Source organism: Myzus persicae, unplaced genomic scaffold, assembly GCF_001856785.1.
Source record: "Myzus persicae strain clone G006 unplaced genomic scaffold, MPER_G0061.0, whole genome shotgun sequence".
Lineage (NCBI taxonomy): Eukaryota > Metazoa > Arthropoda > Insecta > Hemiptera > Aphididae > Myzus > Myzus persicae.
The window spans coordinates 1-72,089 of record NW_019103895.1 but is presented as its reverse complement, the minus strand read 5'-3'; the positions used below and the strand labels follow the sequence as shown (position 1 = coordinate 72,089).

The window sequence follows — 72,089 nt, the reverse complement described above, 5'->3', positions numbered from 1 at the left end:
TTTTTGTTTTATAGTAGGTGATTAAAATAAATAAATCAAGTAATATTGGATGCATGCTTTCGTTTACCTATCTAATTTACTTTAAGAATTTAGTAAAAAAATGTCGTATTCGTTACATTTTAAATTAATGTTTCTAACTAAGTGTCTTTCTTTTAGTGTATTGAAGTAATATTTTTCAAATGTTGTGAAACACTCGATACATGGATTAAAAGTGAACCGCTACACAAAATACTTCCCATAACTGCCCAACCCTGAAGATTATACTAATGTCCGCACGGATATCTTAGTCGTTGGCGGCTCCTTAAATCCATCTAAAAGTAACTTTTAATACGGCGACCATTGAGCACCCTTAAATATTTTATTTTGATTATGACTTTAGATTTTTTTTTATAATTTTGATAAATATCAGCACTGACGACAACACTCACGCTCCAGTTTGCTTATCTCACCCCACTCGATATAGGTACCTATATTAGAGTGTGACGGCCGATCGGTTGATTCGTGATAGATCCGCGTATGACCAGAAAAATATTTCAGTATTTTTAATTCGTGTCAAATATTTATCACGGTTGAGGTTAGGTATAAGGTAGCATGGTAGGTCACGTTTGAGCTATATAAATATCATTGCACACTTTATACACTCAGGACTCAGGTGTATCGCGGAAGAATAAACTGTTCAAAAGTCATAGAAACGCCGTTTCAAACGTATGAAAAGAAAAAAATTAATCCTAGTTGAGAAAAAAAAATGGTTATAACCGATCCTAACCGACAGCATATTAGGTAATGTAAAAAAAAGTAAAATGTTTAATCTTCATCTAAACGACGACAGGTGCACACGAATTGCGACCCGTGTCAGATAAATGCATACCATTTTAGATGAATTGCGTGCCCGACGCATGCCGTATAGTTTTTTTCCACTTGCAGCATCGCGAGAATAGTTTTCGATGATTAATATTAGTTGGAAATATTTAATTACTTAAGCGAAAGCTTCATTAATTACGTATTTTCAAATAAATTATTGGTCACCACTACTAGCATAATATTATACTAAATTAAATGTTGTAGGTATAGGTATTTAGTTTTTTCTACTTTCAGTACTCTGTTNTGTAAAAAAAAGTAAAATGTTTAATCTTCATCTAAACGACGACAGGTGCACACGAATTGCGACCCGTGTCAGATAAATGCATACCATTTTAGATGAATTGCGTGCCCGACGCATGCCGTATAGTTTTTTTCCACTTGCAGCATCGTGAGAATAGTTTTCGATGATTAATATTAGTTGGAAATATTTAATTACTTAAGCGAAAGCTTCATTAATTACGTATTTTCAAATAAATTATTGGTCACCACTACTAGCATAATATTATACTAAATTAAATGTTGTAGGTATAGGTATTTAGTTTTTTCTACTTTCAGTACTCTGTTAATACTCATACCCATAGTATAACTATCAATGATAGATTACCGTTCAGGCTCGGTTCAAGGAGTAGGCGACATTGGCCCACGCCAATGGTGGCCCATTAGTAGGGGGTTGGCATTTTCAAAACAGAAATAATATTTTAATTTTAGGAGAGTCAAAATTAGATTTTGCCCAGTGCACTGTTTTCGCTTGATCCGGTCCTTCTACTACCTATTACATTCGTTTATGTTGGAACTAGGAAACTTAGTATAACGGTCCACTGTCCGTTTGCACTCATTAGAAACCGAAAAAATATAGTTATTAGTAAAATACAGTCTAACCTCATACTGATCAATGATTCACGTCGTGTTTCGAACCCGCAGGACACAGGTACGCGTTCGACTGGCGCGTTGTGCCCGTTTGGCTGGCGTACGCAGCGCTGGACGCGTTCATCATGTACTACAACTACCTGGAAGCTTCCGGTTACGTTGGCGCGTCGTTCCGGAAGTGTTTCGAGGAGTCTTACTGCTTCGCCGTCATCGAGCTGGCCAACCGGAACCTGGGGCCGTTCTCAGCGCTGGCGTGCACCATGTTCTACGGGCGCCGGCACAAGGCGGCCGCGCTGGCCGGCACCGAGCGCGTGTTGGCGTTCATCCGGGACACGGACCGGGACGCGGCCACGAAACACAGCTCGGCCCCGCTATTGTCACCGGCCGTCAAGTACTACTCGGCCGCGTTGATGGCCGCGTACACTGCGTGCTTGTGGCTGTACACGGCGGCCGTGCCGGTGACCGTCATCTTTCCGTATTGCGTCAACGCGCTGGGCCAGACGGCCGTCTACAACCTGGTCACGTTTCAGTACAACGTGCTGGGCAATGGTTACGCGCGCATCGATCGGCTGCTAGAGAAGTCCGTGGACGCGGGGGGCCATCGCCGCCGCCGGCCACTGGCCGCGCGCGTGGCTCGGCTGGCCCGAGCGTCCGACGACTTTGGCCGGCAGGTGGGCCACCTCAACCGGGCGTACGCGATGACTCTGTTGCTCAAGTGGCCGTACAGCGTGGTCCGCATCACCATGGTCGTGTTCCGCATCATCGAGCTGTCGGCCACCGTGCAGGATGGCCGTCCGTTCGCCCGCGTGGCCGTCGTGCTGATCGTCGAACACGTGGGCGAGATACTCCTGTTCCTGGTGCAACTGTCGTATTTCTGCTACACTGGCGCCCGTTTGTCCGGCCAGGCACGTGTTTTGCACTTGTATAACGACAATAACTAGTGGCTGAGATTGTAACACCCTAAAAAATCTCAACAAATTACTAAAAAACACTCAAAAAATGCATTATAGAAATTAATGCAATTATGAAAAATATAAACAAGTGTATTTTGAATTTTTTAAATAAGTAGTATCATGAATTTACAAAACATATGTACAGATAACTAGATCTCATCGACTTGTTTCACCGTACACTTCATCTAGACTCGTTATCTAGGTTTTGACATTTAAACTGGGTATAAGTTCTTGTTGTCCAAGAATATAATACAAATTACGAGCACCTACCTTATAATCTGTTATATTTATATTAAAATTAAAAATCATTTCGTAGTGTAAGAATCTTAAAATAGAATTTCAAATTCATATTTTTTCTCAAGAATTCAAAAAATTCTCCAACAACTGTGAAATGTCCTAAAAATTTAAGAAAATTGACAAAAATATACGAAATAAACTTTCTTATTTGCATTCAAAAATATGTGAAACACGTTGTTTAGTAATGCGAAATGCATCGGAATCCTAGTCCTAAAAATAACATAGTAGTTATTATTTTTCGTTATTTTATGTACTTTTGATTTTGAAGATTTACAATAGTACTGCCTATTATTTACAAGGAAACATAGTGAGGTATAATAAGAACGTTGCAACAAATTTTTTTTATCTTCTGGCTTTACTATCGTATGTGGTAATGTATCTACGGAATGACGCTATAGTGCACTATATCCGTGAGACAAGAGAAATAGGTAACTTATTAGTATCTATAATGATCAGTCATCTCTGAACTTGTGTCATAGACCACATTATAGTATAATGTGCTTAAATGTGTCGTTCGATACGTCAAAAATGTGTACAAAATTAAATTATGAATAATGATCATGGCTAGAAGGTACATAAAAAAATGCAAAATTCTTAAAAAGACATTGTTAATTTAATATCAGTAAATATGGGGTTGTGTTGTTTAAGATAACTTCCTGTCGTAATAATATTTAAAAATGGGTTATACTAATTACAAAATTATATTATCGCCTACAGGCGAACAGGACTGCAGCGAGTTTACAAAAATTTAAACTCCACCATGGATCCCATCTGGACTTGGAAGTTAAAAAAACGGTAAAAAGTGTAAATTATTATTAAACTACAGAATAGTGATAATACATTTTGTATTGTGTGTCTTAACGTTAGGTCGAAATATTTTGGATACAGATAAATGCTAGAAAAATACATTCAACAATTGGTGGATTTGTTATTGTTAATATGGACCTAATGAAAGCTGTAAGTCTTCAAAAATATCTCGATTTTTATGTTGATAGATAAAAATTGTTAGTTTGTATTATTATGCCGTGACAATAGTACATATTTTGTTTTGCAGATGTGTGGTATCATTGCAACATATTTTCTAGTTCTGATTCAATTCAAAAGTCAAAAAGGCAAATCCAAACCATTGTACCTCATCTGGAATTAGGTCAATTATTTATTACCTATATATATTATTTGTAGCTATAATATGGCAAACTGTATCATTACATATATGAAAAATCAACAACTTGTGTTATGTATTCAGAATTTATGAAATATACATACAACTGAAAACACAAACTCCTTATAGCATTAAATAATATAATAATAAGTTTTCAAATGTATTTTTTTTTTAAAACAATAAATTGGTAAGTAAAATATTAATGCATGTAAAGTAACTTAAGCAAGGCAGTCAAAACAATTTTTTAATAAATAATATTAAATGTTATTATAACTGATTTATGTGTTATAGTTATACAGTATACATGTTATATTTATTTAATTTATTCATGATTTATTAATTTATATTGGCTTATATTTAGATGAAGTAAAAAATAAATTTATTTGAAATAATGACGATTTACGGGGAATTAACTCTCTTTGACGTCTCAATTGTTAACTTCTCAGTTAATCCGTGAATAAAATGGTAGGTTTTTCAAAATATTATTTTTTTTTTTGTTACTCTTATTTAATAATGTTTCACTCAAATCGATTTCCATTCGTAAAATTAAACAAAACATCAATAATCAGTTAATATAACTATATAGCATATGTATTGCACATATATTACCTATGTATTACCGGCAATTGAATGGAATCGTATATTGAAAGTAAAAACACGGCAGAGTCAAAAATATAATCTATTTAAAGCGTCTGGCAAATATATGAATACATCGATAAACTACTTTCGATAATAAAATAAAATAAAAATACTAAATTATTGAACAGCAACAATATCGGAACCCATAATAAACCAACCGATTACGCATGACGTACATATAGCTTTCCAAACTAAATACAGTAAACATGGCGAACACATCACATTTGGCGAAATTGTTATATGCCGTGCGCAAATAACGCCTACTACAGTAAGTGGGTCGGTGTGGGTGAAACAAATGAAGTGGGTACGTCACTGCAGTACTCGCATCCGCCTTGACGCGCTAGGGATAGTTTGTGCTTTCGTGCTCAGCCCTTCGGCGGAATTATATGTTTTGTGAAGTATATGTTTACAGCTGATACCGGGTGCAACGGTGGTCGTAATATTCGGTGGTGAAATGCAAGTCACCGGTGACAGTTACGGATACATGCGTTTGACCCACATATTGGCCGTCTGCTGGGGAATGCCCATAACTCGTAGACGATCCGCCGCCGATGACGTCAGAGGCGACAGGGATTCGGCTGACGTACACGATGGTAAGGTGACATAACACGGCCTTATCGATTATAACAATTAGAAGCTCGAGCCCTAAAACGTTTGTCGACCCCTCTCAAAACCTTGGTTGGTCTTTGACCGATAACCCCTGTGGTTTTAAACAACCTTATAAGTGTCCATAAATGATGATATAATATTATTAAAGATCTAAATGAACATATCTATTTTTCGTTATTTACTGCCATAACAGCTTTTGATAAATTTACACCGTACTTTTTTGACTACCTAAGGCGTAAATTGATTTTTATTATTTTCAAAATATGCATATTTTGACAGTTTTTTTAGTCCATTAGAGTCCTTGCTCTACTAATGGTCACATTTATTTTGTATCCATACGTGTAGTTGGCCATATTATTTTATTTGCGACCCACAGGGTACAGATACAGATTCGACCGGCGCGTAGTGCCCGTGTGGTTGGCGTACGTGGCACTGGACGCATTCCTCATATACTACAACTACATGGAGGCTTCCGGTTACGTGGGCCAGTCGTTGCGGAAGTGTTTCGAAGATTCGTACTGCTTCGCCGTCATCGAGCTGGCCAACCGGAACGTGGGCCCGTTCTCGGCGCTCGTCTGCATCATGTTCTACGGTCGCCGGCACAAGGCGGCCGCGCTGGCCGGCACCGAGCGCGTGTTGGCGTTCATCCGGGACACGGACCGGGACGCGGCGTGCGGCGGTCACTTCCGGCCACCCGACTCCCGGTACTACTCGGCCGCCGTGATAGCCGCGTACACGGCGTGCATATGGCTGTACGTGGCCGCCGTGCCCGCGTACGTCATACTGGTCATCTGGCTCAACGCCCTCGGCCAGACCACCGTGTACGGCCTTGCCACGTTCCAGTACCACGTGCTTGGCCGCGGTTACGCGCGCGTTAACAAGCTACTGGAGATGGCCGCAGACGTAGTTGGCCATTGCGGCCGCCCGGCTCCCGATTGTCGGTCGCTGGCCACGCTGGTGACTCGGCTGGCCGACATGTGCGACGACTTTGGCCAGCAGGTCGGCCACCTCAACTAAGCGTACGTCCCGGGCCTGCTGCTCAGGTGGCCGTACAGTATGGTCCGCATAACGATGGTCGTGTTCCGCATCATCGAGCTGTCAGCCGCCGCGCAGGACGACCGGCCGTTTGCGCACGTGGCAGTGGTGCTCATCGTCGAACACGTGGGCGAGATACTCCTGTTCCTGGTGCAGCTGTCCAGTTTCTGCTACGCGGGCACCTGTTTGTCCTATCAGGCACGTGTATGGCCTCCACAACTTTTTCCTCGAAGTATAACCGATAAAATAATATTGTATTGAAATATCAAGGATAATAAATTAGTATAACCATTTCTTTTTTATCAGAGTGTGATTTTGGTTTGGTTAAGTACCTACTTATAATAGAAGTACAGTTCGACAGTGCCAATGTTACACCTACTATTTACTAACCCAAACTCAAATCGTTTTAGTATTTTTCTTCTGAATTCTCACTGAACAATAATACTTTTATCATTATAAAATAAACAATAGTTCATCTGTACGATTATCCTAAATAAAACTGATATAACCAAGGTTAGGTAACAAGTATTTTAATAATAATATTAAACTGTTAACAAACGGTCGTACCCATTTTTCTTTCGTTTTTCCCAGTTATGTAAAAAAAGTTCTGACCGATTTCAATGTTGACCTCCTTAAAGCACCAACTAGATCCGATTTTCTATCAAACGCCTTCCTCGAAGTTATTGATACGAGCATTTTTTCTACTGAAAAGTGTCTTGAGAGTCTTAAGTTCAGACACAAAAATAAACTAGTTTAATTTAATTTTAAAACAAATACATAATTTTAAAATTAATTAGTGTACTGTAGTCTTCCTTTCTTCCATAGCCTAAAATAAATGTACACTGCAAATTTAAAGATGAAATGGTATTTCATTAAAATATATTAAAACAAGTGATAAGAGATATGATTTTGAATTATTACTGATATAAGATAATTGACATACGAACATGACACACTTTTAAAACATGGGATCACAAGGCCAAGGATTCTATATAATATCCTGCAGTTCTTAAATCATCGTTACCTGTATAATATATGGATATTAGTATGTATTCGTTATCCCTATATCTGTGAAAGTCAAAAATATAGTCTGCTCCTCAAGCAAATCGATTTGAAAATATATTATAAACGATTTGTCTGCAATAACACGCCAATATGGTATGAATTAATACAATTTAAATGCTCCAATATCATATAAATGTATTAGGATATTATGTAGGTATAGGGTTTGAAAGTTTCACTGTATAATTATTAATTATTGTTCGATATTTAATAATACAAATTTGTCTAATCCAGGCCCAAAACACCAAGGGGTGCTTGCAAAATTTGAAACTTTGCCGAAGACAAAGTCTTTATCTGAACTCGGACGTAAAAAAGAAGGTTATTATTAGTACTATTTATTTCATTTAAGGATTATCGTAACTTTCCGCTGTTAAACCTCATGATTTCGATTTCAGGTGAATATTTTTTTGATACAAGTCAATGCTAGAAAAATAAACGCCACAATTGGTGGTTTTGCCAATGTCAATATGAACCTAATGAAAGCAGTAAGTCTTACTATAACTCTTACGGTGGTACTCTAATTAGTTATTTATTTTGATGAGACAGGTACTGATGTGGCAGCTGAGTTGTCGTGTAATTGGGTGTCTTTAATATTAGTTTAAAATGTTCTTCATTAATACATAGGTATTGATATTCTATTTCCAATCACTAGATTCAAAATTAGCGTTTTAAAACCAATTAAATATCGCTACATAATATTTTCTCAAAATAAATATTGTAAAATTATTTGATTAGATATATATTGCGATTGAGTTTTAATATTGAGTTAAAAATCATAACACCATTGGAAACTAAAACGTGTAAGTGTTACGAAATAACTTTTGTTAAAAACACAAAACAATAAGATTAAGGTAGTTAACTCTTAGCTTTGTATAATGATCACGAGTCAGCTTCTATAAATTAAAAAAATTCTTGAAATGGAAATTTAAATTTAAATTCTGCTAAACCATATTAACCGACACACAGCTATCAGAATTTTCACTCAAACCTGTTTAAAAATTGTGCTTTGTCAACACAAATAAATAAAATCTAAAGAACTTGCTTAAAGTTTACTTCAAAAATATTATTTTGGTCTCACCGATTTTTCCTAATAAAATATTGTTTGATATACGATAAAATGTTAGCAAATACATTATATATTACTAGATGGTTACTTATCTGGGTACAAACAACGATAATTTCGGCTTTACAAGCCGGCTGAACCGGCTTAACATCTGTTGTAGAAGCCACGTGCGACTTGAGTAGGTATCCACTTCACCACACTATATTATGTTTCTAAGTTGAAGGTAAGTTTCTATTTAGTGAGTACCTATAAGCCCGGATAAAATTAATATTATTTTTTCAAACCCTAAATATTCATAATGGAAGTTAAAATAAACAGATAAATAGATTTTATGTTAGCATTGTTTACATACAACAATCGGTGTTTGGAAGTAATTCTTCAGTATTGTCACTTATAATTAAGTTGTCGGATTCATAACACACGTCACTCCTACACAGCTACACAGAGTTAAATATTGTTATCAATACAAAGTCATTATTTTTCTAATATGCTCATATGAAATGATGACATTTGTTTTAGATTTGTGGTGTCATCGTAACTTATTTCCTTGTATTAGTTCAATTCAAAAGTCAAAAAGGAAAATCCAAACCTTTACATTATATTTGGAATTGAATTATTTCCACCATAATATAAATTAGTATTAAGCACCTGTAAGATTGTATAAACTAATTGCTTAGATATATTTATTTAATCAAACGGAATGACTTAAATTTGTATTTTTCATTTAAAAAATCAATAGGTTTATTATATAAATATTAATTTATTATTCAGTAAACATTTCTTTATTATTAATTATTGTGGCCAAATAATAAATTGTTTTTTGTTGACAATGTTTTATAATTGTATATCCATCGGAAGCTTTACATAATACTCGTATAGTCGTGATCCACTTAACCTGTATACAGCTGTTATAATAAAACATATTATATTTAGAGGTGTTTTTTTGGAAACAATAAAATTAATATGTTCAATTCCCGTGTTATGAGATAACGAATGACTGCCGACTGGTTTGTTTTACAATAGCATTATGCAATATTTGGTTTCCGTCATAAACATCACCTCTAGCCGCCGTATTCGTGTAATAAATAATAACAACGGGCGCGGAGACAACTTTTAATCTCCCTTCGTACCTTTGAAAAAAATTAAGTGTTTGTTCTAATTAAATTACTATGATAAAAATTATTGTATTTTTTATTACCTAATAAAATCTAAGTTTTTCAACAATTATACGCCGTCCCGAACGATTAATTCTATGTATACAATACGATAATATACTACCAGGGGCAATGCTGTTATTAGGTATACCTACCTACCACTTACCATTTACCACTTACCACCCCTAGCTGTGTATCAATAACATACTACGACAGTCGTAAATTATGTAACAAAAAACGTCGAAGCACATCGTTTTTCATACCCATTAATATAATGACATTTTCATAGAAATTATATTGACCGTTCGTGTGGCTTATTATTAGTAAGACGCCATGAGAATTGTTGTGCTTTGACTTTGCCCGAATAGTACATACTTACCTACAGTTGATTAATGAACGGCGGCGTCGACATTATACCATACATAATATCCATAAAATTGACTTCGAGTGAGAAAAATGAAAATTAATAGCAACGGTGACGATTGTTATGCGTACATGCGTCTGACGCACTTCATATCTATGTGCTGGGGGTTTCCAATCACTCGGAGGAAAACTAAAAGTGGCTACAAACATGACGGCGACACGGACGTGCAAGGTAACGCTGAAAGACTGCATGCTATAATACTCGTAATTAATAAAATATTTAACGTAAATTGTATTAAATATGTATAATGTTTCCTGCGGAAATGTCAGTAAATGGAGAGTGCAAACGGTAGATGCATTCTAATTATTGACAAAACATTGATTAAATTATCCTTAAAAGAGGATGTCAGCGCATTTTTGACATTTTATGTCTTTACTTTGGCACATTAAAATCAAAAACCGTCACGAAAAAGTGTCCACCAAAAAGTGTCCACGAAAAGCGTTACCTACTACATGCAAACAAAGTGGGCCGTGTAGGAAACTGGGATTCGTTTTATGTCTTAGCTTTTGGCACATAGAATCGAAAAACGTTACGTTGCTTAAAGCGTTACGAAACCGCAACGAAAAAAATTGACATGGAAACCATGAAAAATAATTTTTAATAATATACGAAAATAAAAAATGTATAAGTATAATATAAAATAATAATAAAATAAAATTGTAGCCCCTCCCCCCTCCATTGAAAAATCCTGGGTACTACACCGATTATATAATCATAATAATTTCAAAAATTAGAGTGAAATGACCATTTATATAGGTACAATTTAAAGGTAAGAATACTACCTAGGACAGTGGTTCCCAAACCGTGCAAGCACTTTCTAAGGGCACCGAGGTCTACGGTCTACGGTTATCAATGAGTATTGCTTTTTGTTCTGTCTTTCATATTATTCACAGTAGGGTACCGTGGCTAAATCGGGTCCAAAAAAAAGCACCGTGGAAAAAAGAATGTTTGGGAACCGCTGATCTAAGGCATACACAGGCTTTTTAGTTTATTTTAATTTTAAAGCCTTAGAAGACTATGTGATGCAATAGATGACATTCTTACCTTTAAATTTGATACAAGGTCATTTCACTCTGATTTTATTCTGATTACATTCGTTATTTTGAACGTAAAATTTGCTATGTTGCGCATGAGTCGGACAGAGAAAAAAAATGGACTTACATCCTTTGAAGAATATATCACGCTTAGGGTTAGTCACGATGATTTGCACAATTTAGGCAACAAGTTTTCTCACTAAAGTGTTTATTTTAATATGGTGCCATCGCGTTAATGCTCTTCCCGAGTTTGGTGTTATTGACTTATTGTGCCTGGTTATGATCATAGGTCGCAATAACAGTAGAGTACCTACACCTAACTACACACGTCATACTTTGGTGAGCAGCTTATAAAAATCAAGTACATAATATCTTAAATCGTATTATTATATCTCACTCGTAATATTGTCTTAAAATCAGTGCCCGTAAATCCATAATTTTAAAACAAATTTCAAAAACTGATTCGTTTTATTAAATACCTCTTTTATAGGCCACCGGTATTCGTTCGATTTGCGCGTCACACCCATCTGGCTAGCGTACGCGACCCTGGACGCTTACGTGTTGTACTACAACTACCTGACGGCGTCCGGTTACGTGGGCGAATCGTTCAAAAAGTGTTTCGAGGAGTCGTACTGCTTCGCCGTCATCGAGCTGGCCAACCGGAACGTGGGCCCGTTCTCGGCGCTTGCGTGCACCATGTTCTACGGGCGCCGGCATAAGGCGGCCGCTCTGGCCGGCACCGAGCGCGTGCTGGCGTTCATCCGAGACACGGACCGGGACGCGGCCGCGGCCGCGTTACTGTCGCCGGCGGCCAAGTACTACTCGGCCGCAGTGATCGTCGCGTACTGGGCGTGCATGTGGCTGTACACGGTCGTCCAGCCGGCCGCCGTGATGGCCATGTTCTGCGTCAACGCCCTGGGCCAGACCACCCTGTACAACCTGGCCATGTTCCAATACTACGTGCTGGGCCGCGGTTACGCTCGCGTCAACTGGCTGTTGGAGGCGGCTGCCCGACGTCCGGCGTCCGCGGGTTGCGTGGCACGGTTGGCCGTCACCTGCGACGAACTCGGCCGGCTGGTCGACCACGTGAACCAGGCGTACGCGCTGGGCCTGCTGATGCGGTGGCCTTACACCGTCGTCCGGCTCGTCATGCTCGTGTTCCGCATAATCGAGTACGCGTCGATTGCCAGCAAAGGCAATGCCGGCCTGTCCCGCATGGCAATCGCGCTGATCGTCGAACACGTGGGCGAGATACTAATGTTCCTGCAGCAGCTCACCATATTCTGTATCACGGGAACCCGCCTGTCCGACGAGGTGTGTTACGAGTGTTGGGGCTAAGGTTCATAATATAGAAAATGCATTATTATAGATGCATATAAATGCAATTTGTACGTACAATATAACTTTTAGAAAATATTAAAATAATATGCATTTCATTTGGTTAATATAATGTGTAAAATTATGTAGGTATCAAATGTTTCCATATTATAATTGAGTGTAAGAGGCCCACTTTATACTGTTTTAAAACAAATTCAATAAAGTCACTTTTAAAATACTCTTATTAGTTTCAAAGGTACTTTTAAATAATCCATACCTTTTTATATTTAAATTCATTTATTCCACAGTAGAGATGCATGTTACCAGACCTAACTGCGATGACCACATACTAAAACCCAAACCATTAGAGGTTATTAAATATTATGGTCATAACTCTAGGATTGACCACCCAACATTGACTCAAAATTCAAGAGCCTTTATATAATGGTTACTTTCTACGCATAAAAAATGATCATTGAAGAATTAGGAATAGCTTACTACGAACGAAAAAATACAAGTTCACTGCAGAAAATATTACCAATAATTTAATGGCTTAATTCAATTTTAATTATTTTATAATTAGATATTAGATTTGTTTAATACAATTGCTGAGGACTTGAAATTTTTGTTTTTAAATACATAGGACGATAGTCGATAAAAAAAAACATATTTTATGAGTAGGTAACATAAAAATTTTAAATTTTGGTGAGCCCACCACACATTATTTTACATGCTAATGATTGAATGCAATTGTATATGCCTACTCAGACTATAATTATTTACTTATTACTAACAACGTATTTATTTATTTTCTATTTAAAAATTGTTGTTTAATTAAAAATATTTTTCAACATTGAATGCAGCGCGTATTGCCTTACCGGTGACCAGTAACAAACCACTAATATTGTACTGTATATTATTTTGGTTATCAAATTGTGTTAATAGTATAATTTTATTATGCTTCAACAACAATAGCCCCATCGAAAAACTATAAGCTCTGCTCTCCTTCCCTAACCAAGTAACTTTCTATATGTTGTATAATTATATTACAAATAGTTCAATGTAATACGTCATAATATATATGTATGTGTAGTAAATAGTTTGATATAAAATAGATGAAAATATGTAGAACTTTTTATAATACGTTACGCTATGTATGCTACCTTAAATTTATACTTTACGATTAATCACTGATGTTTTACAACCTGCAGGCTAATAGAACTCTTGCAAGTCTACAAAAATTAAAACTCTATCACGGATCCCAGCTGGATTTGGACATAAAAAAAAATGTAATCATTCTATTGTATATAGTGACATATTGTTTAGAAATCATAACACTGTTACAACTCGACTTACTTGTGTGGTTTTAGATCAACATTTTTTGGATACAAGCGAGTGCGAGAAAAGTGAACGCGACAATTGGAGGATTCATTTTTATTAACATGGACTTAATGAAAGCTGTAAGTTATATTTTAAAGATGTAAGTTATTTGATATGGACAAAATAGTTATATATGTATAAAATGCAAATACTATATCAAATGATAATAAAAACTCCAACTTGTTTGTAGTCGAACGGAGACTATATCATAGTGACATAGTGGTCGGCACGTTACATATCCCACGGCGTTAACGTTATTACAAATTGAAACTCAACAGCCAACGGAAATATTATATTTTTAGTACATAGGTACTACAAAATATACCATAGGTACATTTTGCATATGGATCGAATTTATAGACATTTATTTATAAAAAAATATAAACAGGAGAAACAAGGTTGATAGATTCAATCTAAATGCCAAATATTAAAAAGGCGATGATTTGTCAAACCATTAAAATAATATTATAAATACAATTATTTTATCCAACCTAACCCCGTATCTTACTGATTTTATTTATTATTACAGGTAAATTATACTATACAAACTAAACAAGTTAACAATATGTTTAAGTTGAATAAATATTTTCGTCAATACTTACTGCTTTTCACATTTTTCGATAAAGTTTTTTGTTTCATATTTAGAAAAGAACGAAAAAGAACGAATTAGGTAGGTTATACTAGGTACCACGCGTCATTTTTATAACCATACCAGCTGTACACGACTCCATAAAAATGGTTTCCAGCAGTGGCGTTACATGATGTCAAATCTTAAAAAAAAAAAATAAAGTCACCTAAATGTATAATGATTTATAGCAATTAATTATTGTAATCATAAAATTGATAATTATTTACAAGTTTATAACCTTGAATGCATAAGTTCAACTACGTTATAAATGGTACAATTTGATTGGGTGAAAATTAGTTCCTAATAACATCTTATAATATTCATAGATATTCATAAATTAATTTTATTGAGCTATAATAATTTTATACTTGCAGCTAATATAAAAATAAAACATCTTATAATATCGCTATATTTATTACTATATAAATTACGCCATTTATATGGTATGTAATTTAAGTAAATTATGGTTTATCATATTATGTTGATTCTAAATGCTGTTTTTGTATGTGAAACAGTGTTTGTAGAAAAATTTTTGTTGTTTTGTGTGCTCATAACATTCTTTTTTTTGTCTTAGGTTTGTGGTATCATTGCAACGTATTTCTTAGTGCTTATACAGTTTAAATTTCAAAAAAGTATCTCCAAGCCATTGCATATTTCCGATTAACTTAATTATTGTAATTTTTCATATGAATAAATCTATCGAAAAACGAATGTCTATTGATTTATTATATTTGCATGTATTCAATATATTTTATTAAAATTGTTTTTATTTATAAAAATATGTATAAAACAAAGCAATGAATACATATAATATTGGTGGTGCACACAAAATATGACACTGTACTCACTGACATTCCCATATTATGCAATACGTATTAGGCATTTTGATAGTTATGTCGTGTAATAGAAAATATTTTGTCATCGAAAAAAAAAAGTTGTGCACCTACCTAGAGATTGTATTATCTGTGCGTAAGATAAAAATATCAATGTGAATAAATTCTAATTATTCGTACAAAAGAAACTCGTTTACAACATTTACGTTAATTTTATTTAAATATCTAGTCAAAATATAAATTATTATTATGTTAATTTTATGAGCAGATTTTCAAGAACTTTTGGGTGCCAATAAAAATAATGAAACTATATATTCTTAAAATACGAGGAAAACAAAAATAGTAATTACAAAACACTCTGTTTTAACTTTTAGAGAATATTTTACCTCAAGATAATTAGGATGAAAGAACATTGTACAACACTATTTGAGGATATTAAAATAATTAATTAATGTTCTCTCAAACTGTGAGTACTTACAGCGCTGCAAAAGTTGGTATATTTTTTTAGTTTTATTAATTATTTGTCAATTTGCACAAGCTTTTAATATTTGATTGAAGGCTAATAAATTCTACAGTCTTGGGCAGTAATTACTAATTAGTTACAATTTTCATACTTAATCAAAGTGTTACTACTTACTAAGCCGATTTACATTTGTACCTACTAATCAGTTATGATCTAACCATAATACCATATAATATATTTATTACACATTCTGTAATACATTTTTTTAATTAAAATTTCAAAATTCAAATCATGTACACTTTTAAACTTAAGTTATTACTTACATATTAGGTACATATTTCTTGTGATTCCTTCATAATTACTAACAACAATTTAGTAGTGCCATTATTTTTTTGAAAAAATGAACATGTAACCTAACCCACAGTTTATACCACAGTGTATACAGTTAATACACCATAACTGAATATTAAATTTATTTTTGAAAATTGACTAGGTTAAAACTAACGTTTATGCATTATACACGTTTGAGTAAGAATAAATTATAAACTGCAGCACCTATACCTATAGTGTATACGAGCTACAATTTACACTTATCCCACTTAAGGTATCTAATCTATACATAACGTATCGTGTCTATCGTAAAATATCATTTTCTGAGAGCTGCTACTGTTTAACGACAAAAAAGAGGGTTATAGAACAACAACAGCCGTGAAAATATAGGTACAATTTAATCTGGGACGTCCCAAAAAATTATGGTGTTAAGCATATATTTTACAGTATATATTATATAGCTTTATGTGAGTAATTAATAATGTCGACTGAAGTGTACCAAAATAACGATAACATACTTTCTGGTCTCTATACCTGTATGTAGGTGTGTAGATACTAGATATATAAACTTATACTTTTAATAGAGTCCTGATTTCTACTCGTAAACAAATCAACGATTTGCATTTCATCTACGGGCCTTTAAGGCACACAAGATATGTTTTTATAAAGCAAGCAAGAAAGAAAACGGGCAACTAAACTCGATATATAGTAGGTATAAGGTAATAAAAATGAAATGTATATATTATTATCAGCATCTGCGTGATCATCCAACTATGACAACTCGTAAAAAAATATAGTATGCAGTAAACTGAACCCTAGTTTGGGACTATATTGGTGCAAAAAGTTTAAATAAAACGAAGTGGTTTCAAATAGTATCGCAGTAACTTTTATATGGCTGTAACAAATTCTTAAGTTACTATAGTACTTTTTGAAGACCGTTTTTGGTTAAAAGGTTTGTTTAGAAGTTTGAAAGACACTGCAGTTTAAATATTATTCTGCCTAAAATATATATTTTTCAATCTACAAAATGTGCATTTATTTATGGTTTCTATATAACATGTAGGTATATAATTGTCTAGTGGATACCCATATCGATCGGTTTACTAAAAAATAACCATACTAGGTACTAGAATGTATAATATTTTTATCGTATCCAATAAATTGTTATTATTTAGACTCAATGCGTGACAGCTGTAGGTCCTCTTATAATGTATATTTGCATATTGATATATTGTAATGTGATTTGTTCTGTACCTACTCGATAAACTGTATATTATTTAACAACATACCTAATTAAGTTTGGTAAAATTTATTATTTATAATAAAACCTTTTAGAACACAACTCTTTATTATTATACGAAAATCCAATGATTAGTAATTATTAGGTACTACTTCACCACTGCACTAAATTAATTTGGGTCCCTTTCTCAGTATTTTATATAAATCACGAGTATGGTATTATATTGATATTTAATAATAAAATAATGATCACAGCGTCATGTATGGGCAATTTGGTTGTACGACTAAATTTTGGGTCACTAGTTTTCCCAGTATCTCATGAATATATTATTATATTATACGAATATAACGACTAAAATTCCAATTTTAGGTTTACTAATAAGTAATAACTTTATACCTGATTATAAATAGTAAATTATACTATAGTAAAGTATTAGTAAATATATACACAAATGTAATGGTAATGGCCTTAGTTGTCGAAAGCAGAAATTTATAATTCGAAGACCGATAAAAAAAAAAAGAATAGTACTATATTATAAATATATTGTAACTATATATCTATTGATTTTATACTGAAAAAGTATAGTTTAATTTTTAAACTTTCCTGACATCATTTATTGATCATAAAGTAGTTTTTTCTGTATTACAAAAATGTATTAATTAAATTTACTATGTAGGTTATTGCTGATTTCAAATCTTGAATCTGAATTTAAAAAATTGTTGGTATATATTGTTATCATTAATTGAAAATTTTTTTATAAAATATCAAAAAATATTAATTGCATATGTGCAACTGAGTGTAATACCTACCCAATATAATACCATATTGTGTATGAGTAGGTAACTGACAAAGCTTAAAAGGAACAGTATATAGGTTAGGTTAAGTTAACAGTTAACCTCTAACGAGGTTGAATTGTTGTATTTTTCAAAAAAAAAAATACTATATTATATAATCTAATCATACGATTTATATCGTATTTTTTGTCATATACCCACCCTTACAAAAAAAAAGTAATATAGAACTATAACATATTATATTATTAAAACAAACAAAAAGCGGTGAAAAAAAACCGAATTAGGTTAAATGGGTAAACCTATATAATAATAATCAGATTTACTTGAATTGAGTTGGTACTTTAATGATTCTTTTTCTTTTATTTGTCACATATAGTGGTACTCGTCGTAATACACTTAACGAAATTGCTTTGTATGTATATTGTAAAATACACAGGCTTGTATAGGACATTCAGTCATGACGACTGATGAATGACAAAACGTTTAACAATAGTATACGACTATAGACTATAGGTATATACACATCATACTATTATTCGACTTATTGTAGTGGCACAATAACAATACCATTGTGATAGTTTAAAAAATATCGGTTTTCCCTTCATAATATACATATTTATTTTTATTATTGTCATCTTATAGTTGAAAATGAAAATTAATAACTCCGATAGTTACAAATACTTGCGGTTGACCCACGTGATCGCCATGTGTTTCGGACTTCCGTACACTCGTAGAAAAATTAAAGAAGGTTTCGACCCCAATGGAAACGTAGGACATTTGGCTGGTAGGTATATACATGCAATAACATCAATGAAACAAGTAACTAGTAATTATCTGTATATATTTTAATATTATCATATTTTATTATAAATAAGTTGATAGTTTTAGTTATTACAAGTAGGTATACATCCTAACATCCTGTCTTATTATCAACTAACTGTGCTTCAGTCATAGTGTTTTACCGTGCACATATTTGTGTGCATCTTTTACAATTTTATATTGTCAGTCGATTTCTGAAATAAGGCATAGTTGATCGACAAATATGGTAATATATATATTATATAGACGTATTTTCGTAGATATAGACATTGTTAATATTTAATAGGTAATTGAAACAAACCCACAGAGACCATAGGAGAACGTAAATCGAAAGGAGGCAATAATAAAGTTCAGATCAATTACCTAATAAATATAAATGCTGCAAAAATATCTGACACTGGTAGTTTCGGTACCTGGTGTATAGACTGCAGAGGTGCAAACTGAGAACCGACCCATTATCATGCTTTCATTAATTGGTTGTAAGTGTTAAACAATAATAATATTATTTTAATAGTTAAAAAATTACCACTCTAAAATATAAATATACATTTCTTTAATTTTTTTTTTTTTTTGAAGTTAATATTACCACAATGTCCAACGATGCTTGGCTTATGTCAACATTACTCGGATGATTACTCAAAGTTTAACATAAATTACAGTTATGGTAATATTGTACATGGAGGTTAGATTAAGATTTCGTCCAGTTTACCCGGGTGATGTCGTCATTACTCGGACATCGGACATTACCCGTGACATATGTATACATTTCGAGCTTCGATAACCCGACTCTCAATTATTATTACTCGAAGTTTACCTTGTCTCTCATTGAGAATAATTTTTATGAAGTTTCATGCCATGATATACACTGGATAGTTAAGTAGTGTCGCAAAATTCAATAACTCGAGAAATACACGAGTCAAATTAATTTGTACCAACTGGCAACTACCCATCAGCATTCGAAATTTGAATTACAGAGATTCGGCGGCTCTACATGAAATTAGTTACTAACAAACCATTGTTATTTTTTGTTTAACCAACTAAATTTGTCTAAATTTGAACTTAAAATATCTATAAAAAAACTGTGCTTTCTATGTCGTATGGCTACAAGTATGAATTACTTATGAGAAACCTTGTTTAAAATTTTAAATACTTAGGTATAAAAATTAAACATTTTATAAACTATTAATTACAAAATAACCTACAATTTTTAGAGAGTTTAATACATTTTGTCAACATTTGAACTTTAAATGGTTAATACAGTGTTGGGTAAGTTACTTTTAAAAAGTAATTACGTTACGTTACTCGTTACTTAGAGATAAATGTAATAAAGTTACTTTACTCGTTACTCAAATAAAATTGTAATAAAATTACATTACTTTCTCGTTACAAATTTTTTTTTTTAAATTTCTTAGCAATTATAATTTTACCAAACAATAACATAACTAAGTACATTACCTATAAAAAAAAGGTATGGCTTAAAAATGTACAGTTTATGCATAAGTACATAACACAATTAATTACTTATAGACTTATAGACTAAAGGTAGAAAATCGTATATGGCACTCCATTTTAAGACAAAATTAGCTGTTTATTTATCTATAATGTTCTATACGCGATCTATAGGTTCTATAATACATGGTCGATTTACATGTTATCCAGAAATCGATGAACATATAATACATTATTTAAAAATTAAATTAATACGAATAATACACGATACTACAAAATTAAAAAATGCGAATAGTACCTAGGTATATGGCTATATGTCATTATAAAATGGATAGGTAGTTAATATTGTGGTAACATTTTTGAGGGACGTTTTGACCTCTCTGCTGCATTACATTTTGTCAACATTTTTATTTTAAATGTCTGAAAACTTAATTATTATTATACCTAATATCCGTATTAAATCCAATCTAAATACTACCTACCCATTTAGGCCATATATACAAGGATGTTGTCATTAATGAACAGTGGTGGTATATAGAGTGTCGAAGAAAAAGACGTATTCAATTATTGTTTAAAATGCATTCAACATCGAACTATTTAAATACTTAAAATTATAATATTTCTGATAATATTCGAAATGTTTTTTTTCGCATCTGCCTTAGATTTTGGATTTTCAAAAGTATATTCTTCACAACCCTGTTTGCAGGCCGGTACCAGTATTCGTTCGACAAGCGGATGATACCGGTGTGGACGTTGTATGCGTGTCTGAACGTATACGTGGTACATTACAACTACATAGAAGGCGTGCGGTACGTGGCCGGCTCGTTCCAGACTTGCTTCGAGGAGTCGTACTGCTTCGCGTTGATCGAGCTGCTCAACCGGAACGTGGGACCGTCGTCCAACGTGATGTGCTCCATGTTCTACGGGCGGTGGCATAAGCTGGCCGGGTTGGCGGGCGCCGAGCGGACGCTCCAGTTCCTGTACGACACCCGGGAAGCAGCGTCGCTGGCCAACCGCCGCGACCTGTCCCGGGCCGTCTGGTACGCCGCGCCGGCGTCACTGGCGGTGTACGCCTCGCTATCGCAGTTGTACATGATATTGGTGCCGCCGACCGTGGTGATCGCATACTGGTTCAACGGCATGGGCCAGATGGTCGTCTACATATTGGTGTTTGTGCAATACTACGTGCTGGCCAGCGGGTTCGGCCGCGTCAACGACATGGTCGAGTCGCTGGACGTGGCCCGTGACCCGGCGTCCGCGGGCCGGTCGCTGGCTCGGTTGACCGACGTTTACGACGAGCTGTGCACACTCGCCGGCCACGTAAACCGGGCCTACGCACCCGAGATGCTGCTGCAGTGGGCCTACAACATCGTCCGCGTCATCATGGTCGTGTTCCGACTGCTGGAGATCGTGTCCTCGCTGGATGTTCACGCCTCGTTCACGCCTTATCTGCTGTTCCAGCACTTAGGCGAGCTGTTCATATTCGTGCTGCACACGTCATGCGTGTGCACGGTCGGCGACCGCCTGTCCGCCGAGGTACTGGCCTATATTATGTATTTATAACATTATCGTGTCCCAAAGCTGGACACTAACTAGTTAGACAGTTACTTTTAGAGTAATTTTCTAACTTAAACTAGTTAATTTTAACTTTTAATTCATATTAACTCTGTAACTTAACTAGTTGAATTGAATGTGTAATATAATCGAATTTAACTTGTTAGTAACAATACGTAGGTAACTAGTTCTTTTTTCATTCCAAAAATCCAAATGCTCCGAAAAACTGCTAAAAGCTGCCCAATAGCTAGTGGGAATAGCCATTATCATAATTATATATTATTAACAATGAATAGGTAGGTTATTAAGTATTTTCAATTTTATGATAAAAACATATAGGTACCTAGGTACAACTTGTCATATTATTTCTTATTAACTATTACTTATTAGTATTAGTTACTACTTACTATTACAATACAATACCTACACCTATTATTTTCTTGTAAGACACGTTAATCACGACGCCTTTAATTATAATGTGCAATAGATAAATACATAAGTATTAATATATTGTAGATACCAATATAGTATAAATAGGTAGCATCATACTGTCTGTATATTCTTTATTTTGCTATACATTCAGTGGTCTAATGACTGATATAATATTCGAATTCGTTTCCAAGTTAATTAGTTTTAGTAGGCACCCACTCAAAAGCTGAGACATTTGATCAAATTATCAGTTAGGTTACCAATAATTTAAGTTTGATACCGAGACACGGAGTAATTAATTTATATAATACTTAACAGTTAACATAGGTACCCATTTTGAACAAACTGGTTTCAAATTTTAAAATATTAAAAAAACTGACGTCCTAGGTACCTAGTTCTATGCGCTAGTTGTTAAGTAACTTAAGTTACTATTTTCATCCAACTAACTTAGTATCTTTTAACTAATTTAAGAATTTAGAAAATTTCAGAAACTAACTTATTAACTTCGTTCATTTTTGTATTAAAGTAACTTAACTTTAACTAGTTGAAAAAAGTTACTTGCCCAGCTTTGACGTGTATACGCATATTGTTGTAGGTAGGTAGGTAGGTAGGTACTTATCGAGAGTGCACTGCCGTCGGCAGGGCCAAGTCGAGGAATTTGGTCCACAATTTTGGTACCTATCACAAACTTTCTTGATGTTATAATGCATTTAAAATCTCCCTCTGCTGTCCCTGAAATAACCTCGGTCCTCTGAATTCTGAACACAAAAAGGTGTGTAAAGGCCAAAAGCGTCAACATTTAAAAAAAAATTGTTAAACAAAAAATTAAAACCAATTTTCCAACTCAATTTAAATGATACCTATTAAACGGATTTACTTATATGCATAGTAGGAACAGTTAATAGATTAATAACCCATTAAATTACAGCATGGTTATTTTAAAAGGTAGGTAGTACCTATAAACTCGTATGGTTTGGGGTACAAACAGGCAACATCAAACTCTACGATTTAAAATTGTATTTTCCTGATTGATTCACTATAAAATATAAATCATAATTGCATTAAAATATAGGTAATATCAAGTTATACCTACTCGTAATAGTCGTACTCCTCTATACCTACCAGTGATCTTCAAATACTACCCTCAAGACCGAGATTACTCAAGTACCTAGATAGGTAACACTGAAATAATAGTGTACTGCATAATTTTTATTATCTACTACTTCAGAGTTCAGACTATAATCGTACAATCGATATGTATATATATATATATACTTACCTATACAGCTAGGTATACGTATGACGTTAGGTAGATATTCGATTATATCAGTTTTTAACACAGGTCATAAGAACCTAAAACTTATAAAATCTAACTGTAACTCTATTACATCAGTCGAACAACCACATTCGTGAAGGTAGCCGGCAGGTAGGTACCTAGTTGAAATTATCCGAATTACTATAAACTCCTAAGTCATTAAATCTAGATAGGATTAACTAAAAATTATAATTAATATCAAGAGAATGTTCATTTAATAAAACGAAGTACCTACTTTTTATTCGACTATATTAGTCTAACAAGTTTGAGGTTCTGAGTTTACAATCATGCAGACGTTTTCTTATAATATTCTTGTTTAAATTCCATTTCTATTGCATAAACTCAAACAGCTACAGATGTAACTACGTCTGAAGTTCACTCTTTAGTGCTTAGCAAGCCAAAATTATAAGCATATTGTGTTCTTAAAACTGAATATCGAATAGGTAGTTAAATAAAATAATTATATATATTTTTTTCAGTCCAAAAGAATTTTGGCAAGCCTTGAAAAACTGAAGCTTCGTAACAGATTTAACATGAATATAGAAATTAAAAAAGCGGTTAGTTCAATGACATCTATATTATATATACTTACATAGTAACAATGAGTACCAATAAAAACTCTTCATTCATTATAAAATATAAATTACCTATTATATTATATTTTTTCTGTTTAGGTAAATATTTTTTATGTCCGAGCAAATGCTAGAAACGTTTACGCTTCAATTGGTGGTTTTATTATATTCAACATGAGTCTCATTAAATGTGTAAGTTTAATGAATGGGAATAAATTACATATTTATAACGTAATTTTGACCAATATCTACCTAAGTTTACATTCAGGTGCATTTCATAACCTATTATTTTTTTTTATAGGTGTGTTCTGTCTTAGCTACATATGTATTAGTGTTAATACAATTTAGGGATCAAAAAGGAACTTCAAAACCATTGTATTACAATTGGAATTAAACAATAAAACACAATACTTAAGTCCTACACTTTGTACTAAGCTAACACCTATAGCAATATTATGACATTCAATTAATTTAGCAAAACCACAAAAACTTGATCATTATTGTTTTTGGAACACTTACACAATATTTAAAAATTTAATATTATAACAAACAATTCTAATTTAAACGTTAGTCATCAATTATTTATTAAGTATAGTGGCCAATACGTTTAAATTAAATCAGATAACTAAATAGAATTTTCTTAAAAACGCATGCAATTTGAGCTTAGGCACTACCGCCGAGCTGCCCAAATTGAAAATCAAGGGAATTAAACTCAAACCATTAGCGGCTAGGTCTTTTGTATAGCAAATAAGCTCTGTATAATACAGGAGTTGACTATATCATTTTTAAAGTTCTATTATTACATTGTATAAGATAGACTTATTATGTATAAGGTATAAACAAACAAAGATTGTAATTATTCTTTAATACTTAATATAATTTACCATTCACCATAGCCTTTTATATCATTTATATTACTACCAAAGAATAACACATCTCCGTGATTGGCAATAAACATAGATTTTTCATTTACATATTTTGCCAATTGTTGACGTTTACATATACTCTCAAGAGCTTTGGATTTTTGTTCTTCAAAGTCTTTAATAAAATTTTTATCGTCTGGATTCAAAATAATTGGTTTAGGAGTAGTTGTTTCTTTTTTGGATGATGATTTTATTTCAGTAGAACCAACTGTGGTTGAGCATTGGCGAGTAACACTATCAGCAAACTCTTTCATTTTCTCTTGGAATAAAGGACTTGTCAAATCTTTACAATATTTACTACCAGCAGAACTATTCTCTATCAAGAGATCAACCAAGTTTTGATATTTCTGAGTCAAAACTAACTCCGATTCTTGAACATCAGCATCATTTTCTTCTAACGTTGGGTTGTTGTTTTCTTCAGTCTTATCTTCTGACTTATCATCCTCGTTGATGGGTAATTTATTTTTCTTAGTTTTTTTTTTTGTCTTTTCAGGGTCATCAATATTTTCACAAGTGAGTTCTTTCATTTTTTTCTTTTTTTTCTTTAACTGAATTTCGTCATAAATTGGCATTACAAGTTCTGTATCTTTTAATTGTTTAGCTCTTCGTTTCTTTTTTTTCAGTAGCATTGTATTTATTTCATGTTCTTCAGTTTGGGTTTCTGTTTCTTTGTTGACATTAATTTTTTCCTGCATATTATCATTATTATCAATTATATCAACTTCAACAATTGATGATGTATCTTGTTTATCTTTTTGTAATTTTAAACGTTCTTTTTTAGATTTAAAATATTCTTCCATGTTCAAACCATCTAATATTTGACCATCATCTTTAACACCTTTTCCTAGTATACATGTCAATTCTTCTCTTTTGTATTGTGTCAAATCTTTACCCTTGGTGAATTTGTGGTAACTGAAAAACATAATCAATTATTAATGGAATTAATAAAAATTATCAAACCTAATTCTTTGATAAACATTTTTATTCTTAAATACATACTGAACTCTTGATCTTGAATTCAATGAATTTTGAACAAGTGATTTTTTAGAAGCTGCATCTCCATTTGATTCTGATAATTCTTGATACTGATCAAATTTCTCTGTTAATTGTGATAATAAGCGCGAATATTCTTCGCCTGCTTTGAACCAATCATCTGCATTATTTGCTACAAATCCTAGTCCTATAAAATTATACAAATTATACATATAGTTAGAAATTAAACACACTATATTTGATAATACTCTAAACTTATAAAAATTACTCATGCAATTCGCTAGATATAATTTAATAAATTGAAAACTTGAATGGGTACATTTAACAATTTAGAAAATAATAATGTTATAAAAATAGGTACCTATTGTTATGAATTCTTCTTAATTATAGACCGGTAAATTGAAATAACTAATAAGTAATGAAACAGTTTATTTTTATTTTTTGCTAAGCAAAGTTAGACTAAGAATTTATTTTGTTTTAAAAAAAAATATTTAGAAAACAATCTTGAGGCACAATAAGCATATTATTATTCAATGGCATAACATAATTGTGTACAAAAAAATTAGGGGGAAAAATGTAACTGGCATAAGTGTCCTAAAAACAAAAATCTTTAATGTATGAAAAAATTATTTTTTAAATATTTATTTCAAAAAAAAAATCATAGATTATTTGAAATCAATTATCTAAGCTCACACAATTATAAGCCTTGGGAAAATATTTTTACTATGCAATGTAACTTAATATTGAAATTAATTTAATGTATTAGTTTCATGGATCCGTTTTAACCATAATAACTAGAGCACAGAATTATATGCATTTGCATGTAAGTACATAATGCATGCATGTCAATGGGGGTTTTAAATGTCTTAGGTTCATATTAGGTACACTGAATTCAAATAACAAATCTGGTTTTGCATATTTTGCATATGTGGAGGATTATTGTATATTAGTTCATAAAAGCATATAACATGCATATTTAATGTGTATTTAATGATAAATCAATGTTACTGCAGAACATTAAAACAATAGACCATGTTAATGCATGCATCACGGTAGGTTTTTAAATACTGATTGTCAATTTGTCTTCTTTTTTGAGAGTTCAAGACATGTCATTCAAAATAATATACAACATAAACAGTAGATTTTAGTTTTTTTTAATTTTATAACTTCTAAAATATTACATTTTCATATTTTCATATTTTCAAAAGTTGTTTACTATTTTTATTTTAAATATTTTAATGACAAGTCTAAAAGTTAATATTGTCTATCTTCAAAATAATTTTTTATAGAAAATTTTAGTTCTATTAGTTTGAATGTTTATTGTTAGGTTTACTCGGATTTGTTTGGTTATTTTTATTTTTATTTTCTCTATTCAAAGAGAAATATTCAAATTTTATAATACTGAATAAAATATTTTAATCTATTAAATGTTTGTAACAATTCTAATTATTTGAGTATTTTGGTTTATGATCAAAAGTTTAGTAGTTTAGTAGTTTATTATTATTACAATTTTTGTTATTTTATTTTTTGAAACATATTTTATTAAGTACAAAATAATGCATACGATTGCATATTTAGCCACTTATTGTATGCATATTTGCTTCATAATTGCCAATTTTTGAATGCATAAAATTAAGGGCTCTAGTAATAACTGTAATATGTTCAACGCCTTCAAAGAAAACCAAGGTAAGAGCTTAAAAAGTTAAATTAATACTTTTTTAATAACTAAATCAACTTGGTATTAGACTACTAGATGCCTGGAGGAAGTATAAGCTGAAAATAAAATCTTTAATTAACTACCTGTAGGTTGCACTTTATGTATAACTTTAATGTTTTCTGATATTCCTTGTTTATTTTTTCCAAGACCAGATCCTTTAGACCAACCAAATTTTTCAAGCATCCGCTGACCAAATTTTGAATCATCTGAAAAAAAAACAGGAGTGTTATTGGGTAGGTAATGCAAACGTAGAGATTTAAACAATCTTAGAATAAAAGCGACGTGGAAATGCAATATCTGGCAACAATGGTACGATTTATAACTGTTTTAGAGAAAAATGAAATCGTTTAGTTAAACTTACCACTTGTCCAGTGATTTTGGGCCGACAAATTAATCGTCGTGTCTCTCTCTCTACGTCTACGCCCGAACATGGCTAAATACTTAGTATTGCTTAGTAATTACCACAGTAGCGCTAAGTATTTACCACAGAATAAACAGAAGTGAACAATAATTATAAATAAATAATAATAATTTAATATCTATTATCTATTGTGTTACCACCACGATATAAGAATATGCTATCTTTAATCGTGGTTACCACAATATTATTTTCCTTATCACAGTGGGAAATGCGAAGCGAACGGTGTAGCCAATCCCATCAAAGAAACGATAATTACCGCCGATTGGACTTCCGGAAGGATTGAGCCACACGGTTACCTTTAAACTGTGACAAAATATATTATTAGAATTAGAAAGAAACATAATCCTAGAAGATCTTCTAAGACCGTGAAGGAATAGAAATGTTTTGTCATAGTTAGAACTTCAACTACTCTACAACTACAAGATAAGATCTCCTCAACATCGTGCCACTACTAATTGTATAAACGAAACATTGAACGAATGAATGATTAAACTAGATATGTGACAAATCGGAACCACTATGATCAAAACACGACGTCCGTACCAATGTGCCGAATGCACGGTTACGGATCACTCGCCCTGATCGTCCAATTAATATTATAATATTTTTAAAAAAATCATTCTCCGCAATCGGCGACTTCAATAACTATTTTAAACCGCGCAATATCTAAATCGTCTTTGGCCTTCATCGATCTGTTGGCGGCACTGCGAACCTGGTGTATCTGTTCGCAGTGTCGCCAATAAGATGTCGTCGCGATATCGCCTCGTCGCCGTGTCCTGTCGCCGTCTCGCCGACCGCTCTCTTTCGTTTGGAAATATTGTTTAGCTCGTCCGCGTTCCGACGTTCCGGATTCGGAAAATTTTCAATTTGATCAGCAAGGAAAACACAGGTAAGAATTATTTCGTAAATACTACTGTGAACAATATCGAAGTTGCCTAGGGCGCACACACCTATATTTCTATAGATTTAGTGACTACAACGAAAGTCGAAAAGTCTACCAGAGTTACACATGGCTAACCTCAAAACAAATTGTATATCTGTCGAATCTTAATTTTTTAATTTTCTATATTAATTTATTTGCTAATTAAAATCCTGTTCTCTGGTGTTCGCTAATCTGTTCCAGCAACAGTTTTCTTAGAGGTAAATTATTTGATTTTTCACCTTACGTGGTAGTAGTGCCCTTTCCCCACATTTATAAAAACTATTATTCATTTTATTAATCTCGTTTACTTGTATCTTTTGAGAGGTAAACATTATGGGACCTGTGTGATTATCACGTTTCATTTTTAAGTATGAATTTAAAATAATAATGTTACTATTTAATTTTGGTTACTTTAATATACTCCCATATTTACAGTCACATGAGATCATTTTGTTTGACATTTAGTCAAATCTTTTTTTGTATTCTAAATGATTTTTAATTTTTAGAATCATCATGGCTGACGAAGACTGGGGAGATGTCGGAGCTACTAATGTAGATATTGCTCCAACACAAATTGCAGCTGAATTACCAGAAGTGAAATTATTTGGCAGATGGAGTTGTGATGATGTAGAAGTTTCTGATATGTCTTTGCAAGTAAGATAAAATCAAATTTAATTTAACTACTTACTTCTTTTTAATGAATTGTATTATAACATAATATTATTTAGTTGGGTAAGGTTCATATTTAAGTTATAATTGAGTAAATACTTGACATTATAAAAACATTTACATTTTTATAGGATTACATTGCTGTCAAAGAAAAGTACGCCAAATATGTTCCTCACTCTGCTGGTCGTTATGCTGCTAAACGTTTCCGTAAGGCTCAATGCCCCATTGTTGAACGTTTGACCAACTCTTTGATGATGCACGGACGTAATAACGGAAAGAAACTGATGGCCGTTCGCATTGTTAAACACGCTTTTGAAATTATCTACCTTTTATCTGGTGAAAATCCATTGCAAGTGCTTGTAAAAGCCATCATTAACAGTGGACCCAGAGAAGACTCCACACGTATTGGTAGAGCTGGTACAGTCAGGCGTCAAGCTGTTGATGTTTCCCCATTGAGACGTGTTAACCAAGCTATTTGGTTGTTGTGTACGGGATCCCGAGAAGCTGCGTTTAGAAATATCAAAACAATTGCTGAATGTTTAGCTGATGAATTGATCAATGCTGCTAAGGTCAGTTACAAATATTCCTTGTTGAATTAAATTAATTGAATATTATAAATTAATGGGATTATTTTTGCTTTTATAGGGATCATCGAATTCTTACGCTATCAAGAAGAAGGACGAACTCGAACGTGTGGCCAAGTCTAACCGTTAATTTCCATCTATTATTTCATTTACTTTAAATATACATTGTATATTTGAACTAAAACAATAAGTTTTTATTTTTTTTATTAAAAAATGTTTTTATTATACACTTCCTTAATTCCTTGAACATTTCTCTGAACGTATTATGATAGATTTGGTATTGATGTGATAAATTGGTATCAAGATAATTTTGTGTTTATAATAACACTGCATTACTCATCTCAATTTCATACTAAGTTTCTGATTTTGTGTTGCTTTAAATTATATTTTTTTTACCATTGTTGTAAAGTTTGAATTGGAATATTTATAATGGTATTTATAAACCCTTATCTGAAGTGTACTACTTGATAACTGTTACGAAAAATGTTATACTCTAATACAAAACTGCAATTATGTTGTGACGTGCAAATTCAATACTAGTTTCACTAGTGTGTAAATATTGTCTTCTGATAAACCACTGAATAATCGTATACGCAGTTACAATGTTTTTGAATCATTTAACGGTTGATGCTCGATAGTATTATAAATGTAAGTGCATTGCAGTCAAGATGCTTTTTTATTCATGCCTGGATTCTCTTTTTCTGATAACATATCTTAGCCATAATTGAAAATCGCATAAAATATACATATATACAAGTTCTTAAGAATTTAAATAATAACTTAATAATATTAAATCCATTTTATTGTTTTGGCAACAATTTTGTGATTCAGGATTTGAAATTGCAGTTAAACATAAAAAAATTATTAAAATGTGTCATGCTGTAATTTATAACATAGAAACAAAATTGTAATCGCATAACATTTTCATGGATGACTAGAACGTATAACATTTTGAATAAGTAATATGTAAGTGTCGTTTAAAAAACTTACATCATTTTTAAAATAAATTAAAATTATCTTCTTTTATATTGACAAATACTTGGGCACTAAAATAAATCTGATAAATATATTAAATAATTAAACCTATAGCCTATCATGCCTCAGTGGAAAACAGTTAGCTTTGGTGACGCCTCTTACAGGCTAACAAAGTCACACCCATGCAAAAATTGGCCACCGAGGTACTGTCCTGTTTTAGACAGGCTACATTCTGTAACTGATAGTCTAAACTCATGTTATTTTAATGGAGTTGAACTGCAAAATAATGTAAAACGAGGTAAAGATAATCAATGCAAATTGTGGTCAACACTTTTAATGGCAACGGTATTATATTATATTTTCGCAAATGTCTGTATATTTTTAAATTTTAAAAATATTCTTGAACATATAAAAAAAAATATATCTATATTCATAATAATGTGTAACTAAGTATTATTTTGTTCTAGACTAAAATAAAATCAGAACAAATTCTTAAGTAGTAACAAATGGTAACGCTTAGTTAATTATTTTAGGTTATAACAAATTGATATCACAGGAAAATATTATTCCGCTGCGTCGTCTGTCATCTTTTGAGTTCGAGGATGATCTGTTGTAGGAATATCAGTGGATTTTGTCTGAATTTGTTTTTCGTGAAACTCCTGAATAACCAAAAAATAAATGTTATCCAAAATTATAATTATACATACAGAATTTTGCTGTTTATATAACTTGAGAACAGTGGCAAGATTACCATAAGTGAAACTAGAATATTTTTATTAAAGATAAGATATAAGACAAGCCAAATGATAAACATGAAAATTCTATTAAGTCAATATTAGGCCGGGCCATGGCCTGATTGGCCAGACCCATAGTTTGCCTATGAAGATAACTGTACATTATTAATGGTCACTAATGCAAAGTACTACAATTAATCAAATACTTATGTCATAAAAATTATTTGAGAAAACACATACTATGGAATACTTACTAAAATGTAAATAATGAAAAATACAAATTTAACCATTTATCAACAAATTGTTTAATGAACTGCTCAATTTTAATTTCAAATTTTCTATTGTCATATTTGTTTATACAAAATGAAATTATGCACAGAATAAAACTATTTTTCTTTACTATCCATCGTTAATATTTATATTTTCTCATTAAAATGATGCCATGGGTTGTCTCCATCTTACAAACATACAACATGGCAAATTTTAGTTCACAATAATTAATTTTAGTCTGTAAATTCTAAAATTAATGGATTGACCTGTTATAAAATTTAAACGAAATATTATTTAGAGCATCTGGGAGACTATTATTGATATTTTTATTAAGAAACAAGTTAACCAATTTGAAAATTACTATAATTTACTTCAAAATAAAATCAATAAGATCATGTGAAATACCCTGGATAATAATCTCACCTTTAAATTTTATCATATTCACTCTAATTTCAAAAATAACAATGTAAAATGGATTATTGTAACATAAAATTTGCTGTTTGCAAGACTGAGACAACATATGTGAGTGTAGTTTCCTTCTCTCAAGATGTAAAATAAGTTACTATTTATTTAGATGATGATAATAACCAATCTAATTAAATAATCACCTGAAAACAAGGAACCAGGCAAAGGTTTATATTGCATTCGGGGCATTGATATTTGGTTTTGCGTCTCAAGAACCTTCCACGGGTGTCTATTGTGTTCCAACAGAAACTGCATCCAAGTGCCGGTCCCGAACGTAACAATGGGCAGTGGTCAGATCGTGTTGATCCATTATAAGAATCAGTTGTGTTTACCTATAATGCAGTTTAATATTGTCTAGTAACTCAATAACTACCATTGCATTCACAATAATATGGTAATATGTTTGACAAATAATATTTGTATAAAATGTATAGATTACCTGTGATGCGCTAGTGGGCAATTCATCATTGAAGAGGCCTCTAGCCATTAGACTAGGTTCAGATGGCTGAGAAATTTGTTTGACTATGGTTGGTTTAGGAACAGCTAGTGTGTTGGTTGATGATGGATTTGGCTCTGAACACTGCCTCTCTAGCACTCGGATTACAGGTTCAGATTCATCATTTGTTTCGTTTATTACCATTGATGTATCTGTACTCATGTCACTATCATTGATTTTTATATGGGGTTGACGTACTAGAGTCCTAATTCGTTTATTAACTGGAAAATTAAAATATCCATTTTTAATATTTAATTTATAGCACTTAATTTTATTTATCATTATTATCAATGTTTAATAAATTCAAGGTAAATAAACACAACAAAAATACAAAATACAATAGTTATATTTCGATATACATTACATTTAAAAATAGTTTTGTTATACAAATCAAATTAAACCTAATAATATATTATAATAATTGTAATTTCTATACAAATAAATAATTTAAGATTAACACCAGATTGCACAATCATCTGTTTCAAAGGGGTTTAACGAGTCATTAAATACTTAACAATCCCTTAAACATAAAAAAAATGAACTGTGATGGATGTGTCATCAAATATTAATGAACCGTCAAATTATAAATATAAACTATTTGTGCAAACCAGCATGAGTGAAATTAATAACTAAAATAAAAGGAAACAAAATAAAAATATGATTTGTTAATAAATAAATCAATAATTTATGTATGGTTGTCTGTTGAAAATATTGAAGGTGCGGGTGAAGAATAATAGCACGGGTTAATCACTGTCAGAGGCTGCGAATACATTTGTGAAACATAAGCAGGATGATCAACTGCCGACGTTTGAGATGTTGAAGGTTCATAAAGTGGTGCTTGATACACTTGCTCGGATGATTGACCATTGATTGAAGATGCTGGCGAGGGTACTGGAATAGACGAGGAAGACTGACCTTTTCGATGAACAGGATAACCTTTCTTTTTGTACTCGAGCCACAAGGTACGGTTATTTATCCCATACTCTTGAGCAGCACGACAAAATCCCATACGGCCCACACGTACAGCTTCAAGAGCTTCCTTAAAACGATCACTCTCCCGAATACCGGGTTCTCGTTTTTTGCGAACTTTATTCTCTGGTTTGGATACTGCTTTGGCTTTGGGTATGGCGTAGACACTGTGAGGCGGGCAATCAGAGAGCTGCTCCAAAAACGACCAACCTGTTAGCAAATGTTGTAATTTGTAATAAAAATTTCTGGTAAATAAGATATTTAAAATGGAAAGAAAAGAAGACACAAAAATTAAATTTTCAAGAAGAAATACATTTAAAGACATATTTTATTATGCAATTAAGCAACTCATTAAAGTGAGCATTTACAGGTTGAACGTTTTTGAAACTATTCACTCATCTAAATAGTTACTCATATTTTGGATTCGCTTAGCAAAAATAATCATTATCCTACAAAACTGTATAATAAATGAAAAAGAACATGCTTATGTACATTCAATTTTAAGATATAAATAATACTTTCATTAAAATGTTGAACTAAATACAAAACAGAATCAAAATTTACAAAAATAAATTGTGTATTAAACTTAAACTAATTTATAAACAGTAAATAAGTACCAAACTACAAAAGTATTGTTATTAATAATGACTTAAACATACCTTCAGGTTTATGGTGAACAATTGTTGTATGGTTATCTGTAGACGATTGTTTGCTTACACTACTAATAGGTTTTGATGCTTCTTGTCCTTGTGATGTAGGTTGAGATCTCTGTAGAAAATAAATAAAAAATACACGTTAATGTATGCTTACAAAATCTATTAATTTTATTTTAATAAATTCATACAGTTGACATATTATCTTGTTCAGTTACTGATATATCTTCGATAGAACTGTTGTGTTCAGATTTATCACTGGATGTTTTCATGAGATGCATTTTTTTTCGTTTTGCTGTGGGTGACAACAAACTATATTCAGTTTCTGCGTGTCGTGTTGTAGCAAATGGAAACATGGTTTTCTCTGTCAATCCTTTTATTTGTAAGCTTTCAGCTGCCTTAGAATATTTTAATGATTAGTATATAATTAATACAATACAATACAATGCAATAAATAAAATACAATTTACTTTTAAAATAATTGGGAGTTGATCTTGAGAGATGTTAACTTCACCATAGTACATAAACTCAATTAATGTTTTTAAATGATTATAAGACATGTCTTTGATGATGATTATTGGATGTTGACAAGGTGTTTCATTGAAAAGCATCTATAACAGTCAATACACATTTGGTATAAAGATATAATTTTTACAACACAAGTTCAGATGAAATTGATAGTTTGTGTTTGAAATAAGTTGTTAAATAGATTTAAAACAAATCATTAGGAAGAAGTTCTGTATTGGTAATAATAATTAGGATAAATTTATAAATCTTCATCCTATTGAACTGATAGATCTGATGACGAATTTATGATATTGAAAACTGACTTAAAGGTACATTTATTTTGGATCCAACAAACAATTTTATCTGTTAATTCATCTGAAGACAAGGCCGGGAATCTTTTTCGTCTTATTTTATTTGTCAGTAAGTTGTAATGAAAAGAGGTACTTTTAGCAGGAACTCCTATTTGAATCCCATTAAAATTGTTCACACACTTATTGTACCAAAATACCTAATACTTTGCATTTTTTTCTTTTTGTAGCCAAACTGTTCAAAGCATAACTTTTACAACATTTACCAATTGTTAATATCATTTCTTCTGACTTCTATATTTACTCATAAACAATTTATATTTTAAGTCATAAACATATAGCTAGGAAACAGTTAATAATGCAATAATAAAAAAATTATGTACAATATTTAGTGAAATATATAAATGTAAAATAAAAATAGGTACGCATTCAAATATTTGTTGTTTATTAAACTCAGAATAAAAATAATAATATATTTTCATATTGTATGATTTCTGGTTATAATAAATTCATTAATTTTAAGCTTGCATTTATTTATCTGCTCACAATTGCATACCTATTGGTAACATGTTCAGCACACTTGCAATATATAACTTTTCCATCATTTCAAAACATATTTAAATATTTGGATATCATATAAATTATCATAGGTACCTGCATTTCTAAATTGGGAAATTCTAAACAATTTTTAAAAAAAAATTATTTAATTTCTATATTTAATGTATGAAGCAAAAAAAAAATTGATGCGTGATAGTGAAAAACAAAAAAAGTGAAAAAAAATGTAAAAAAACGTCTCATTGAAAAATCACCCCTACATATACAAATAAGAATATTATGTATTTAAGAATGTAAAAATATGAACATTTATATTGGCTCCAACTTACTTAGAAATTTGTGTAACATAATATAACATACGTAAAAATATGTAAAATTACAATAAAATCTATTCCCTACTTACAACCAGTTTAAGTTAATAAAAGGTGAATACAAATAGTTTCTTTAATATTTTTATTTTTTACTAAAAACTGTAGGTATCCTCTTCCTTCCCCAGGGTAACTATGCATTAATACCCTAGCAAATGTTACAATGTGTTATGTTAGGGGATATGTTTACCTATCTTAAGTAATTTGGCTACAAAATGAGAAATTCAAGTAGGTCTCTATGTTTCAATATAGGTATTTGTATGACATGTAGGTCGGAGATAATAAATGTCATGCAAACATCTTCAAGAGAATCCTTAATTGATAATAAATCTATATCATCTCGAAAAGGAAATATAAACTAATAATAGGTATAGATAAATCGCTTACATACCATAACATATAATAGTAGGTAGGTAGGTACCTATACGTGATCAATTAACATTTAGATAATCTTAACATAGTATCTGATAGTAATAAAAAGTAGTTATCATTGAAAAAAAAATAACAATATTATATAATATAAATATATACAATATTATATTATAGTATATTGAATACATGTTTGAATAGAATTTCTTATCAGCTGATTTTACTTAGAACATTTATCTCTTAATGATATAATGATATGTTTTGTTTGTAGTTCCTCTATAATAATATATCAATGCATTAATTATTAAAATAATTGAATATGATTTATAATATAAATAATTAAAAATATAATAATGTAATAATTAAATCATATTTTAATTAGATATAATATAAGACACTTTTATAAGCATATCTACCTATGTAGCAACTACTATAGGTACATGGTTATAATAGTGATATTATTACTGTATCAAAGATTAATTGCTGCATGAAAGCTTAAAAATGTACCTGATTGTTTATCGCACTACAGTGTACCCTTAATTAATTAATTAATCATTAGTAGAGATTCTTATATATTTTTGTTACTATCTGTTTAGAGTAGGTAATAATAAATTATGTTATTTACCGACGATTTAATTCAACTATTATAGTGATTGAGCCGCACTGTAGTAAATACCAAACACTCGTATAATATAGTATTGGTTGGTTTGACCTGAAGAAGTACCAATAACGTTTACAAAATTAATAACCCGTCCATTTAGCATAATCTTATAAGACATCATAAGCGGGCCGCCCGGTGCGATAGAAATGTTGATCATCGATAACAAACATTTCACATGGAACACTGACAATGGACGACCAACCCCAGGGGACATATATTTACAAGTCACTGGTTTAGATGATATCATCAGCGAGAAATTGAAACAACTTTACAGATAGCTTGCCACTGATGGGTGGGATTTTCATTAGAGGATTTTGGATCTTACTTGAAAATAGCTGCTGCATGCAGACAGCACGACTTTGTGCACTTGTATTTTCCGGCCTTCGGCGGCGATGGTGGCGTCCACGAACATCTCACTGTTCAACAGGCCCGTCATGACGTTCACCAGGTTAGGCTGGTGGTTGTTCCACCGCAAACAGAACCTCTGATCGGCCATTGTTTGAACCTGCAGATCCGCCAGACGCGAAACGGACGGACAGCCGAACAAACAAAACAAACAAACGCACGCGATAATAATAACGACAACATGCTGTATGCTAGATGGTCGTCGGTGTTGTTATTAAACATTAGTGGGGGACTACTATAATAATTATAGGCGGGCAGCTGGTGAGTTACAACGGGCATTTCACGTCTATGGTAGGTACTTGCCATAATAATATGTGTTATTGTTATGACTTATGATTATTATTGTATTTCGTGGGACCGAGACGGGGATTTTGCGAGAGGCGACGAGCTAATATAGTAATTGTATACTGCACTCGCACTCACCTTATAGGACTTGGGGACACTTGTGCGTCACAAACGGAAACGTTTGAGCGACCACGGCAGCCAGTATGGGTGGGCAAGCAGCCTTCAGGTGGTCGTCGTTTCGCGTAGTGTGGCGAGGAAGACCCGGAACGGAGAAGACGACGGCGGAATCGGAGACGGCTTGCGGACGGGCCGGCAAATACACGGCAGTCGACAACACAAGAGCGGCAGAGACTATGGAGCAGTGGCGCGCGCGCGAGAAACGAGAAACGGATTACGGAAAACAACACCGCCGTTCGTCGTACCCGCGAGAAGAAAATATCTTTTCTCTCTTCTTGCTCGTTTCCGACTTTGTTTTCTCTCTTTTCTCCCCTGCGTTAATAAATAACTTTTTTATTTATAAATAAACAATTCATTATTATGATAAAATCGCGACCCGTGACGTCAATCGCCGCGCAAAATCGCGTTGGTCACACCGGGCCCCCGGCCCGCCGACCACCGGACGCACTGCCTACCGATCGACCCACCCCACACCGCGGGCCCGTCGGACGACCACCCGTCGGACAGGGATCGCGTTACAGTCGGTGCCATAAAAATAATAAATGCGACGTACATATTATTATTATTATGAATAATAATAATAATAATACGTATAAAATATAAATTACAACACGACGCCGTGTTTAGCCGTGTATTTACCGGCTGTTAATATCATTATTATTATTATTATTATTCGAACGCCGTAATAATTTCTCCGTCCGCACACCGCACCGCGGCCGCCATCGTAGTAACTTGTGTTGTTTTGGTACGCAGTACGCGCGCATTGTCCAATAGTGCAGTGACGCCAGTCGCCAGTGAGTGCACCACAAGTCACAACTGACTGTTTTGTCATGACGCGTACCCATGATAAAATTGTTGTCGGAGGAGAATATTATTATTATTATTATTATTATAATGTCACATTTTTATAGTTTGTACGACGCCAATATTCTACGATATACTCGCGTCGTTCCACGACGTGCACGCGATTTGATTTCAATTTTTTTTTTTTCATTTTCACATTTTAATTTCTCTTTTTGATTTTATACTAACTTAATTTTTAACTCGTCCACAGAGACGTTTTATGGTTTTTTTTTTTTTTCGTTATTTTCTATGCGCCGCGGCCGCGCTCGTTCCAACTCACTGGTAAGTATTCTTAAAAAAAAAATAGTTCAATTATTATTATTGTCCATATCGATATTATAACATTATTATTATGTACCTACCTTGTTTTATTACTGTGCCAACGATTATTCTAGATAATTCGTACGTATACAATTGCGTGCACACGTGTGGTCTTAAATTGTGTCGTTAAACATTGCTTCGCTGTGTGTTTGCATTTGATAAACGATATATATATTTTTTTGCGGTCATACGACCTACGCATTTCTCGAACAACCTCAAGGTCGGTCGTAATAACTACCTGGGACTCGAATTATTCATATTTTGTTTTAACTTTTTTCCATTGCTTTACGTATTGCTATGAAGTTCCATAATCATTAAATCTGTAGTGTATTTCAACTATTTGAATTAATATTTAAGATAATGTCAGATTACTGTTTGCTTAGTCTCTCTCGTCCATGCACGGGTGTACGACATACCAAATTTACATTTAGTAGATTAGCAGAAACAACCCTGTGTTGTTCCATATTGTATTGTTGAAGTGAATTCACCTATTATCAAGCTTTAAGTGAAGTTCATTACCCTTGTTGTTACATTGGCTAATTTATAATATTTCAATTTTTATGTAAGTTATGAGCCTGTAAATTGTTGTAATTTAAAAATGGTTTTAAATTGCATAAAAATGCAACATAGCGACACAGGTTATGTTCGGAACTTACAATTTAATAATAAGTGAATTCTTTCCAATGTTAAAAGTTACAAAACAAAGAAAGTTCTGCTAAACGTAAATTTGATATGTCCAGAGAGTGAGAAAACAAATGGTTAGCTGACATCCTCTAACCATTTTACGTTTGTTTTTGGTGTTTCAGTTTGATTAGTATTTGTTGGTCTCTGATTTATCATTTCGTATCGAGTAAAAGTTGTTTTGGAAACACACATTGAACTTATCTCTTGCTGTTGTATAGCTGCATCACGGTCGACAAATACCCAGCTACTACTTCTTCTGCAGTACTGCTACTACTAGGATTACCGCTACAATACTACTACTACTACAACAACACTTCTACAGTCTGTGAGAAAGCAAACATTAAGAAATCCTAGTTAATTTTATTTGGACATATACACTTGCCAAATTGGGCATTTAGTCATCACCATTTAATGCTCAGGATACACAAAGCTTGATAAGACGGCTTAGATAATAAATAATACCAATTAAGACAAATAAGGTAATTAACATACTATATCATCTACATTCTTTATAATATGATACAAAGATTTTAAGCTTTTCCCAATGAAATACTTAATATTAAATACAGCGTCCCTATTTTAAATATTTAGTTTAGGTATATACTATATGTTTTGAACTAAGAAACTATATTTGGTAAACATTAGTTTTTTAGTTTGTATTTTAATGGTTCCCTATTATTAATATTATCTCCTTATTCAATTTATAATATACCTTGAGATACCTCTAATCTATGCTAGGTGTTTCAAAAACAACATTAGTACCTACATAATGAAGTGATAATTACAAATTATATAATTATCGCTATACAATTTTATTTTGGTTATTTGTAACTGATAATTATTATTTTAAAAATTAAAAAAAAATTGAAAATTACTGACCATTCATCGGATCTAGTTCTTTCAAGTATTGCAGTTCAATATATTACACATTAATAAGTTATAACCCATTCTACTGTTCTACATCGAATTGAAGTGAATGGAGTCTAATATCAATATTTTATAGGTATAATATTAATATAAACAATATATTTTAATCATTTTATACAATATTAGAACCTACTTAATAAAGTAATAACTATAAATTATATATATTATTATTGCTCTAAAAAGTATTTGGTTACTACTTGTATGAAAACGACCAACCTTTTATCGGGGTCTAGTTCTTTCAAGCCTTTAAATTCAATTTAATGCCATTAATAACCAATAATTCTTCTGCTCTACATCAAATTGAAGTGAATAGAAACTTATTTCAAAATTTGAATGTAGGTAATTTATTTAAAACAATTTACACAAATATGACTCGCTACCTTGCTTATTAAATCTAGATAGGTACATCAACATTTTTAGAAAATCAAACATAAATGTTGCGCTAGTGATTTTCAAGCATTCTTTAGATTGAAGATCTGATGTATTAAGCAAATAGTTTCTATCTATGTACAAGCTAATTCGGTTCATAGATACGTTAAGATACGCATAGATACATACTTTATTATAATATAAAATTAATGATACAGAATACTGTACATTATATGAATTTGTTTGTGGGTATATAAATTGTATATGCTACTTGACTTTTCAAAATTATTTTTAGTCTAATATAATATTAAAAATATTTTTTACTTGTTGTTAAGTATAATACATCTTAGTATTAGGTATTGGGTAATTATCTCACCATAATGACTGAAATTCTGTAAATAAAAATTGGCCATACATACTCAGCTATTGTCCTGTGCCATTAATGAATCAACTGTGGTATTGATGTATATAATATGTTGATTTGAAGTATTTACTCTAGTTATTTACTTGGTAAAAATTTGTTACCACTGACCTTTAATCGTTAATCTGCACACATATTAAAGTATATTAAGTATGCTGAACAATTTAAGACTTATACTGAGTATTAAAATAAACAAACAAAAGTTATACAATTATCTTAGTCAATTTAAAATAAGAATACAAGTTATTTTTATACTTCCAGCTGTTTCATTTCAACTTTTTTTTGCTCTATTCAAAATGTGTTAAGTCAGTATTAGCTCATAGTGTTCTCATTTGGTCTTACATTATTGATTTAGAATACCTATCAATACTTTCTCTAATTTTTATTCCCTAGATTTCATCTTTTAACCTACAGTAATTAATGCTAGTTATTGAAAGTACTATAATATTATACCTAATTCAAGTGTTTGATTATTTTTAAGGTCATAAACAAATGTTATCAAGAAATGTAATTTAAGCATTAGGAGGTTATGTATATAGGATGTGGGCGTATTATGGTTATGAATTATGATACTAAAATACTTTGTTTTTTGTCCACATTGTAGTAGAATAATTGTTGTTGAATATTGAACTTGATAGTTAAATTGTAAATATATCATTGATAATTGCATCGTTGATTTCCATTCTACACTCATTTTGTACATTATGTCATACAATTTTTTTTCAATAGGCAGGTAGTTTAATTTTTAGTAATTATTTTATCAGTTAAAAATGATTTTATCTGAACTACTTGTATTAAATTAAAACTAAGGCTCAGAGTTCTCAACTTTCTACTGATGCTATGATATTATTACAAATTAATATTTTTTATAATAAAATTGGCATCACAGCAAAACAATAAAATAATGAAACGTCAAACCAAAATATTTTCAGATATCATAAGTCAAGCGTATAATAATATGTTATATGATTGCACCGTTAAAAAAATAAATATACTCCGATACTCGTATTTCGCATCTGAATATCGCCTCACGCGCTGAAGGTTGAAGCAGTGCAGGCGTCGAGTTCTTGCAGCAGTTCGAGTATCAATTGGAGGCTAAACCATCAGACACTCGTGTAGTTTGTAATTTTTAGAAGTTGAAGTGGCATTTCCCTTTATACATTTTGAATTAAATTATGTTGATTGTTAAAAGTACCTAGGCTTTAAATAAAGAACGGACTCATCTACAGAATATTGACATATACAATACTGACTCTCCGATCGATAATGTGGTAACTGGTAATCGACGTACCACTTAAATTGTGACACCCGTCGTCACTAGGTTCTAATAAATAATTTCAGTTAAGCTTAAGACTGCAGACGCCGCCGCCGTATTAGAGACAATACGCACGACGTAGTTGACATACCGACTACGCGCGGTCGGTGATATCGTTATTTAAACTAAAATTGAAATAGTTAATGATAAACTAAATGTGTCCTGAAAATTCTTCAATTTATAGGTACTTGATATTGGCTACTATTAAACATTTTTATGTTTTTAGTTTTTTTTTTTTTTTATTATTAATTTGTTTTGATTTTAGATAGATTAGATTAATGCTCAATAATCTAAATAAATAAACCAAATAATAAAGTTGCATTTAATATGACACTATTAAGGCCAGTTGTACCGTCTACGTTACACTTCGATTACGCTTAATCAGCTGATAACAGATTTTATAATCGGCCAAATCTGGCCGATTAAACTTCGGTTAACTTTAATCGGAGATGGTACAACTGGCCCTTATAAACGCATAAAAATACTCTTCTACTATTATAATCATGTAGGTATTGACAAAATATCGTCAATACTAGAAGTATTTGATTGTAAGTAAAAAAAAAAAAAAAATGAACCACAAAAATATACATAATTAAGATTAACATCAGTACTATTACTACTGTACGACATTTCATAATGGGTTATAATTTAGTATAATAGTTATTATAGGCTATACAGTGAAACTTCCATGTAACGAACTTTCCTTATTTTAACAAAATATTTTTGAGAAACTAATTTATTAACTTATATTTAACGACATTTTCTATAGGTAATACGTTTTTTTTTTTTTGTAGTTATCTACCCCATGAGATTTCATATGATGGAAGTTTCACTGTATTATTACAGCCAAGACTGATGTATTGACATCACCAAAATGTATTTTATTCATTACCTATGACAATATTATAGTTAGGTGATTATCGTAATTGTATTTTAACGACGAATATTACAATTTGAAATAGTCTACTACAATATTACACAATCTTATCTTAGAAATACTATGTTTGTATTGCTTCGATATGGTGCAAATTGTTTAAGTATTGTTACTCTAAGTCTAATGATCTACCTACTCATTAGTTAAGTGCTCGAGGATGTAATATTTGTGTTACTTCGTTATTGAGAAATAAATCATTGCAAATCAATTATTGTTATAAATTAAGGATTTGTTCGTGTTATTCTTAGGAGATAAAAACTGCAGTCTATTCTGTTTATTAAATCTTATTGATTATGAATACTTGATAGATTTGTTCACGTTATGGTACACTGACATATTTGATCTACCAACGTTCGACCAATATTAATTTTAATAATTATAAAGAAGACTCCTAGCGATTAAATTATTTGTATAGACCCAGTTTATTAGAAAAAATATGTACTATGATTTATGAATTATTATCAGCCAGTGCGGTGGTTAAGAAGATCGACTGTTGATGACGGCTAAAATCTGACGTCCCGCATTGTAATTAAGTAAAGGGAGGACGGTCCATATTAAAATAAAATCGAAATCCATTGAGGTACTTGTCCCACGTTTAATCATAAACCGAGCTACTTCGATACTACCTTAACAAAAATTATAGCAACACAATTAAGTATAAGTCATCATCTAATTTTAGTAATTAGGGAAAATTAATTGGAATGTAAAATTTCTGAAATATACCAACTATAATAAACAAAAGCGGGTAAGTGGATGTCGCTCTGCAGTATAGTAGGTTACAATAAAATTTGACTTCTAATAAAGATAATTAGGATGAACATACTAACCTTTTTTTTTTTGGGACTCAATTCACCTAGTACCTTTTTTCCCCCGGTATTAAACTTGCCGAGATATGGTAATTTGGGACCCAATTTACCAATCCCGTATGATTATTAACCCACTGTAATGGATAGTGTTAAATTTGAATATAAAATCATTGTCTACGAAAACGGTTCTGAGCAAAGTTGTCAGCGTATGATATTACTTAATATATTTTATATTATTATGATTCAAGTAATTTATTTTACTATAGTAATTAGTACTACAGTAGGTTAACTTCATTTTTGCTAAAAAATAAATCACATTTTAAAATTCCGTTGTCTGTATAAAATATAATAGTATACTCTAACATTTTCATACGCCTATAAGTAATTTTAAATTACAACAATTTAACAATACATTGTGATTAAAACCGTTATTTTTCGTGTTAATATGTAACTGTCCAAATTTGAACTTATAACTATTAAAAAAATTATGTCTGTATTTTTATTATTTTTCAACTCCTATTGCAACAATATATCAGAACTCTTGTATTCAATTGTCAAGCTTTTTGAACCTATAAACAACATTTTATTGACATTTATAGAAAAAAAAACTAGAAAAATTGTAAATGTCCATTAACAGTTTTAAATATATTGAAAATGTTCACAATTTTAGGATAAAATAAGCATGGTGTAAATTTCAATTATCTGTAGTTATTCGTTGTTGAATTACAACAAAATAAGAAAATTGCTATATGAGAAATGAAGCAAATATCCAATGTTTTCCAAAAGTTTCAATTTCAAACGTTCCATAAAAATGTAATTAGACTTTCAGGTAGAATTTTTTTTTTTGATAAAGGTATACAGACTTATAAGGAATATGTATTAAATTGAAAAATTTCGATTTAAAAAAAAATGTATGAATTTCTAACTAAAAATAATTAGCACATTTTTATGATTTTTACGTATTTTGACAAAATTCAAACTTTAAATGATTCTAAAAAAAAAAATGGGACTATGTATTTTTAATATTTTTCAACTGCCATTGTAACATTATATGATGGAAGCCTTATTATATTAAATGTTTAAGCTTCTTGACCCTATGAATAAACTTGTATCGACATAAAATAAAAGAAAACAAATAAAACTCGTCATTGTCTTACGCCTATAAATAGCTCAAAAAAAAGTCGCAATATTTGGAAAATATTATAGTGCATAGTAATTGATTAAATAAACATTCAGTGAAAATGTAATCTACATACAGTTATTTTTATTAAGTCCAACTGATTTTGAGTAAAAAATTTTAGTTTTTCTGCCGCTTTTGAAAACCATTAGGGATTTTTTACTTTTGATCCCCTGAAGTACTAACTCAATTCACTTTCCTACTAGAAAAGAGGCTGTTGAAGAATATTGAAGCATTTTTACTGTACCAAAACGTAATGACAGACAAAAATAAATTATTTTAAAAACATACATCGTTGTAAAATCAATACATTCATCCCTCCGCTCAGAATCTAAAGGCTTACAACATTCATCCTGTAGATGTATAAATTGTTAGTGGTACAATATTATAAAGGTGCTATGTTTACATATTAAAACGCTGAATATGATGATAATAATAATGTAGGTGTAATAGTTTGTAAAAAACACGAATTAATACGTAGCCACATACTTATCGTACCTACGGCCTATATACCAATATAATATTTACTATTACTATATTAGTAATCAAGCACGAATGTATGAATAAGAACTCATCTTGCGTTTGTCGCATTTTAAAAATCTGACGTTTGTAATATTATCATATATTTATACACTTAACGCGAATATAATATTTCGATTAAAATTAGATTAAACAACGTTTACGTATCTATACTATAGGTACGCTTAGTTTTTACTGTGTTATGTACCTACCTATACAGTTCGTTTTCTTGCTAATAATAATGCACATTGCACACTATTAGCGATTAGGTTATTGTGGGCATGTCCACAGCTATGCCACAAATATACCTATTATGATATTGTGTAATGCGCAAGACAAAACACAAGTACCTATTTTTTTTTTATACATCACCTACGCCGTCGTCGTGTTATGCGTGCATCAAATTTATTTTTTATCACTGATCTTTTTTTAATCGCCATTTGCCCAGAGTGTAAAACATATTTTTGCAGTGTGGTGGTTTTTTGTACGGAATTTAGTTGCGTTATTCTCTTGTTACTAGAACGGAACTTAGGCGAAGACAAACTATGCCCACGGGCATGTTTCATGAAACAATTAGATGGTTTTGAAGTTTAAAATGGATCATATTATAGATATAACTATTGATCTCACCTAAATACTATTATTTTCAAGTTTTAAGCGCAGTCGGTGAAACTAATCACCATATCTATTTTGAATATGACGGTACTATACAGTCAATAGTAATTTGCCCTCTTCATAAAGCAGCAGAACGATGTATTGAATGAGTGTGTGTTGTGTGTCTTATAATTAAAATAGTTCCTAAATTATTAAATACGACGGAGACCCGTTTATATCGATGTATTATAGACGTTGTACATGCATTTGTAGTACAAATGTTGTAGTATATAAGTGTCGCCCGTTTGGGCCGTCGGCGATGTTTCCCCGTTTTTCCAGGCTCGAGACTGGCAACAGTTCTGGACGTCTTAAACACGCGTATTATTTTTTTTTTAAAACGGAGTGATTTTTCGCAGCATCTTGTCAACTTTAGACATACCTATATGCGTGGGAAAGTAATCCGTCGAAAAAGTAAGTATATTATACATGTGACAGGGTGAAATGATTTTTTTTTTTATGATGTGCAACATACAGTAATTGGTCTAAATGGACTTAAATGTTAGTATGTCTAACTGGGGTGCCGCGCCAATAGTACAACAATAATATGGTTGTTGATAGGTGTTAAGATGGGAGGAGTAAATGTATTATTCTAACTGAACACTTACAATACACGTATTGTATTACAAACAAATATTTATTTAAAGATACATGCTTGTAATTCATTATGAAGTCAACGTTATTATTTTTATGGATGTTAAAAGGTGATTTTTTATTTTTGTCAGTGATGTTATTACATTTTACACCCGACCGTCGTTACAACAGCTACCGAACTGCACTGAGTAGACAGTAGTTACAACACCACTAGTTTATTTATAGCCGTTGAAAGTTTTTTATAATAATGTTAAACATACCAAAGTATTACTATCAAATTACCTTAAATATTTCGTCACCCCAAATAAAATGCTAAAAAAATAACGACAAAACTAGCTTAGGCAAAGAACGCATTAGCCGGTTTCGACCAAATTGATTTTTAATTATTTGTGATTCAAAATATTTAGACTTTTTGTGTTATTACTATTAACTTTATAATATACTTATTGTTATAACGTAATATTTTGATTGTTTTCCAATTGGATAACCTTGAAACTGTATGACAAAGTCCTTCATAAGCTTTTCATAATGTAATTAAAAAATTGATTTTGATATATTGACTGACTTTTGTTACCTATTTTGTTTTAATTCAGAAAAAAATAATCGTAAAAACTTAAAATACCCCACTTATATATACTTAAACTGCTGTCAATGTTATTTATTATAGTAAATTAAAGTTATTGATGTATGCATTTGAAAATGTTGAATTTTTTAGTCTTTTTTATTTGGTCAATGAAGTTAGTCACTTGAAAATCTAACAAGGTTACTTACATAAGTACCTATAAATGCGAATTGAAAATAAAAATTTAAATTATATTTTTGTTGTATAAAAACCTATATCTGGTGCTTGAACATCTCTTGTGTTTTTAGTGTTTTTACCATTGCGTATATTATTATTTTCTATAGGTACGCGCATATTTAAATCAATTTTAAGTTATTTATACCACTATAGCCTATGTACACCACCGTTTTCACTTCGGTACGTCGGTATTTATTTATTTAAGATAATATAATATAATACATCAGTTTGTGTGATAACTGATAAGGTAATTAGAAAATAGTTAAATATGTATATACTTATAAGTTATAACGTAGTGACATAACTAATAGTAATAACAGCTAGTTATAATATGTATGAAATATGCGATTTGTGTTTGGCAAAAATTGGTACGTGGGAGTAACTATATGTGGCATTGACTTATAAGTTAAATGCTAGTCACAATAATATAATAACATGACGTAACATTAAGGTTTTCATTATATAATATTATACGTTCTATACCAACGTGATATTTTCGGCAAAAATTAATTCAGCTTATATCATACAACAAATGCAACTATATAGTGTTTATAATCAATAGTATTACTCTCATAGATGAATAAATATTATAAAATACCCTGTTGTAAGGCTTCGTTGTAGGTATAATAAATATTATTCAATTCAAATTGAATACGTTCATTACAGCGATACTCAGTGTATATCTATTATCTGTAATGTCACTGAGTCAAAAAAATATTTTTTTTGGCAATGATTAAATTTGTATGGACTATAAAAATATTTTTAGGTTTGACTATCATTATTGAATAAATAGTATGTTGATTTTAATTCAGTGTGATGAATTATTTTCATTACTATTTTCAAAAATTCTACGTATAGACGTAGTTGTATAGTTGTATAATATTTGTACAGCAATTTGAAACATATTATAGTTTTTACGTATAAAGTATATTTAAATATTTAATATGAATCTAAAAAAATTACGTTTTCGTTTCCACCGAATCGTTTTTCTTCCAAAATATAGTTTGATATTTGAGACCCTCAAGTCATAATTCTGGATTTATGTTGTATGATATTCCGAAAACGATTTAATTATATTTCCGAATATAATACGTTTTTACCCATATTGTTTGGTCCAATTTTTATGGTAGTTTATGTAGAACGATACGTGTATTGCTAATCATTCCCCTCGCATATTTCAACGAATAGTACCTACTTACAAATCGCATCCTAATATAAATATAAAAATAAATTACAAGTGTTCAACTTAATATACGTACCTACATAAATAAACAACTCTAAATAAAATATCCTAAAAAATTTAGTTTAAATGCCAACGGCAATAGCAAATTTTAGTTCTAAAACTAAATAAGTAACTGTTATGAAACTAATAATATTACTTGTATCAAATATTTTAAGTTAAAAATTGGTAAAATAAATGTATTAAACATCGTGCATAGGCAGGTACACTTGGATTAAATACTACAGTTCAAAAATCGTACGAGACCAACAGATTATAATATAGAATATAATAATAATTTATTATGTATAGGTTTAATATCCTATGTATATTATGTATATTATATACCTATAATACCTTCACCGAAAAAATAAATATACGTCGTAGGTATATTATTTATCTAAGCGCCAAATGAGCTCGCTTTGTCGAATCGTATATTCGTTTCGATAGGTAACGGAAATTACAAAATGTACTATACATTAATTTTAATTAATAATATCTAAGTACATGAATATTTGTTAAGTGTCTATGACAGGTACTTCATTTCAGATTTTGAAAGAGTGGGACAACTGATTAAATTGGCCGACTTCATAATATTTAAAAAATTATGGTTGTCTATGTATATAATATTTATGGACCATCAATAAAATAATTTTTCGGAACAAAACATGTATGCAATCAAAATTAATAATGAAGTGATGATAAACAAAGAACATGAAGTGTTTCAATTTATCCAATTAAATAATAATATTGAAGACAGTAAAACATTAATTTGTTTACTTATCCGATAAGTTACCTATCAATAAGTTTAATGGAATAATAATATAAATCTATTTAAAAAAACAATTTAATTATTTAATTATTTGTATATTGAATACTGCAAAGTACTTATAAATTAATTTATAAATCTAAATATTAATACATTCAACTATTTTAACTTAATTTTTTTAACTATTTAATAGTTATACTGATCGGATGTCATCATGGTAGTCGCCAGTCGGCAATCGGTGTTCGATGTTATCAACACTAACAATTTGTTATAAATCCATGTATACCTATTTTAAGAATTTCTCTAGATATTCCACAGAAGACGTGTTTCGCGTACCTTATAACGAATGTCATAAGCCGAGGAACCAGCGTTTTCCAACATTTTAAGAAACCGTGAAATTATTTCTCTAAAAAAGAATATTATCTGGTTTCTGAGTACATATTGTATAAAATAGTAAATACAAATTTACAGAATTGCCGACTTTTTAAAATTTCTTAGAGTAGGGCATTTGCCGTAGTCTACCGACGCACCTGGTCCATGGTGGGGGGTTTAATCCCTCCTACTCCTCTCTCGAGCATACCCCTGTATGGCTGTATGTATTTAGGATGTAGGTATAGTGTTGCACATCACCGAGGTTTTGTGCTTTGTATTAATGTCTAAATTTGGTCTGAGATTGCTCGATTATGAATTATGACCGACTCATCAACCTTCGGGGCTCTTATACCTTGATCGATGTCACAAATGTATGCAGAGTTGTCTATTTGCATCTGTTTTTGTTAACTTTAAAATTGATAATTTTATTATGTCTCTGAGAGTTGAATAAATTGGAATTAGCACTGTTGAAACCAAGCTACAGAATGTTTATAATGTATAGGCATCTGTACATTAAAATCTTGTCAGTTAAAACAAAATCGAAAAGCGTTTAGGAAATTGTTTAGACCATAATATATCAACGGACATGTAGCGGTGTTGTCTATGTACTATATACTAAGTGTTCTATAAGCTTATAACTCATAAGACGTCCCAATTTTCAAACAGGTGTCTCTCGAAATTTTGCGATCAAATCGGGACTCTAAATGTACACTGAACATTCAGCTTTTGTCACAATTTACAACAAATTGTTGACATGTTTTTGCTGTAGACCTACGTTATAAAATATTGATGTACATAATAATATGTATTATTTAGTTTTTATTATATTGTGTATTAATATTTAATACAATTATTTATTAGCTTTTGTTATAACTTAAAAAATAATTTTTTTTATGGCTCATAAGCTAACTTACTACAAACATCTATAGTAAAAAAAAAAAACAAATCGATTAAGGCTCCTCCCCTATCCCTATGCGTCTGCAGCCATTAAAATGTTCATCCCGACTTTACGTGATTTCTATTTTGTCACTTCAAATGACTACTCTGTAAATTTTTTTGTTTTAAAAATTATTCCTTTAGTTACCTATAATAAATTGGCTTAAGAGTTATGAAATATATATTTTTCAAATTATTAATGTTATTTAGTAACACACGTCTCAAAAACAATCACAATTCATTTGATACGTAAAATAGTCTGCTTTCGTACTGCTTTACTCACCTTGGAGCTTAGGATATACCGATGTTATATATTTTGCACATGCAAACTGATCGAGTACGTAAAAAAAATGTTATTCTTTAATTGAAGTACAAGCTTCGATAAATTATAAAATATAGAAAAACCTTGAAGTATTAATTAGAACAAAAGTTACCCATTTTATTTTCTGTTTTTCTGTTACGCCTGCATGACTACATAAATAAATACATAATTAATAACTTTTCCAATAGCGGGGGGGGGGGGATACTAAGGACTAATGTCTGTAAAATATTTTAATTTACATCGAATATATAGTAAATAATATTAAATACCTACGTATACACGTCATTGTGATTTGTTATTTTATTATTTTCCTTTTACGGCGTTGTTTCCTAGTTATTTACTAAAAAAAATTACTATAACTAAAATAAATAACAATATTGATTTTTTGTATTAATTCAGCATTGAAAATAAACTTGTAACTGTTTTGTATTTCAATACTTAAATAAAATTAATTTCATAACTACTACCTAATTTTTGAAGGATCTTGAATTGTGGTGTTAGCTTGAAAATTAAACATTAGGACATTAGGTACCTAGTGTCATTTTGTCGATTCACAGCAGTACAGGTATATATTATAGGTATTAAATTTCTAACAAAAATATATAGTGTTCTAGTATATTTTAAATAGGTAGTAAAAAATATTTAATCTTATTAAATCAATAAAAAAAAAAAAAAAATGTTTTTTTTTCTAAATTATGTAAATATTACAATGTTTATTTGAGTATGAACTATGAAAGGCACAAAAAACGTGATATTAAATTTACACCATTTTTCGTATTGTAATTTTCAGGTCGTTATTGCGTCATAGGCGGAAATAGGCGATAGGGCTTTATGGTTAAACCCCCCAAAAAATGTCCATAGCCCCTTCAAACATTTCTTAAAGTGCTTGCTCAATAATATTAAAGCAGGGCTTTGACGCCGATCGTCATTGCTCAATATTTTGGTTATACGTACCAGTGGCGGCGGGATATAATACTATTTGAAGCAATATTGCTTCATAGCTTCAACATAGTAAATTATCATTTTGATGTAATAAAGGGGATGGTTGGTGGTAAAAATATTAAAAATGTACAATTTGCTTCAAAGACTCAAAAAGTTCGCTTCGCCACTGGCACGTATACAATACGTAATTGGCCGCCGTGTTTAAATAAATCTTACTTTGGTTAAAATGTACTCACATATTATATGTGCTAAAGTGCTGTTTGTTACATGCATAGTAATCAAGAAAAAAGTCGTATCCAATATCGTTGTAAACGATACGATAGTCGTATATATTGTTATCGAACAGATAAATAAAACATTGTATCATTCGTATCTGCTTTCAAATCGCATCTCTGTAACCACGAAAAATTGTTTTTAATTTTTTCAGTCATCATTATGAGTGTAATAATTAGATTACAAAATCTGCCTTGGGCGGCCAACGCCGCTGATATCAGGCAGTATTTCCGAGGGTTGTCGATACCCGAAGGTGGAGTTCATATCGTCGGCGGTGAAAAAGGCGACGTCTTCATCTCATTCAGGTAAACTTGCATAATAGTGTCATTAACGCAGTGATGTAAATCATTATTAGGTGTGTGCGAATCTAGTCTCGACGCGGCGTTAGCCTTTATTTCGTTATATTCTTATTGTTATTTCGACAATTTTACAGTACCGACGAAGACGCTAGACAGGCTATGCTTTCGGACGGCGGATGCATCAAAGACGTGCAGATCAGACTGCTGCTGAGCTCACGTAATGAAATGCAAAAAGTCATCGATACTGCACGACAACAAACCTTATACAATGCCTACATGCAGCAAAATTTGATGCAGCAGCCGCAGATCCCCATAGTCGGGTCGTTGCCACCGCTGACTGCTAAGGTATATAGTAATAGTATATATTTGTATCTGAATGAAGACAGCACCTACCCCGTTGTATGACAATAAGTTAATGTTTCTCTTTCGAAAGTTGCTATAATGTACATTTTTTCTCGTAGGTCTTACCACAGCCACAACAACAGGTGAGGCCCGACCGACTAAATCCACAGATGTTACGTAGACCCCCCTTAATGGATAACATGTCGGTACTTATGCCCCAAGACAAACAGCAACTGATGCAGCAACAGCTTTTGTCTCCAAAATCGTCGGAGAGTAGAGATCGCGACGATAAAAGTCACAAACGTGGTGACCGATCTCGATCGAAATCCCGAGAGCGGCGTTCAAAGTCGTCTCGTAGTGGAGGAAGTCGACGGGATAGATCGAGGTCTAGAGACCGGCGGCGACGGGACAGGAGCAGAGGAAGAGACAGGTCCAGGGACAGGTATCGCAGTGCAGATGGCAGGAACTCGACGAGCCGAGGAAGTGGAGGCAAATCGCAAAGATCACGGTCGCCGGCTGCCAACAAAGGGACGGACGGCACACAACAACTTCAAATCAATCCTTGGGCCTGTCAATATGATAATATGCAGCAACAGCCTGTAGCTATGGCAGTAGAAAACCATCAGCCAGCCACGATGATGAACAACGTAATGCCCGGCAACCTTGGAGGATTCGCGCAATTCAGGACGCCTCCCCAGCCACCTATCGTCCCCATAATTCCTCCGAATTCCTTTCATCAACAACAACAACAACAACAACAACAACAGCAACCGCCGTCGTTGATGAATATATGGACGTCGAGTGGCGGAAACCACTCACATCTGCAGCAACAGCCGTACGTCCCTGACAACGATTTTCGCTCAGGCGCATACGGCGGCGGGGGTGGTAGCGATGACGAGGACGATCGACAAACAGAGTTTGACAACAATTTCCATGGAAAGTATAATGAAAACTCCGGACCGACCATGAGGAGGGGACCGCCCGGACAAGATTTCCGTGAACAACGAGGGTTCGGGCCAAACCGAGGAGGTCCACCTAGATTTCACAAGCCGCAACAGGCCGTGCCACCTGTTGTGGGTCAACACAACCATGGTGGCGCGAGAGGTCAGCGACCATTCGACGAGTTTGGTAACGGCAGCGGTGAGCCGAGGTTCAACCATCAGCAGCAGCAACAGCCACCTAGGTATGGCGGTCACAACATCCCCGACGGTGGTGGCAGAGGCAGACAATCCAGGTTCAGCTCGATTAATGAAAATGGCAAGCCTTCCAGGTTCAATCAAGTACCACAGCAGCAGCCGCGCAACGATAATGACGAAGGCCGGTCCTCCGAATTCGACGAGTCCTGCAAGAGGATGCCTCCCCGATACAACGACCGGTACAGGTATGACGTTCGGAACGCGCAGGTCCCTCACTCCGAGGGCCTGTGTGTGGAGGTAAACAACATGTGCAACCCGTTCTCGTATGGCGACATCCGCAAACTGTTCGAAGGCATACACATTGATGGGTCGGCTATCAAGATCCAAAAGCACCGGCAGGGCGTGGCGTTCGTCCGGTTCGACAGCAACAACAATAAAAATTTAGCCATGAAGGTCAACGGGACCACCTACAAAGGCAACCACGTGGTGGTCAAACACCTGGACGACAAGGCATACGAGCGAGACAACACGGACGACCGACCGTATCCGAAAGCGACGGTGCCACCTGTAGTAGTGGACTTTGTGGACGACGATGACGACGACGACGACGTCGCAACTGACAAGCCGACGGTGTCGTCCGACAAAAAAAAATCAAACAAGTCCAAGACCGATGACGAAGGAAGCGACGGCGACGACGACAACGATGATCTAATAGTGTGCGAGAAAATCACGAACAAGGACGGAGTGTCTGTTGATGGCGGCAGCGAGGAACAACGGAAGGATCCGCCCACCAAATATCTGAAACTCAAACAGCTTCCGGTCACGGTTGCCGAGGAAGACGTAATGAACGAGTTCGACGGTGGCACCGACGTGCGCCGCGTGATTTTTTATCCGGACGGCGAGTTCATGGGCGCCGCGCTCGAGTTCACCAGCATGGATGCTGCTGAATCGGCGCTCAAGCGGCACGACTGCGTCTTGTTGGGCTCGACGCCGGTACCCGTGCTGCGGTGCACCTACAAGGAGTACTCTCAGATCAGGCGCAAATCCGACGGTGCCGGCGCCGGCGTCGACGACGACAGACGCTTTTCGAGCGACAACAGCAGCAGCAGCCGTCACCACCACCACAGCAGCAGCCACCATCATCACCACCACAGCGGTAGCAATCACCACCAACAGACGCATAATCATCCGGCGGCTGCGTCGTCTTCGCCGGTGGCGCCGCCGCCTCCGATCGTGTCGGGCTCTGCGCCTGTCATCCGTTCCAACTGCCTGTACGTGTACGGCTTGCCGACGACCGTCACCAACACGGACATCACTCAGTTCTTCTCCGACTCCGTTCTGCCCGACAAGATACACATCATGCTCAGCAAGTACGGCCGCCCGACCGGCGAGTCGTACTGCGAGTTCGGCACCGCGCAACAGGCGAACGCCGCCCTCGCCAAGAACCAAACCTACATGGGGCCGAACCTCGTGGCCGTGGAGCCCATCAACCGGTCGCTCATGATCCAGGCCATCACCAAGCCGATGCAGCAGCACTCCAACAGCCAACAGCCGGACTTGCAGTCTTGGGGCGGTGGTGGAGGACCGCCGTCCAGGCATCAGCAGCACCACCAAAGACCTCCACAGTCTCAGCAGTACGGCGGACCGTACGGCGGCGGCGGCGGCGGCGGTCGACCGCAGCACCAACAGTTTAACAACATGAACAACGGTGGGGGCCGCGGCGGCGGCGGCGGTTACACGCCCAGGATACGCGGTCCCGGACCCGGTCCGAACACCGGTCCCGACGGGTTCGGGCAGCCCGGGTGCGTGGTGGCCCTGGACAACGTGCCGTACCGGGCCGACGTCAAGCAGATCGTGAATTTCTTCGAAGGTTTCGAACTGCACAGCCAGAACGTGATCCGGCGGTTCAACGATTTCGGCAAGCCGACCGGCGAGGCGCGCGTCAACCTCAGGAACCCGCAGGATGCCGCTCGGGCTGTCCGGGAACTGCAGAATAAGACTATTTTCAACAGGCCGATCCAACTGACGCTCCTGTAAATAATTCCGTAACGATCGACAATGTCGTTGTCGTTGTTGTTGTTGTTGTTGTTGTTGTTATGGCGGCCTCGTGGACGTCATAATAATATGCGTGCGCGACGATGTAGCGTATATAACATTATATTTTACGTAATTCGTGTCAACCGTTTTCCCCATACTATTTTGCTAAATATAATTTTATTTTTTTGTAAAAAAATAAGAGATTTACTATTTGTATCGATTTTCTATTTATTTTGTTCGCTGTATTTTTACACTGTCGTAAACGTATAATTTTATTATAACGAATTGTAATTTAATTTAAACATGATGTATAAATATCTAATTTAATAATAATATATTACTTATGCGCATGTTTGCAGTACGAATACTATGAAATAAATATATATGTACCTATACCAATAAAATGAACCAAATTAAAATGTATTGTTCAACCTTATTACTTAATAAACTATACCTATGGCTATAAGTAACAATTTATAACAAAGATTGTATTATAATATTTTTTTTATTATTATTTAATATACCTTATATTGTAAGGATTTTTGGTAGATGCTGAAATGAGCGTTATCTACTTATATGTGGATCACCCTGCAGTGTTACGTATGATCATTTTAAAATACACCAAAAAGGTCATATAACTTACTAAAGAATAGTAATATCTATTAAAGCCGCTTACATATTGAGGCCCTAAATAATAATCTTACCTTTAAATTGTATAATAGGTGAAGTCACTCAAATATCAAAACTAACGGTTCACTATTGAAACTAGTGAACACAAATTTGCCAAGTCGTAAGGTTTGCGGATGCGACGTCCTCTTAATATGGAAACACTTTTCCCACCAATAGTCAGTGTAACAAGGGCGCCCATATTATGGGAGGCAAGGAAGGGACATGTCCCACCCTGGAAAATGTCGAAAATCTTAGAAAATTGTTTACTGTGATCAGAATCTATTTATTTAGATAAAATTAAAAAAATTAATTTAATTTATGAAAATCTATAATTTGTTAATGAAAAATTGGTTTATTTAGTTTGGCGAATCAGGTTATAACAACACACATTTTCTTTTTTATTCTATGGATAATTATCTATTCTTAAAATATTGTGCGTTGCCACAAACACTCTACGTATATGTGTATGTGTGTGTTTGTGTACACTATACACCCCCTAATATTCTATTTATGATCACAGATTTATATATAATTATAATTATATATATATGTAATAAAGAAATACGGAAACGGAATGTTTATTAGATATTTAATAAATAAATGTATTATATTTATAACTTTATAAGTATTGTAATCTATAATATTAATTTTATGATTATAGGTACTAGATAGTAGAGATTAGAGTTTAAAATAGAAAAGTGAAAACTATTAAAAACAAAATAGATTCAGCAATTATAATTTAACTATTTATTATTTATTATTAAATAACACATTATAATAGATTGATAAATTAAAATGTTGCCCTCCCCCCCTTGAGAATTTTCCTATGGGCGCCCTTGCGTGATAAAACCGTTATATTTTGTAAATTTGACTCTGGTCATTTTTACCGCCAAAATAACGTCAAGTGACTGCGAGTCTGTGAAATCCGTTTTATTTTGTCTAAAAACGTATGTCAACTAGAGAATTAATAACATAAGCGATCTGGTTCGATTGAGAATTTTCTCGACGGTTGGACGGTTTTACCTATACTTACGGCCTGTACTGCTGACACATACTCGACAACCGTTTTATTAAAAGCTCGACTACAGCTGATACATCTCAACAATTGATTTATAACATCGAGATTCTGTCACTTGGATTTAAATTCGCTCTCGAGGCCGGTAAAACCACCGACGCGAAAAAGGTTCGACCGAAAATCGGACGGAGAAAACGACTCGTGTCTGACGAACGTAAACAAATTGTGGTTACAGTCGCCCGTAAATGTACTACATTACCACATACCAGTGTTTCTCAACCTCCATTTACGACGACACCCTAATTTAGATACAAAATAAAACCGGCCAAGTTGGACTCGCACACGAAGGGTTCCGTACCATTAACTATAATAAGAACGGCAACAAAATCATGTCTGTTGTATGGGAGTCCACTTAAATATTTATTTTATGATTAGTATTTGTTGTTGTAGTGGCAATAGAAATACGTCATCTGTTAAAATTTGAACCGTCTAGGTCAGTGGTTTTCAACCTGGGGGTCGCGAATGATAGGTTTGGGAGTCGCCAAAAATAATAGATGAAATTATTTTTCCATTTTATTTAAAAATAAAATATAGTTAATTATGTATTTTTTTTATATTTAAATTTATTGTATATGCTTGTATTGTTTTAAAATAATGTTGTATTATGAATTAATTAAATTTTTAAGTGTAAATTAATCAAAATCGTATAACATAAATATTTTTTCAGTAATTAAATCAAATTTTGATGAATAAAACAACATTTTTTTTGAAGGGGGTCGCAGTATAAAAAAAAATAAAAATGGGGGGTCGCCACCCAAAAAAGGTTGAAAGCCACTGGTCTAGGTCACGGTTCATGAGATACAGCCTGGTGACAGACGGACGGACGGACGGACAGCGAGTCTTAGTAATAGGGTCCCGTTATACCCTTTGGGTACGGAACCCTAAAAAAGGTGACTCACTTGAAACAAATAATGAAATGAGACATCTCCACAATGGGATTCTACCTTAAAGTCCGGCGAAAAAAATTTCAATGTCATGAAAGTCCGATTTTTTTTATTATAATATACATTTATTTAGAAGTTAATTATTTGTTTATGTACACAATATTCTACTTTTATGATATACAGTGAAACCTCTCATAACGAACACCTCTAAATAGCGGAAACCCCCGAATAGCGGACGTTTTTACATTTTTACGATTTTTGTATAGTAAAACCCCTAAATAGGGGCCAGACACTCTAAACAACGCACACTTTTAGGGTAATTTAAATTTTGATTTTGACAATTGTTCTCTTAAATATAAAATAATCGTGAGATACCTAAAAAAAATAACAATCTACCTAATCTAATTTGCTTACTGTATATTATTGCAGCGTTCCCAAATTGTGTTCCGCGGAACCTTAGGGTTCCGTGGACTGTGGGAGTCGTGGGACAATGTCAAGGGTTCCGTTAGATGTATGAGATTATTGAGAAAATTATGTTTATTTAATGTTTGTTGTTTAAAAAATGTTTGATTGAAAATTTTTTTTTAAACTAAGTTTAATAATGAAAAGTCATTAACAGTATCATTTAAATATTATTTGGACTTGAGAGTTTAAGGAATTGATTTTCCTTTTTTAATTTACAAAAATTGTAGTTGAGTTGGATTAGACATTAAGGTTTCGCGAAACACAAACAATTTTTTAAGGGTGCCGTGGTCGTAAAAGTTTGGGAACCGCTGTAATTATTGTACTACATATATACCTACAGTGTAGTATAGTATTGTTTATTTTATCCGTCCACTATCGCGACGTTGAAACCATTTTTTCGATTCATGTTCTGTGAAGTTATCTTACTCGTATTTATTTGTGTTTAAGATTCTATAACACACGGACGTGTTCTTAAACTTGTGTTAGTAAGATGGCTAGTAAAAGAAAAAGATTAAGTCTAAAAGAAAAATTGAGATTCTTGAATTTCGATCGCGTAATCCAAATATGGGTATTCGTGCTTTCGTAAAAAAGTTTAATTATAGCAAAACACAAATCGCAGAAATCATAGCTAATAAAGACTCCCTCTTTACAAAACCTGGATTGAAAATGGATAAGAGAATCGAAATCATATTATTTTAAATAAACAATAATATGTACAATTGATATTTATTTATTTATTTATAATTACAATAATACAAAATATATTAATATATACATACCATTAATTATTATATTACACATATACATACCATACCATACATATTATATACATGTTGTGCATATTACGTAGTTATTTTTTTTCCTTCAGAATAGCGCACACCTCTAAATAACGGACACAATCAAGGTGACCGAGAGTGTCCGTTATTTGGAAGTTTCAATGTAGAATAAAAGTGCTCAGTCTGTGTTTTGTATCGTATAAACGCTGTACCTAACTGTGTAACCGTACATTTTGTGAAAATCGAGTCAGATTTTTGCCGAGGCGATTATAGTGGTCTTATCTGGTTGAAATTTTGAAACTTTTATGGACACAAAAGTATAAGACGTATATAACAATATACTGCATAGTTTATTGGTTTAATAATTATTCAACAAAAAAAAAAGTAGACTACATGTTTTTTTCAGTTAAAAATAACAATGAAATAATTCATATATAACAGAAAATGTAGCAATATTAAAAGAACAAATTATGGCAGACTCCCTACTAACAACTACAACTAAAAAAAAGGTTGTTCAAACCTGTGCGGCTCCCTGGACATCGTGGTTTTGAAATTTTTCGAAAAAAATGGATCTTTCTTGCGATAAGGTTCCCGCCTCTGTTATAGGGTTTGAAGTCAATGTTAAATATCGATATAAAAACCATCGAAGAAATCAAAATCATTTTTTTTTTATGATATTCAAAATTCATGTTGAAATCAACACAATTTGAATTTAATAATTTATGCCAAAATAATAATCATATTATATATTTTTTATAATAATAAACCAATCGATTTAAAAATAAGGATTTATACCGCGGTCATACTTTACGACTTTACGAGACTTCGCAGACGGATATTATCCATAAATTGCAGCATCGGATGAATAAATGTATCAGCATATTATACGACATACGTTGGTAGTTGGTTTTTTGTCCCGAAATATAAATAAAATACATGTACTTAACTAGAAATTAGAATCTAGATAATTATAAAATTAAATAAACGTATTATTCTCTTTGGGTATGCAAAAGTGGACATAAACTAGGCCAGTAGTTAGTTAAAAGATAATTAGTTTTATAATTAACAAAATAACTTCTTAATTTAAGTACCTACTATTAGCCGTTGATATTAATCTTGACTTTATATAGTTGATTTGAAAATGAATTGGTTCGACGTAGATAATTAGTTGATTAAACTGTTTTATCGTAACATAAATAATACTACATATAACATATTACATTAATTGAAGGAATGTAGAATATTATGTATTTTTCTGGTGTTTTCCACCGACAGCAGAGGAGGCTCTGGTTGACCAATACTTCTCCTCTGCTACCATTGTTAATTGACAAATAAAATCAATTTATGTAAATTATTATCCAAAATTACACTGTAAGATTAGTTTATTATTAAAAATAAATATTAGTGTACAACTGTAAAATTAAAAACAATACATCAGCTCTAAACATATAGACTCAAGAACTATAGTAAAATTTTTTATGAAACACCTGTTCTACCAATGTAATAGGAGAAGAGTAACAAACGTCGATAAGTACCGACGAACTATGTGTGTGATTACTGATTACATATTCAATATTTTAGAGCATGATGTTTTTACAGTTAATAAATGGCTTTATTTTATTTTATTAAAAATGTAATTTATTTTATTTTATTTCGACCAATGGACAATTGGTACTAGTATTAGTTATTAAACTGCGATTGTCCCATGGTCACCTTCCGACTAAAAAAATAAAGCGCTTCATCACTTAGAGCAGTAAAAAATAATAATAAAATAGGATAAGGTATACATTTTTTACAAATTGATATAAATAAAACTAATATACAATTAATAATTTTCTAGGGTACTAGATAGGTAAATATTAAATAATATTATATCTGAAGAAAAAATTAATTCTACTGCCCCTCCCCCCTGAAGTTTGACATTTTAGCTTTTACTTGTTCTAAATCAATGATTAAAAAATAATTGATACTTATTATCCATTTATTCATAACATGATGTATATACATATAATTTTAATATTTAAAATGTAATATGAACGATATTTGTAAAAATAACATTGATTAAAAATACCGATTTACCAATGACAATGTTGTTTTGTTTATGGAAATTGTTTTTAAAAAATATCTAACTTAAATTGTACAGTTGTTTATGAATATCGTTATATAAAAAACGGTAAGTTTAAAAAAATAAATAAAATAGATTCAACCTAAATCTTGAAATCATAAGAAAAAAAACTTTGATAAGTTTTTTTTTAATGTTGGCAGTACACTTGAAGCGTCCATAAACCAGCTTTCTATATAAACAGAAGTTATAAATCAAACAGTAATACAAATTGTATCATGACGATACATCTTCAATTCCCAAAGATATTTTTAATAATTGAGCCATCGTTTTCTTATCAGGCTCTTCATCATCTGGTAAAAAGTATAAAAAATGTCCTTGTATGAATAAAATACTTATACAATTAATAATTATTAAATAAACCATACCATTTCCACCTCCTGTTACTTGTTGTTCAAGATTTAATTTATCTTGTGCTACCTTAAACATGGATTCTTCAACGGAATCTTTACTGATAAATTTGATCACTTTGACAGGTCTGAAAAAGATAAATATAATTCATTCAATGATGCATTTAACACGTTGACGCCATGTGACCGCCAGCAGTCATCTTAATTCTTATATCTTTTGTGACTGCCACGCCACATGGCCGCCAGCAATCATAAATGAAAATTTTAAATGATTAACTTTTCCATTGCGTTACAATAATGTACTAAATATAGCACAGTGGCCTAGTGGGAATAATTACAATTCACTTGGCGTTATAAACATGTTATTTTTATTTTTTAGATAAAATGGTATATACAAATAAGGTTTAATAAGGAAAAATATGTTTGGTGTCAATAAACAAATCCTATGTCTAACGGCAGTCACATGGCAGCCAATGTGTTAACATCAGGATAAGATAGGTTTATATATTAATAGGATAAGACGTTCAGTCTACTAGCATTAATCAATTATGAGTTATGACGGCAGAAAAATATAATTGCATATTTTAATCAACATAAAAATTAAATTTATCATTAACAAAGTATTTTGATTAACATTTTGATTATGATAGACAGAAAAATATCTATTTTCATTTGTCACATAGATAAATGAGTCATATTATAAATAAATATTGAAATAACTAATAAGTTATTGTAGTTAAATTCTATGTAGAATAGTAACAATAATATTTTTTCATAGTTATTGCGTGACTTATTCCTAAGATGTGACCAATAAATCAAAAAATTCTTAATGATAACTTTGTAATAGTTGTAATTAATAAATGTCAGCTAAAAAACTAAATATGATAAATTGATGTTACAATATATCATAAGGGTAGATGAACTTCATACTTATCTTTAACCATATTTGAGTAGCTTAAACAACTTATACATAAAAAGTAATATCTACAATTATTAATTAAATAAAATAAAACTTATATTTGTCTATAGTTTTAAATTCTATATTTCTATGCCAGATTTCTTAAACTGATAAGTTATCTTTAGTTGCTTTCTATATATTTTAAGGTAAGACAGTGGACCCCTTAATTTTTATTTCAGGCTGTGACTAAATCTCAACAAGTTTGTTAAGTTCCTTGAAGTACACAAAAAAAAAATCTAAAAATGTAAATTGAAGACTGTAGGGGTCAACCATATTCATACTATAATGCAGGCAACATGTCTAAATAATAAACTGGGTTACAACCAAGAAAAGAAATAAATATTACCCCAAAGCTAGTTTTTTTCTCTTAAATTTACAGCATATTAATACAAATATTCTGATTCAACTCATAGGTAGAATATTTTAATAACTTATTTTAAATCAAAAATTTTCAAATAAATCAATACTATACAATAGTTTTTAAGAGATGTTTGTCTAAGTCTTGGTGATAAATATTTAAGGTGGTTTATTGGTAGAGATAAAGACGAGTTAATGCTATAGACTAACGTCACGCATAACGAGTAATTACAGGGTAATAACAGGCGTATAGACCAGGTACAGGTTATACACAATATATGAGGGATGCGATGCGTTTAAAGATAATAAACATGATGCTAAGTAAATAAAAGGTTAGCATATTTTAACCAAGTCGGTTGTTTCTCGGAAGTACTATAATAATACTTAATCACGTATAATAATTTGTTGGTGCATAGTAATCTTGAATACCACTTAATAGATATTTGACTATACACATTGAGACGCCCAGGATGCGCACTCAGGGCGTGGGCCATTAGTATTTCCTGGAACGATAGCCGGCGGACACAGCATCCATGGGAATGATGCTCATACCAAGAGGGTTAGAAGAAGTAGAGGGTAGGCCTACATAGGAGACCCCCGAACAGCCCATATTCAGATGTAATTTGACCAGACGAGTCAGAGCACCTTCAAGCTAGTCAGTCTTTTGATTGTATTATTTTGGACTTAGAATAATTTCGAACAGTTAATTATTTGGACTTAGAAAATATTCGAATCAACTCAATATTTCTCTGAACACTGAATAATTCTCTGCGACAAATATTCTGGCACAGATTATTCGATCCACAGTTTTAAATTACATTTGTTTCTTTTATTAAATAATAATAAATACTACATCATACACCAAGCATTACAATATTAATTAAATACACCTCATCCTATTCCTCTCAACGACACCTGTAGTCACCAGACCACTACAGCCCATTAGAAACCTATATTTTGGAAGGAGTGGTCAATAAATAATAATATATAATACAATGATTATTCTAGGGATCGCACTAAACAAGAAAACCAAAACATTTATTCAAAAACTCACTTAGTCTGCCCAACTCTGTGGCACCGATCTTCTGCTTGTTTATCATTGTAAGGATTGTAGTCAATATCATGTATGATGACAGTGTCAGCAGCTGTTAAATTAATTCCCAGTCCACCAGCTTTAGTTGACAATAAAAAGGCAAATAAGCTTTCATCCATATTATACAAGTCGATCATCAGCTGTCTATTTGTCAAACATACATGCATTAACATTGGTTACTAATAAATAATATATTTTTGAATTTTAAAGTATTGTTTCTCATTACCTTTCTTGGACTTGAGTAGAACCATCTAGCCTTAAGTAAGAATGACCACAATGTGACATGTATATTTCTAATAAATCTAAAATTTGTAGGAACTGACTGAATATGAGAACACGGTGGCCTCTGTCTTTGAGATCAGGCAAAATTTCATTTAAAACTTTGAATTTGCCAGAATCCAAAAACAATTGAATTGGAAGGTCATATCCTAATTTGCTCAGACACTGTAAGAGAGAGTAGAGAATAATTATTTAACAAAGATTAATCATACAAATTAAATACCCTATAGTCTGTACACAATTTATGCAAATCAAAGTCAGACATAAATGATAAATCCTCTGCAATGTATTGTTCATTTTTTTGTTTGTACGTCGGTTCTATCGCTAATAACTTGGCCATTTTATACAATTTGTCATCCTGAAATAAAAAATAAAATTGAACTTTCATAAATAGCAGAATAAATATTATCAAATAACTTACAACTTACCTCGAAATGATATCTCAATAAAAGTGGATGATTAGTCAATTTTCTCAACATCATTAACCACATCATATGACTGTTGTCTGATACTTCTTTGCCTCTGGTAGCTTCTTTAATCTCATCTACTAGTGTGTTATAACGAGTCTTCTGGTGTTCAGTCATGACAACATTGTTGACAACCAATGTTTTTACAGGCAGCGATTTTAATACATCTGCTTTTAAACGTCTCAACATGAATGGTTCAATGATTCGTTTTGCTTGTTCAATACGATGCATTTCATATTTTGAACCAGTATTTTTCTATATTTGATTTATATACATTTATAATAATATGTTAGACCTCAACTGTTTCTATTGTAAGTACTTACCGTTCCTTTAGAAAATAAAAATTTAATGTTATCCACTTTTCCTCGGAATAATGTTGGCATAAGAAATATTAACAGTGACATTAACTCTAACAAATTATTTTGCAGCGGTGTACCAGTTAACAATATCTTATAGTTGCCCTACAACAAAATCAATAACTATAAAGATAAATATTATTAAAAAAAACACTAAAATTATTCCCTACATTAAAATTAGAGAAAATTTCATAAGTCAGTGACGTCATATTCTTTAACTTATGTGCTTCATCGTATACAACATAATGGAATTCTTTAGTTTTAAAAAACTTTTTTTCCTCTGGAGAATTTGCTGCACAACTATAACTGTAAATACAGATTAACATCAAGAATCAATACGCATTAATACTCATAAAACATTATTTATTAAACATACGTAGTCAATACCACATCAATGTCACCAAATCCATTTCTTATCCATTTTGTTCGCATGTACCTTCTTTCATCCATTGATCCATGATATTTTTCAACTATCATAGTTGGACACCACCTTTTAAATTCTTGGTACCAGTTGTCTAAAATTAGAGAAAAAAAATGTTTCAATCATAAGACACACAAATTTATAAATAAAGTACCTAAAGTTGAAGCAGGTACAACTATCAACTGGGGCAGATCAGAAATTGTGCGACCAGTCTCCTTGAGATGAGCTAGGAATGCGATTACTTGCACAGTCTTACCCAAGCCCATTTCATCAGCTAACATCATATTGAGCTTTTGTGTATTCATTAACATGAGCCAGTTAAGTCCTATCATCTGGTATCCTGCAAGCTGTAACCTATCTTTTGTGTTAGTCAAACAAAATTACTATAAAAAAAGAAATATCATACTCTTTATTTAAGCTCTCTGGTTGTGATTTGATAAGCATGTTAGTGGTAGTAATAGAATTTCCATTTTTCAATGCTAATATTTCACATTTCTTCATTAACTGTGTGACGATTTCCTGGCAAGAGACCATGTGCATCACATTTTGTAAAGTCTGCTCACCAATAATGCGCGAGTTTTTGGCTTTGCAAGTCTGTTGTAAGAAAATAAGTATTATTATAATTAATTCACAACAACGTGCACATTTCCATGATTTCCACTTACAGCATCATACCAAGTTGAAAATGGTCTAAGAGCAACAATAGCATCAAATTTTTTAGTCGTCATTCCTTTCACTACTCTTAGTTCTGCTTCATTGGATGTGTTTAACAGTGCCAAAGCTTTTTGCCTCATTTCTGAGGAACTGTCTTTAACAAAATTCTTTTCACTAAACACAAGAACAATAAAAATTATAAATTATATAAATATAAAGCACGGTATATTATAAATTATAATATACTGTGATATAAACATAATAATTAAAAATGAACATACTCTTTATATTCATCATCAACCTCAGCATCAGAATCACTGTCATCACCATCAGAAGTTTTTATACGTTTCCTTTCTAAAAATACATAAACATAATTTTATTACTCATTGAAAATACTACATCAGCAAATAGTGTATTACAACATGGATATTATAAGATAAAATAAGTAAATTATATTTTAAAATAAATGGTGAGTATTAAACTAAGTAAACTTAAAAAATAATAAATTAATAAAATGCTGAATATATAACCTAATGCACTATTATCATTATAACAAGTGTTCATATTAAAAGTTTGAAAAGTATATGCAACCAATTAACTAGCCCAATTGATGACTATGATCATACTTCCATAACATTATTTTATTTGATATTTTGCTAAAACCATTTTGTACAAACCATGACAGTAAAATCAGATTAATCTATAACAGAAACTTATATGATTATTGAATATTTAGAAATTAACACTGAGTTATATATTAAATTAAACTATACATTAATTGTGCATTAACATACGTTTATTTTGTTTGAAAATGGTAATTTATAAAGTTACATATTTAGAACAAACAGTTAGTACTTTTTTAAAACTATTTATCGTAGCAGCTACTGTAATATACTATTGTGTATAATTTATTATATTTTATTAAAAAAGCTTTCAATTTATGGTTATTAATTTTGGCTTCAAATTTTACCTCAAAAATCCTTGCCCACTTAACAACGAAAGTTAAGAAACAGGTTGAAATATAAGGGTCTCCTTAAATGTTGACATTTGATGTTCATAACAATAATAAAAAGAATGTTTAAATGTATGAAAATGTATTAACAATAAAAAATTGTAAATAATTACCATGAGTTACCCACCACAACCCCACAATAATAATTAAATTATTAACAATTGTTATAATTGTAATATAAGTTGCTTTATATTTTAGTTTTAGGTATATCATAGTATTGATTTCGAGTATTATATTTGAATTTACTTTTAGTTTGTGGTTGTAAACGTTTTCTAGAAGGCATTGCAACAGGTGGTGGAGTTGCCTTTGGTTTATCAATAATAGATCGAACTTTTGTAATTTTCATGTAATCTTTATCACTTGTACTTTGATCTATATTGTTAAAAGACTTGATCGAACCATTGACATTGTTTAGTGCATGATCACTACTGCCATCACTAGATACATTATGATCTTCTGCTGTGTCTTCAAATTCAATCTTAATCCAACAAATAAATATTATTCAATGATAAGCTAATGTTAGATAATGGTGATTTTATAGTTACTTCTTCAATGAGATGAGAGCCATCTCCATTCAAGAGAGGTTCTGTGTTATCATCATCTTCATCAGATGACAAAATAATTGTTTGCAACTTTTTCTGTCTAACAAATACTAAAACATAAAATATATAATTTAATTTAAAGTTAAAACTGTACAATAAGAAATGTAAAAATTAAAAAACCACCTTATCATCATTAATTAAATCAGAACAATAAATAATGACAATTTCTGACGGTTTGAACATTGTTCCTATTTGATAATAATATGTGGAATAATTAGGTTAATCATAATCTATGAGTGCAGATTTTCCAAATAAAGAGGCCGTTGTAAAAAAAAAATGTATAATATAAACTTAAGACAAAACAATTACCTGGGGCATCGTCAACACACAATGATGATCCAGATGCGGCAGATTCATGACTGAAACTGGGCTTCTTGGAGAACCTGAACGAACGCAAGTCACCGAGAGCATTTGGACTGGGGCTGTCGCTGTCCCTGTCACCCGGGGTGCACATCTGAAAAATATCCAAACACTCTAGTTCGCCAGCAAAATATCGTGAACATCGGAAAGTGTTTTTCAACATTCTCGGCGGTAGTAAATCGTCCAATAAACGATGGCCCACTAACCTTTGTGTTCACTGTTCAGTAGCGTGCGGCAATAAACGCTGACGACGACCAGTGACCGCCGGACGCCGAGATCTATGAATTGTATTCAGGAGTGCCGTTTGCGGGCGGTTCGAAATTCAAACTTCGATTAGATAGTGTCGTTGAGCAAATCACACACAAACGGTCGCACATGCAACGATGCACAACTGCACAAGATCAACGGGGAAAATAAAATAAAAACCGTAGTGAAGGGAAAAAAAAACAAAAATTGATATAGCTTATCAGACCGCCCATGGAGGAATAAACAACGTATTCGTTATTATCGTCACGGTCAACTACAACTTGCAGCTGCTGCAGCAGCTGCTGATGATAACGCAATCGACATGCACGTTCTAAATATAGATAATTTTTGCCCTGATGGTTGGATGGATCTTGGATACATAAATACAGAAGCGTTGTACTGCCACTTACAAAAAAATATTTGTAACAATTTCGACTTATCAACTCGAAATTTCGACTTATCAACTCAGTGTTTCCAATTAAAAACTCTAAATGTTGACTTCCAGATTCAAAATTTCGACTTGGCAACTCGACATTTTTGCGTAAAAGTTTTTAAATATTTTGGTTAAGTTGTTTATATTGCTATATATCTTTCCCGATTACACAAAGATAAGAAAATACTATGAACCACGCCACCACGCTCTAACATATAATAAGCTAATGAAATAATGAATATTTATGTGGCACTGACTGACCATCATAAATTAAAAAACGGTTATGAAATAATTGAACGAGAGTTTAATTTTTAAAAAAAATATGAAGGGAGGCATGGGCGCCCGCAGGCAAATGATTTTTAAGAATCAAAATAAAAAAAAATATATATAAATTTGATAAGTTTCAAATTTTAAAATAAATTTGGGAAGGGGGGCATGGGCGCCTACGGGCAAATGAATTTTAAGAATAAAAAAAATAAAATTATGAAAAAAAGTGTATTAAAAACAAATCTTAAAGACAACAGTCTATAATATCAGTTTTCCTAAACTCAATGCTTTATTTACAATAATTAGATTATGAAACATTGAATATTTATAAGGCACTAGGTAGTTATCAAAATTTTAAAATGTTTTTAAATAATTGAAGTAGAGTTAAATTATAGAAAAAAAAATGTGAAGGGATTCATTGGTGCCCGCGGGCCAGTGAACTTTAAGAATCAAAATAAAAAAAAATATAAAAAAAGGGTATTTAATATAAATATTAAAGTCTGCAGACTACAATATCATTATTCCTA

The 72,089-nt window shown here is 32.3% G+C and overlaps 6 protein-coding genes across 9 annotated transcripts; 3 read left to right on the top strand and 3 right to left on the bottom strand.

The window, feature by feature from the left end:
- Nucleotides 1-1,755: 1,755 nt before the first annotated feature.
- LOC111036036 lies at nucleotides 1,756-4,363 on the top strand. The gene is made up of 3 exons (XM_022317923.1): nucleotides 1,756-3,773; nucleotides 3,846-3,935; nucleotides 4,033-4,363. Exon 1 carries the CDS (start codon nucleotides 1,854-1,856, stop codon nucleotides 2,667-2,669), a length of 816 nt encoding a protein of 271 aa, XP_022173615.1. The 5' UTR covers nucleotides 1,756-1,853; the 3' UTR covers nucleotides 2,670-3,773; nucleotides 3,846-3,935; nucleotides 4,033-4,363.
- A 20,775-nt stretch (nucleotides 4,364-25,138) lies between these two features.
- LOC111036033 (PIN2/TERF1-interacting telomerase inhibitor 1-like) lies at nucleotides 25,139-28,476 on the bottom strand. Its single transcript, XM_022317916.1, has 4 exons — nucleotides 28,278-28,476; nucleotides 28,000-28,122; nucleotides 26,206-26,386; nucleotides 25,139-26,118 (listed from the first exon to the last, which is right to left on the bottom strand). The coding sequence occupies exons 1-4, from the start codon at nucleotides 28,345-28,347 to the stop codon at nucleotides 25,164-25,166; spliced, it is 1,329 nt and encodes a 442-aa protein (XP_022173608.1). The 5' UTR covers nucleotides 28,348-28,476; the 3' UTR covers nucleotides 25,139-25,163.
- Nucleotides 28,477-29,093: 617 nt separating this feature from the next.
- On the top strand, nucleotides 29,094-30,702 carry LOC111036035 (40S ribosomal protein S5). Of its 2 annotated transcripts, none has more exons than XM_022317920.1 (4): nucleotides 29,094-29,226; nucleotides 29,766-29,913; nucleotides 30,060-30,497; nucleotides 30,574-30,702. In XM_022317920.1, exons 2-4 carry the CDS (start codon nucleotides 29,773-29,775, stop codon nucleotides 30,640-30,642), a joined length of 648 nt encoding a protein of 215 aa, XP_022173612.1. In that variant the 5' UTR covers nucleotides 29,094-29,226; nucleotides 29,766-29,772; the 3' UTR covers nucleotides 30,643-30,702. The 2 variants fall into 2 exon arrangements, with proteins under 2 accessions (XP_022173612.1, XP_022173614.1); XM_022317922.1 differs by lacking the exon at nucleotides 29,094-29,226 and adding an exon at nucleotides 29,357-29,477.
- A 1,093-nt stretch (nucleotides 30,703-31,795) lies between these two features.
- Nucleotides 31,796-39,012, bottom strand: LOC111036034 (sex determination protein fruitless-like). Of its 3 annotated transcripts, XM_022317917.1 has the most exons (8): nucleotides 38,671-39,012; nucleotides 38,168-38,347; nucleotides 35,545-35,685; nucleotides 35,266-35,472; nucleotides 35,081-35,189; nucleotides 33,396-33,673; nucleotides 33,100-33,288; nucleotides 31,796-32,146 (listed from the first exon to the last, which is right to left on the bottom strand). In XM_022317917.1, the coding sequence occupies exons 2-8, from the start codon at nucleotides 38,336-38,338 to the stop codon at nucleotides 32,051-32,053; spliced, it is 1,191 nt and encodes a 396-aa protein (XP_022173609.1). In that variant the 5' UTR covers nucleotides 38,339-38,347; nucleotides 38,671-39,012; the 3' UTR covers nucleotides 31,796-32,050. The 3 variants fall into 3 exon arrangements, with proteins under 3 accessions (XP_022173609.1, XP_022173611.1, XP_022173610.1); XM_022317919.1 differs by lacking the exons at nucleotides 38,168-38,347; nucleotides 38,671-39,012 and adding an exon at nucleotides 37,807-37,893; XM_022317918.1 differs by lacking the exons at nucleotides 31,796-32,146; nucleotides 33,100-33,288; nucleotides 33,396-33,673 and adding an exon at nucleotides 34,066-34,631 and having other exon boundaries at nucleotides 38,671-39,004.
- A 259-nt stretch (nucleotides 39,013-39,271) lies between these two features.
- On the top strand, nucleotides 39,272-58,135 carry LOC111036032. Its single transcript, XM_022317915.1, has 5 exons — nucleotides 39,272-39,834; nucleotides 40,680-41,036; nucleotides 54,057-54,207; nucleotides 54,336-54,546; nucleotides 54,663-58,135. Exons 3-5 carry the CDS (start codon nucleotides 54,065-54,067, stop codon nucleotides 57,714-57,716), a joined length of 3,408 nt encoding a protein of 1,135 aa, XP_022173607.1. The 5' UTR covers nucleotides 39,272-39,834; nucleotides 40,680-41,036; nucleotides 54,057-54,064; the 3' UTR covers nucleotides 57,717-58,135.
- A 5,413-nt stretch (nucleotides 58,136-63,548) lies between these two features.
- On the bottom strand, nucleotides 63,549-71,044 carry LOC111036038 (SWI/SNF-related matrix-associated actin-dependent regulator of chromatin subfamily A containing DEAD/H box 1 homolog). Its single transcript, XM_022317926.1, has 17 exons — nucleotides 70,823-71,044; nucleotides 70,566-70,710; nucleotides 70,200-70,306; nucleotides 69,901-70,132; nucleotides 68,924-68,996; nucleotides 68,654-68,816; nucleotides 68,395-68,582; nucleotides 68,143-68,342; nucleotides 67,944-68,082; nucleotides 67,738-67,873; nucleotides 67,535-67,672; nucleotides 67,173-67,466; nucleotides 66,968-67,102; nucleotides 66,692-66,909; nucleotides 66,427-66,609; nucleotides 64,076-64,185; nucleotides 63,549-64,000 (listed from the first exon to the last, which is right to left on the bottom strand). Exons 2-17 carry the CDS (start codon nucleotides 70,708-70,710, stop codon nucleotides 63,924-63,926), a joined length of 2,538 nt encoding a protein of 845 aa, XP_022173618.1. The 5' UTR covers nucleotides 70,823-71,044; the 3' UTR covers nucleotides 63,549-63,923.
- Between the last annotated feature and the right edge of the window lie 1,045 nt (nucleotides 71,045-72,089).

What these genes read in the sequence shown, in the direction of transcription:
- LOC111036036 (XM_022317923.1), top strand. Translation starts at nt 1,854, where the DNA reads ATGTACTACAACTACCTGGAAGCTTCCGGTTACGTTGGCGCGTCGTTC.
- LOC111036033 (XM_022317916.1), bottom strand. Translation starts at nt 28,347, where the DNA reads ATGTTCGGGCGTAGACGTAGAGAGAGAGACACGACGATTAATTTGTCG. An exon ending in ACATAAAGTGCAACCTACAG is followed by an intron (nt 26,387 to 27,999) that starts GTAGTTAATTAA and finishes ATAATTTTATAG; the next exon opens with GACTAGGATTTGTAGCAAAT. An exon ending in AATTCAAGATCAAGAGTTCA is followed by an intron (nt 26,119 to 26,205) that starts GTATGTATTTAA and finishes TATGTTTTTCAG; the next exon opens with TTACCACAAATTCACCAAGG.
- LOC111036035 (XM_022317920.1), top strand. Translation starts at nt 29,773, where the DNA reads ATGGCTGACGAAGACTGGGGAGATGTCGGAGCTACTAATGTAGATATT. An exon ending in TTTCTGATATGTCTTTGCAA is followed by an intron (nt 29,914 to 30,059) that starts GTAAGATAAAAT and finishes ACATTTTTATAG; the next exon opens with GATTACATTGCTGTCAAAGA. An exon ending in AATTGATCAATGCTGCTAAG is followed by an intron (nt 30,498 to 30,573) that starts GTCAGTTACAAA and finishes TTGCTTTTATAG; the next exon opens with GGATCATCGAATTCTTACGC.
- LOC111036034 (XM_022317917.1), bottom strand. Translation starts at nt 38,338, where the DNA reads ATGGCCGATCAGAGGTTCTGTTTGCGGTGGAACAACCACCAGCCTAAC. An exon ending in CATGCAGCAGCTATTTTCAA is followed by an intron (nt 35,686 to 38,167) that starts GTAAGATCCAAA and finishes TGACTGTTATAG; the next exon opens with ATGCTTTTCAATGAAACACC. An exon ending in AACTCCCAATTATTTTAAAA is followed by an intron (nt 35,473 to 35,544) that starts GTAAATTGTATT and finishes AAATATTCTAAG; the next exon opens with GCAGCTGAAAGCTTACAAAT.
- LOC111036032 (XM_022317915.1), top strand. Translation starts at nt 54,065, where the DNA reads ATGAGTGTAATAATTAGATTACAAAATCTGCCTTGGGCGGCCAACGCC. An exon ending in GACGTCTTCATCTCATTCAG is followed by an intron (nt 54,208 to 54,335) that starts GTAAACTTGCAT and finishes ACAATTTTACAG; the next exon opens with TACCGACGAAGACGCTAGAC. An exon ending in TGCCACCGCTGACTGCTAAG is followed by an intron (nt 54,547 to 54,662) that starts GTATATAGTAAT and finishes TTTTTCTCGTAG; the next exon opens with GTCTTACCACAGCCACAACA.
- LOC111036038 (XM_022317926.1), bottom strand. Translation starts at nt 70,710, where the DNA reads ATGTGCACCCCGGGTGACAGGGACAGCGACAGCCCCAGTCCAAATGCT. An exon ending in TTTACAACCACAAACTAAAA is followed by an intron (nt 68,997 to 69,900) that starts GTAAATTCAAAT and finishes ATGTATTTTTAG; the next exon opens with AAAGGAAACGTATAAAAACT. An exon ending in AGTAACAGGAGGTGGAAATG is followed by an intron (nt 64,001 to 64,075) that starts GTATGGTTTATT and finishes ACTTTTTACCAG; the next exon opens with ATGATGAAGAGCCTGATAAG.